The following is a 72,089-nucleotide window of genomic DNA, read 5'->3' on the forward strand; positions in this document are numbered from 1 at the left end:
AACTTTTTCTTGATGAGAATTTTTCAAGGAATAATTTTCACAGAAGGTAAAAATTAGAACAATTCTATTTGTTTGTAACATTGAAATAAATTCAGACTTTATTGAAAACTATTCATAGGGTTATAGTTGTTATAAATACTCTATAAATACAATTTACAAAACAGAAATAATGATAATTATATACTGTTGAGACTTGCCACTATTTTGATTGACAATAACTAAATATAATCTTAATTATTTTTACTTATTAAAGTCAAAATCCCATCTGAATGATGATTAGTCCGAGCATGGATGCCAAACTGTTAGTTATAGACAAACTGAAGAACAGTAACTACAGCCAACAGTCTAGAACCCAGGCTGGGAAGCCTTCTAGCAGGATCTCAGTAAAGAGTCCATGTGTGTCACACAAAGCAGATTCACTGCTTTAACACAAAAACCTCTGAGCTGGTTGGTAGCTTGATGTCTTGATGATGAGATGAAGTAACATCTTCTGACTCAGTCCATGGCTAAGATGATGATGATAACTGAGATCTTGATGTGTATGATGATGAAGCTTTTGCTGATGATAATGTCCAGTGGTGATGATGGCGCTGATCTCCTCTTCATGGGTCCTGATGTCTCCAATGGTCCTGGGTCTGTGGCTAAGACAATAATGATGATGCCAGAGGCGATCCTGCTTCTGATGAAAATAAACGCTGGAGATAAAGTCCAGTGATGGCTGATGGTGAAGTCTCTAAAGGTCTTGCTGCACTTCTTGTCAAGGCTTCCTTCGGCGTGCATCCTCTGATCTGGTCCAGACCCTGAAGTCCACAGTTTCTTGAAGACATGTAGGAGTCACTGCTGTCTAGAGCCTCGAATCCAGGAGGAATGAAGCACTGGAACCCTGAATGAAGCACAGTGAGAAAGAGAGAAAAAGACAGAGTAAAGCTCTATTCAGACAGGTTGCACTTTCTATGAGGAGCTGGGGCAATGACAGTTCACCCTGAGGACATCTGTAATGTTTAAGAGTGATTCACACAGGATAAGAAATCTCAGGCTAAATGGAAGAGATGGGAGTGGCTGCTTTATTCATGCAATGCCTTCACTACAAGAAAGAATAGAACAGATGTGAAAACATTTCATTTATCTATTATTTTGTCTACATAATGATTTACCTCACTGTGTTAGGTGAATGCAGTGTGTTATTAATTGCCATTAGCTTTTTTTTTTGTCATGTTTACATGTTCTCAGTTGTGCACGTGAGACAGGACAGAAACGCTGCATTTTAGCCTGAGAAGTTGAAGTTAGCTTCCTATTCACCAGCTTCTTGTTTGATTGTTCTCCTTCCATCTTAAATGGTCCAGCAGTTACATTCTGGCTTCTCAGGCATTATAATAATAACTGCAGCATCATTTAAGGAGGAACAAGAAAATTCCCAACAAGAAGCTGGCGAATAAGAAGCCGACTTCAGCTTCATCAGAGAACACAAGTACGCACTTCTTTGAGCGTCTCCCGACTTGAGAAACTCTGTTTCCACACGATATGATAGTGTTTTACTAACACTTCCATTTGCACAGGATTAATATAACCTGAGGTTATTTTTCTGGCTCATTTTACAGAAGATAAAAGGCATTAGCATCTTTACTGACACGGGAGCAAATTGAACTGAATATACTTTATAGTCTATTATTAAAACATTTGTACTCATGAAATTGTTCAACCTCAAAAATCACACATCACACGCTCCCCACACCATCACATTCACTCCAATCATAAACTCTGACTTACTCCTCTGTTTCATATTCTCCTGACATGCCCTTCCAGAGTTACAACACAACACTATTATACATGTTAATGTTTTAAAATGTTAGAATTCCCTTAATGCCTACTGGTGTGATCATTTATAATAAACAGGTAGGCTAATAAAACAAAAAAAACCTGCTGATACAATTTATGAAAAACTTATGACTGGATGAAAATGTTACTTTTCAGAGTATTTGTAAATAAAAATGCCTCTGAAAAGCTAAAACTGTCCTTAAGAGGGGAATTCCAATGTATCAAAACTGTACACTGTACATATACATATATACACAGTAGTTATGAGATAATGTCATAGAGTAAAACAGTTTTTTTAAAGCTTTTGTGGTGGAGGAATTTGTAAGGTTTTGTAAGGCAATATAGTCCCTTATGAAATCTGAATTTTTCACATGGAGAACTATTTTACTGTCACAAAGATTACATAGAAAACATTTCTCTACAGTAAACTATTTCACGTCAAACCACTCTGAATGACTTTAATATTACACTGCAATGATTCAACCATGCAGGATTTGAACAGTTACTGTTATTCCCCTTTAAAATAAATATTATTTCATACCATGTTTCCAGTCTACTGGCGACTTGTCCAGGGTGTATCCTGCCTTCCGCCCGAAGACTGCTGGGATGGGCTCCAGCATCCCCCCGCGACCCTGACGGAGAAGCGGCTTAGAAAATGGATGGATGGATGGATGTTTCCAGTCTAGAGATGAGTAGATGTGATGATCCACCGTCATTCTCTCAGGGGCTCTCCTGGTTACACAGAAAACTGCATCTGAAAAACACACACACACACACACACACACACACACACACACACACACAGAATCATAGAAAAAACGATATAATTAGCACTATAAGAACTACAGTTATTATGATAATGAACTTAAAAAGGTTTGATATTAAAGTGTAGAGTGTGATTAGAAGCCTGGTGGGGGTCCTCGTGGTTTGCTAGAAACCATGTACGGTGCCGGCGTCTCAAGGATCCGGGTGTTGCTGGAATGGTGAGTCCTGAAACAGCCATCTGAACCAATGGATACCATCTTCAGTGTCTTCCCCACTTTGGTTTGCTGCAAAACACACACAGAGAAATGCTGAAAATGCTTACATTTATAATTGGACACAATTTGCAGAAATACTAAGTTACAATCTATTAACTGAACTGCTAAAGTACACAATGAAGTACTAACCAGAGTAACATTCTGCAGTGATGTCTCCACTGATTCAGTGCGAAGGTAGAAGGTCGCCTCGCTGATCGATGTTCCAAAACGCTGAATGAGCAGATGAGATGTTGATGAAAACATCTAAACAGGGCAATCTGGCAGCAAAGGTCTTACGGTCCAAATGAGATTACAGCTTTACCTCGATGCAGGCCACAGCAGCCACAGTAGCGAAGTGCTGAGGAGGAAGCTGTAAAATCAGTGAACACCATGAGGTTCAAATAAAAAGGCAGTAAAACAGACAGAAATTGCAGAAAACACGATCACAGTGAAATGATGAACCTGCTCCAATAACTGAGTCTCACCTCCGGGAACAGATGATAAAATTCGTTGCTGAGCACCCACCAGTGCTCAGACTCCAGCCCCTCACAGATGGTCCTGTGTTGGAGCTTCAACTCCACCAGCTGCAGGAATCATGAAAACATCTCATTAACTTCACCATCGTCACACTCAGAATCAAACTACAACAGTCAGTAAAGTGTTTCTCTGTGCTGAAAAGTGAATCATTGGCAAAATAATCAGCTGAAACGAACCTTCGTGCTGTCAAAACGTGGCTGTGAGAAGGTGTAAGCAAACATCCTGTTTGCTCTGTCCAAAGCTTGGCAGTGCTGCTACAGGGACAGAGGAGAATAAAGTGTTTAGGGGAGACTGCAGTACTAATCAGATATTAGTGGGAAAAATTCTTTCTTTGAATTGAATCAGTGTGAAGAACAGAATTTTACCTCAAATCTCACCAGCGCTCCAAAAGAAAGGGGTGGGATGAAGACCGCCTGCTGCCAGCTGAGCACAGAAACCTCCTACAGCAAAGACAAATCAGTGGTTAATACAGGGACATTGGTGTAGTCAAATCTGAATAAACTTCATCTTCATGACCTTTAGCCATTTTAAACTGATAAGTAAGAAAGACTACCTGTGGCACGGGGGCACAGCCTGAAGGTAAGATGGCCAGGCTCTGTTCCTCCGTTCCTGAGGAAAATAGTTTAAATAGTAACTGGCATGTTCAGGATCCTGAACGGCTTTACAGTGTAAAGAGAATCTGCAGCAATGTTCAACAACTCTCCTGAATGAAGGGCAGCTGAAGGGTCACTATGATCTGACCGTTTGTTACTCTGGGGCCGTATTACAGAAACATCTTAACTCTGAAATCTTATCTGTTTAGTAACCATGACAACTTGTTAGGACTTAGTTTAGGACAAAACTTATCACAGAGCAACAGTTCCTAACTTCATGATCTTATCCTAACTCCAGATCAGAAAACAGTATCACAGAAACATCCTGACTAGACAAATTTTCCTAATTACTGTCCCAACTTTAGGACAACGCCAGTGTTACTCTAACCTCTGTTTAACGGTCTGTTTCTATTGTCTTTAGACAACTCTCAGACTGCAATAGAGCCCCCTGTTGCCCCACTGAGGGCAAACTGGCAGCCCAATTACTTTTGCTCAGCGTTTTCCAGGCGGTCAACCAGTGGTTAAACAGAGTATTAGACAAAATGTCATGTCCATCACTTTTTCCACTCACAGTCCAAGAGGGGGTCGATCTTATCAAGCCATTGGACCAATACCTGCTTAGTATCCGGGCTGTGACAGGCAGCATAGTTCACTACCAGCATAATGACTTTACATTTATCCCTGCTGCAAAATGGTGGGTTGACTTTTGATGTTTTAGTTTCTCTAAATATGCGTTTTAAAAAGCCCAGCAGACTCGATCTACCCCGTCTCCTCTCATCGACTTCGTGTGTTAATGTTGGTGAAAGCTCGTCTAATGAGCTATTCCAGTGCTGGTGGTGAATAATGAGGAGACAGAGCTGGTCTGTGTCTGTTTATTAGGAGGAATAACGTTAGCGCTGCTGGTTAAAAGCGTTTGGGAAGTAGAAACTGACGCTGCTCTGATAAACAGCACTGAGCGCTTTCACTACATTCACATCTTACAGTTTATCACACTTCAGTTTGGACCTTTTCACATCAATAACTGCAGCTCTGTGACAAACTGACTCACATTTTTCACATTATTGTGGAGAAGTGTTCACGTTTCGGCTGCGCGCGGATCGTCTGTTGCTCAGTAACAGACACAAGTGATTAGCTTTAGGCTAAAGTTAGCTAACGTTACTGACACAAAACAAAGTGAAATCCCTCCATATCACCCAGTCTCGGCCTGTTAAAGTCTTCAACCGGTCACTTAAATAAAAAGCGCATTTTTTAAAAGTCTTTCTCCCCAAAAGCCCCTCAGACCTGTTTTCCACTAAAGCCCACCGTCAGCTGTAGCTGCTGCAGGTCAGAACACGCTGTCAGGATCAGCAGCACTAAGTTTCTCTCTCTGCGGCCGTTTTTCTACATCAGGTGTCTCTCTTAGCGCTCTATGCTGGCAGAAATATCCGCTCCTAACTCACCGTCGCAGCCGTCCGTCTGGGTCGCTGCATCTTCGTCCCTCGTCGTCCGCTGTCCGTCCTGGATCCGCCACCTGTAAAAAAGAAGAGCAGACGTTACAGCTGCTGCTGAGATGCCGGCGGCCCAAAGAACCGCTGGCCGCAGCTGAGCGCCGAAGATGAACGCAGGAAGCTTCATCTTAAAGCAGAAGGACTCCGGTAGTTCGCTGAGAGTGAGAGCTCAAGAGAAAGCAGCTTGATCGTTTGGGTGTCGGTGAACGACTGAACGATTTTAGACGTTCAGCTTCTTTAGTGTTCTATGGAACGTTCTTTCACCTTGGTAACGGTCTTTAGTTCAAAACATGTTTAAGTTACGTGACAGCGGTGTTTGTAACATACAGTCCATCAAACTTCACATCTCACCTTTAAACTCATCTTGTGGTTTGAAAACTGTTGCAGACAGAGAGACAAATAAGACAAATAAGAAAGAAGATGTAGAGAATTTACAGAGAGATTAACACAGTAGCTCTGTGTAAAGGAGATTTAGACTGTATTTACTGTAAAATAGCTCTACAAGTGGAACAAATCAGAGTCTTAATCCTGCTGTGTCTTACAGGAAAGTATCCCTGAAAGACAGTAAGAGACAAGATGGAGATGAAGAGTGAAAACAGTTTGATTCACTTTACTGAACCAGTTCATGCTTCACTCTAAATGAACACATTATTATGAATATATAAGAATGTTAAGCTTCACTTTAAAATACATTTTGTACTTTTTAGACCTTTTTCTTTGACGTGGATTTTGACGTGTCTGAGGTGCTCATGGTTAAATTGAATGTCTCTTTTAAGTGTAACTTCAATAACAACTTTTAAATGTTTATTTTTTTCATAAAGTCTTAAAGATGTTTATTAATAATTTAGACATTTACATTATTCATAAATGTATTAACCTGTTCACACGTTCAAGATTTGCTGTCCACTCTGTCATCTTGGGATATCTGACACCTTAAGAAAGTAAACTTGGACATCAGTGACGACGCAACAGTCATATTGTTTTATCTTCAATGGACTGAAGACCTGCTGCACATTCAGAGAATCTATAAGTGAATTTCACTTCATTTTTCTCACACAGTCTCTATAATAATAATCTTTAAAAGTAATAATAATTTAGCTAAAATCGTCCACCCTGTCATGTTTCTTTCCATGGCAGGGTGGACACATGCACAATAGGGTGGACATATAGATGCCATGTGTTTGTTGTTTTCTTGTTGTCATTCTTGTTTTTTATACAAATTAATATTTTCTATTAACTATTAATGTTAAAAGAATCAAACTGTAACAAGAGCATTTAAATAGTCAGCATGACCAAAACACAGACACACTCAGTCCCTCACTCACCCAGAGTCACTCTCCTCTCTCATAAACTGAGGTGTTTATGATGGACACACTGTTAATGAAACTACTGCCTCATCATCTTCATGTTTTATTAGAATAAATCAAAAATTCTTCACAGGTAAACAAACCATCATAATTGCTTTATTATACAGAACAGTCTGAAAGACTCAGCACACTGATAATGACTCATAGGGTTTTCTGCTCACTCCAAATACAGTCATTAAACAAAGACATGTTTGATGTCCGAGTTCTGCTTCTTTAGTGTAGTATTAGGGCTGCTAGGCTAACAGTGCTAACAAGCATGGGAAGCAAATAGTCACCTAATCGGTTTCTGTAAATACAGGCCAAAATCTTCATTATACCAAAGCTATTACAGCCAAAATGTCTGAAAACCATTGATTTTGCATATTCCCCAAGTACAAAACATGGTACCAGTGGCTGTAAGACGTATATTTTCCGTGATAATGCCACTTTTATTAAAGATTTTTGTGTCCTGATTAAGTGCCAGCGCAAAATTGTATTTCCCAGAAACAGTAAGTATAGAATAATTTCTCTTTCATATCTGCTTTTAAATTGCTTTAAATATTCTGTTTTCTAAAGCTAGTTTATAATATTCAAATCCAAGAATTAAACAATAATTTTTCAAATTTTTAGGAGGGACTTTTATTTTGACAGATTTTTGTTGGCTACTCTTGCCAAGTGTTGCTAGAATCATGGTGGTCTCTTGTTAGCTGTGGTTTCAGAGGTAGGGCATAAGCAGGAAGCCAGCAGCTTATGGGCAGAGTATTGGCCACCACTGCTGACCTGCCAGCTGGAGAGTGTTAGAGTTAAGGGTTGAAACACCCATTGAAGGTTGGGCACCATCAGCTTCTGACCAAGGCAACAGTCAGCATAAGGTGACTGTTAGTGCACTAATGGTCCTGAAAATCATGTCAATTCACCAGATGATCAGTGGGGCCTGGCTTGCTTCAGCGCTACGTATTAAAGTCAAAACTCCAAGAGGGGCATCATGTGCATTTTGAAGAGTAGCTTCCATCTGTCCACTACAATAAAGCCATGATAGGTGGAGTGCTGCAAAAACCACTGTCCTTTTGGCAGGTTCTCCTGTCTTCTCCATTGCACGCCAGAGTGACCTCTGAGTTTTTGGTCACTTCATTGACAAAGCCCATCTCCCCTTTTCGCTCAGTTTGCTCAGAAATGGCTGCCCAGGCATTTCTAGGAAGAGTCTTGTGGTTCTGACAGGCAAATTTTAATCAAGTTCTAGAAATCTAGAATTATCAGTGGCAGCAGATGCACCTGAACTCAGTTTAAAGTGTCATAGCAAAGGCTCTCAGTTTTACTTTTAATACATAAAAAAAATCTTTGTGCAGTATTTTGGAATATAATGGAGTGTCTCATGGAGTATAATGGAGTATCTCATGGAGTATAATGGAGTATATCTGGAGTATAATGGAGTATTTTTTGAAGATTGATGAGGTAATTAATTTAATTTGGAGTAAGACTGTAATGACAGGCCAAAACTTACATCATCATTTATCTTTGAAGTCTTGGGGTCCTGGTAGTTTAAGTCATTTTTGACACTTCACCAGCCCGTCTCCTGTTAAAGAGTATGACCTGACAAAGGGTCAATCTTGCTAGTGCAGCATAATCTTTACCAGATGTTTTCTCTTTTATGACCCTCAGTGCAGATTCTGTCTCCTGATAAAGTCATTCATGGAGTTCATGGAGCTTTTGGATGTCTCTAGTAAGTGGCAGCGGAGAAGCTTTGTTGTATTTTGCTTCACTGAGATTTGACAAGGCAGAATGGGAGACAAACTCTGACCACTTCGTTTCATACAGCTTCTGGAACATGCTGACAGGTCTGATAGCCTCCTGATCATCTGCCATGAGTGCACAGCACTGTACAAGGTCACTGACCTTTCTCAGAGAATCACCAGTTTTTAATGTGAGGCTTGGAGACTTGTAGCTGCTGTTTTCACCATCAAATCCTGCTTCCTCCTTTACTGCATTAGTAAGTTTGATAAAGTTCCTGGGCTTTCTAGCCTCTTCTAAGTCATGAATGTTTGCAGTGTGCAGTGGTAATTTCTTATGGCAAGTGACATCATTTTGATGCATTTTTTTAATTCTTTAAGTGCATCATCTGTGCTCTGTTTTTGGCCTATAGATTTTAAAGGGCATCTTAGCACATATCTCCACAGTTCTTTTCTGGAAAACATTCCTTTGCAGTAGTCAAATGCTTCTTTTTTTGTTGCCCATTTTTGGATTCCTTTTTACTTTGAGACAACCTGATCCAGTCTTTTTACTTCTGAATTGTGCTTGAAATTTTCCTCATTTCTTAATTTTTCCAACAGTATCTTTCTGTTTTTGGCTCCATGGGGGAGACTAAGAGCCTGAGCAATTTCCAGACTTTCTTTTTCATGTATTTTGAAATGTCATGTGACTTTTGTTTGAGGCTTTCCACAAACAAAACAGTAATTTCTCTCATTTGTAATTTCTATGCAGCTTCCTAATTTTACTTCTGTTTTGAACATCTCTAATGGAATGGCTAATTTCACCCAAATCATCTGAAAGATCTAATCTGGATGTCTCTGAAAGGACGAGTCCTGTTTTCTTGATTTTCCTTGATTTTCCACAAATTCAATGTCGCATTCATAGTCTGAACTTTCAGATGCAGATGCAGAATCTGGAATGTACTGCTCCCCTGATGAATTACTGTCTTCTTCTTGACTGTACTCCTCCCCAGATGAACTGCTGTCCTGTATATTAAACATGAAAGAAAAGTATACTAAAAAGGTTATAGAATGCGTTTGTGAGCGATATATTCAGTTATCAAATGTTTTTATAAAGAGCAGTTTGTTTCAGTAAACTTAGAGGATTGTCCCAAGTCTTCAGACCACTTTTCAAGGCATGCTCTATGTCTTATACCATTGCATACTATAAGAAACAAAGTAATTATTTCAGATGACTCAGTAACATGGCTAACATCATTTCTATCTACAAATCTATCAAAGAAAATCATAGACAAACCACCTCTCTCATGTTATATGGCTCAACTATAAATGCATTAAGTGATGTGAGGAAATTGTGTGGTAAATGTAAGCAAGTAGACTACATTATGTTACTGTTATAACTGTTATGTTTGGCTGCGTTTTTTCACGCAATAAAGACTCAAGCCTTGTTTATACAAAACAGTTTGATTGTAGGTTTATCGATAATCACCGACTAATAACAATTAGCTATCAGTCAAAAGAATTTGCCAAAATTCATCCATCCATCCATCCATCCTTCCATCCATCCATCCATCCATCCATCCATCCTCCACTGCTTATCCAAAGAGGCCCAGGCCTCCCTGTCCTCCGCCACCTCCTCCAGCTCTTCCGGAGGGATGCCGAGGCATTCCCAAGACAGTCGAGAGATATAATCCCTCCCACGTGTCCTGGGTCTTCCCCGGGGTCTTCTCCCCGTCGGACATGTCTGGAACACCTCCCTAGGGAGGCGTCCAGAGGCCATCCTTACCAGATGCCTGAACCACCTCAACTGGCTTCTCTCAACGTGGAGGAGCAGCGGCTCTACTCCGAGCCTCTCACGCATCACCGAGCTTCTCACCCTATCTCTAAGGGAGAGCCCGGCGACCCTGCAGAGAAAGCTCATTTCGGCCGCTTGTATCCGCGATTTGCCAAAATTCTCATCACCAAAATGTACACAAATTTTACTCTTCAAACAGGAAAACAATATGCAACTGCAAACATTAAACGGTGATATCTCCTAGTCTTAGAAGACACATGAACTGGAAACCAAACCATTCTTCGGCACGTTTTCATGAGAATGACAGGCTGCTTTAAAGCTAAATGCATGTTTTTCACTGCTTACAGATATAGGATGAATAAATTGGTCATTGTCCATCAGTGGCAGAAATTCTGGCAGGAATTAGTGTTAGAGATATATCGTTCTGTTCTAGTTTGCGTTTTAGTGTTTTATTTTTATTTATTGATGAAGTCATGTGGTTCTCTTAATTCCTACATTTAAATAAAGTAATATTACCTTAATTTATCCATCTGATTCTATAGATATATTATAAAACACAAACAGGCTGATCTACTTTTTTGCTCATGATTCTTGATATTCTGTGATAGTGTTACATTCTCATACATGTTTTTTAATTCAATGGATACACATCAAGATTAAGAAAGCCTGGTGTGTACATAGTTGTCAAGCATCTCAATCTCACCGTTGCATCAGACTCCATGCCACTTGAAAGATGTCAGAGGTGTGTAACATGTCATGCATTTCTCCAGCATCACAATTTCATTTACTAGGTCATGAGTATGACACTGAATAAGATAAGCACAACATCATAGATCAGTATGTACAGTTGTACGCAGAAGAGAAACAGAAATGAAGAGAAATTAAGTAAATACAACTTCTCCAAGAAACCTTATTTGATACTTAATTAACTTACTCAGCCGTAATTAACTTGTTAGGACTGGTTACGTAGGTCAAGAATTGTCAATAGGACTTGTCAGCTGATGACAATTCTAAAGCATAATGAATTTTCTGACTTCAAACCTTGAGTCAGCACTCAACAACCATGGGTTCCTCTAAGCAGCTGGCTAAATTTCTGAAAATGAAGCTAACGGACGCCTACAAAGAAAGGGAAGCCCAAAAAAGATAAAAAATACTATAATTTTTTTATGTGGCAGCACATGTGTTTTACACATGCTTTTTTAAAAAGCTTGGTTCAAGAGCCTCAGCATTCTTATTCACTGGGTGAGTCTCCTGTCCTGTTACTATGGAATAAAACAGCAGGAAAATGTTCAGAGATCCCGCTATCGCTGGGTACCACAGACTGCAAACATTCAGAACTAACAGGTATTGAACACGTTGCCTTCAAAGAATCGCCTTCCATCAGAGTGCATCACATAAAAGTTTCAGGTCACAAATAAGTGATGAGGTTTGTTGGAATTGACATTTAGATATAGCCCCAATCTTTAAGAAATACAAATTCTTTAAAAACATTCACTGGTGACTGATGTTTCCGGTTCCTGGACTATCCGCTGTGAAAACAATAATGAACAGTGAGCGTGAAAGGGCTGTTCATTACATCTTACTTTTTTGTTAAGATTTTTTTTGTGCCATGGAAGGCCCTGTCCTCCATATTCATAAGTTATTTCATCCCCTACATCAATGTCTTTGAGAGCAAATAAACACAAGTGAGGAATGTTTTTATCACCACAATCTTCATTTTGGTGTTGGGCCTCACACTATCATTACAGAGCCTTCCGAGCGAGCCATCTTCAGATGATGCGTCAAGGCTATAAGATATTAAAAGCATCAATATTAACAATAAAGCCAAGCAAATACAGGATCCCATATGGGGAAAATAATACGTGGACATATATTTTTATATACTTGAAATACATTTCAAATACATTGCAGTCCATACCAAAATACATTCCAAACACTAAAATGTATTTCAGAATATACTGCCATATTAGCCAAAAATATTTTAAAATGCATTTATTTTAAAAGGCATGGAGAAATACTGCACACAGAAATGTACTATTAAAAATGAATGTATGTAAATCTATTAAAAACATTTGAAAATGTATGAATTGTATTCCGGTATCTTCATTTTTAGTATTAATAAATGAACCTTTAACAGGGCAAAAGCAAGTGTAGTAAGTACTGATACACCGTGAAAATGCTTGATTGGATATCTTGTTTATTAGAAATCCATTTTGTGTGAGCGCTGTCTCGTCTCATAAGTACATGATTAATGCAAAGTCACTAACATTCATTCAGTGCATTTATATTTATTTATATCTGTAACCAGGGGGCGAATTACAAGGGAATTGGAGGGGTCTGACCCCCCAGGTTGAGACTTGAACGGGTCAAAAGGGATGAAAACAATTTTGGGGGGGTCAAAACATTTATATATTCTTCTAACCTATAATGTTAAATATTATAATATATGTACAGACCCATGCCTGGGAGAATCTTGTAGTACGATTTCACACACCCCTAAAGTGGATCATACCATTCCGTGTTAGTAATTATCCCTCTCGTCTGCCCGTCTCACACTAATTATTAGTCACATGGCTTGCGTCTTCACTAATGTGCACAAGCTGCACAGGCCAAGGCTCTGCGTGTAAGTAGCTGCTATCTAGTTCCCTTAAATACACTTCACTACCTTCAGTAAATCACTCACATGAAGATGTTAGATTAGATTGTTCAAATTTACCATTCCACCTTAAATGCTGCTGTGGCAACACAGGCTTCAGGCTGAAGATGTGCCTTTTATGCGCTTTGAACTTAACGTCTTCGGCTTTTAAGGTGGAACAGAACATTCGAATAGGAATCCAGGTTTAGTTTTACATTTGCTGTTTGTAATGTCCGCACAACTTGAGAAGAAATGAATAAAACTTATAAAACACTTATCTACTAAAGCTCAATGTAATGTATGCGCCATTTTAAGGTGGAAGGGTAAATGCGTTTTAAGGTGGAAAATAAAAAGTGAAGATAGGGACTTAGTTGCCCAGATGAACAGTTCTACACTTAACTCAAATATTCATGCTGTGAATCAATACATTGAAGATAAAATTCTGTTGTTTCACTTAAGAGGATTAGCTGAAATAGAGTTTATGGGATGTTCTACGTAACAGTTGAAAGCATGTTTAAAATGGTTACTGCAGATTAAGATTATTTGCTGCTTCAGAAAATATAATGTCTAGTTTTGCAGTAAAACTGATGATAGAGGACGACTTGCTGTATTTATACAATATTTTTACAGTGGTATAACAGCCATACACTGTAAACCACATTTAAAGTATCACACTGGTTTAAACACAGTAAATAACTAAAATAACTAACACTTTTAACAGTGTGGGTAGACAGTTCAACAGTATTGATTGTGTGTTTGGAGTAACTGTGGGATTAAAAGTCTGACTGATTTTTGAACTCAGCTTATATTTCGTTCCCAGAGTCAACATGAGCAGGAGAGCAGGTGGAGATATGAGGCACTTCTTGGTGCTAAAATAGACCAAGTTTTAACATGATGGAATTAGGGCATAGAGATGATAGTACAGTCTGTATCAACCTGTATTCTGTGGACGTCATACAGTACTGAGTGGTGATAGTGGTGAGTTTTACATGTAATTATAATAAGGAAATAGAGGCAGGTCAGCAGGCAGGAGGAAGTCAGGAAGACAGTGTGCAGGAAGGACCTTCTAGCAAGGAGGTCAGATAGGAAGGATACTGCACTTAAGGACGTATGACGTTATACTAGATATTTTGGTAAATTATGCCTTAAGGTGCTGATGGGATGGATACAAGTCATATCATGCTGTTATCAATTTATGTGCTGATACTTTTAATGGGACATCGGCTACCGAGAGTAAAGAAAGCGTTACGCCACCATGGCTGGCTTGTGTGTCTTGAATATCACATGAATATCAATATCTTTTTAAAGGCCAAAGTTAGTTACATTAAGCTAAACTGCTTAATCGTAGCTGGTTACGTAACCTAGTTAGCCTGTTAGCATCATCAGTCTGTTCGGCTGGCTGTGCATTAGCTGCTAGCTACCCTGCCTAACATGGCCGACCGGCAACCTTTAAACTACTCAACTGTTCAACACTAAACGCCTTACTGGTCTGTCCGGCTACTCACTTGTCAAAATACTGAGAGGAATGCAGGTTTTTGCTGACCAGTCAAACTGAGTCACAGATCCAGAAATCAGATCTGAATCAGATTCAAAACCATCTACAAATGTGGCTTGAACCCGACTGAAAAAAGTCAGATTTGATGTGGATTTTTGCCAATCGCATTGCAGAAAATCTGTTCTGCTGAAGTCTGATTTGTCCAAACAAGGCTGAAATAACTTAGCTAACGGATTAGCTTTGAAGCATATGGTGGTGAAACTATGGCAGAATGATATGCTAGTCAGTGACAGATCTAGATCATTTTACCAGGGTGGCATGTTAACGTGGCATGGCGGGAAGGTTGGGGAGGGACTTCGTACAACTTGGTAGATTTCACTGCACTAAATTTATGATTCAGTCCTTTCAAAGAAGGTCTACACTGTCATGAGACAGAAGTAGGCTACATTACGTGTTCAACCAAAACGTGCCTTGAAATGAATTCAGCTGTAGTGAAATTCTGAAGTAAGCTAACTAAGAACCGAATACATGTCTAATGTAGTTGTCGCTATTCATTTAATCGTTTAGATGGCTTGTATGAGCACTTGCCAATTACTTCTGAACAATATGTGGGATCGTTATGGTGTTATTGGATTAAATCCAGTAAACCAGAGGTCTGAGAACTGTTTGACCTGAAACTTGATCTTGCTTTACGGCACACCAGTTGAGAACCACAGGTCTACTAGTTAGCTAACCACTTAGCCTAATAACATACAGTGTCAACATTAGCATGCCAACAAATTTAATCTGAGCAGCAGAGATGACAACAGCACAACAGTTTAGAAGCTTACAGATAGCGCTTACCGTTTGTAAACTGCACTGTTGTTCCACTGAAAAGTTGTGTCCAGCTGGCCTGGGGTCCCAGTGCTTGCATGTGTTGCAGTCAGAATGTGAAGTTTCATTTGAGTTGATAGGAAAACAACTTTCTGCTCAAAGGCAAAGCAGAGGGGTATTCCAGAAAGCAGGTGACCAAAAGTGACCAAACCGGGTTTACTATAGCAACTTACTCTCTGAAGCTAACCCGCTCGCTGGCAGGTTAACTTACTCCGAACTCAGGGTTACGTCCACTTTTCTCATGCACACATGGCATGTCCTTTTCTCCAGGATCCAGTTGATATTGAAGCGCAAATTATTCACAGAACTCTTCATCGTGAACGAGTAATTAGACCCAGATTAGACATGCTTTCATTTCCCGAGGAGTTTCTTCTCGAACGTTGCCGTTTTTCTTCGCAGTCAATTTTACACCTAAACAATATTTTAAAGCCACACGTTTCAAATACCACACATCGTGGATCAGCCCTCACATCTTTGCAGACTTTATGCATTGCTCTCCGTTTCTTTGCCAATGGGTCTTTTTTGTACAGTGTAGGAGACGCTGAACACACAGGCAAGGCAACTGTATGTCGGTCAGTCCGCAAAGTTTGCCTAGCTTTAAAACAGTTGTTGTACAGTTTTGTGGTTTTCCCTGGGCAAAAGCCTTTAATGAACATTAAAGAGGAATTCCACAGAATTGCAGGTTTGTCTTTATTAACAAAGATTATCAGACAAATGGGAAGTGAAAGATAAATAGCTCTGCAAAATTTAATATTTTAGGATTTCCAAGGATGCATGGATGGAACCCACATTCCAATTAAAGCACCTGCCGAAAATGAAGGGGATTATGTAAACAGAAAATATTAATATACAAGTACTGATCATAAATTTACTACTTTTTAAAAAATAAAGGACTAATATTTAATCCATCCATCCATCCATCCATCCATCCATCCATCCATCCATCCATCCATCCATCCATCATCTTCCGCTTCTCCGGGGTTCGGGTCGCCTAGGCAGCATCCTAAGCAATGAGGCCCAGACCTCCCTTTCCCCAGCCACTTCCACTAGCTCCCAGCTGGGCAATATAGTCACACCAGCGTGTCCTGGGTCTTCAGCGGGGTCTCCTCCTGGGTGGACTTGCCTGTGACACCTCTCAAGGCAGGCGTCCAGGAGGCATCTTAACAAGATGCCCGAACCACCTCAACTGGCTCCTCTCGACAAGGAGAAGCAGCGGCTCTACTCCGAGTCCCTCCCGGATGACCGAACTTCTCACCCTATCTCTAAGGGAGAGTCCAGACACCCTGCGGAGGAAACTCATTTCGGCCGCTTGTATTCGCGATCTCGTTCTTTCGGTCATTACCCAAAGCTCATGACCATAGATGAGGGTGGGAACGTAGATCGACCAGTAAATCGAGAGCCTTGCCTTATGGCTCAGCTCTTTCTTTACCACAACAGACCAGTAAAGAGCTCGCATCACTGCTGACCCAGCACCAATCCGCCTGTCAATCTCCCGCTCCCTTGTACCATCACTCATGAACAAGACCCCAAGATACTTAAACTCCTCCACTTGAGGCAAGAGCTCATCCCCAAACCAGAAAGGGCTCTCCACCCTTTCCCGCCTGAGAACCATGGCCTCGGATTTGGAGGTACTGATCCTCATGCCGGCCGCTTCACACTCGGCTGCAAACTGATCCAGCGAAAGCTGAAGTTCACGGCCTAATGTCCCCAATAGGACCACATCATCTGCAAACAGCAGTGATGTGACCTTGAGGTCACCAAACCGGACACCCTCCATCCCCTGATTGTGCCTAGAAATTCTATCCATAAAAATTATGAATAGAATCGGTGACAAAGGGCAGCCCTGACGGAGTCCAACTCTCACTGGGAACGAGTCTGACTTACTGCCGGCCATGCGAACCAAACTCCTGCTTTGTTTGTACAGGGCCTGAATGGTTCGTAGCAAAGAGCCATGTACCTCCCACAGAGTACCCCGGGGAACACAGTTGAATGCCTTCTCTAAATCCACAAAGCACATGTGGACTGGTTGGGCAAACTCCCATGAACCCTCCAGAATCCTGGAGAGGGTAAAGAGTTGGTCCAGTGTTCCACGACCAGGGTGGAACCCACACGGCTCCTCCTGAATGTAAGGTTCGACTATAAGCCGGACTCTCTTCTTCAGTACCCCTGCATAGACCTTACCAGGGAGGCTGAGGAGTGTGATTCCCCTGTAGTTGGAACACACCCTCCGGTCCGCCTTTTTAAAAAGAGGCACCACCACCCCAGTCTGCCAATCCAGTGGCACCGCCCCCGATGTCCACGCAATGTTGAAAAGGCATGTCAGCCAAGACAGCCCCACAACATCCAGAGCCTTGAGGAACTCGGGACGGATCTCATCCACCTCTGGAGCCCTGCCGCCAAGGAGCTTTTTAACTACCTTCGCGACTTCGGCCTCAGTAATGGACAAGCCATTCTCCTCCTCACTGGAGAACGTGTTGGTGGGATTGAGAAGGTCCTCAAAGTATTCCTTCCACCGCCCAATGATGTCTTCATTTGAAGTCAGCAGCACACCATCTCCACTATATACAGTGCTAGTGGCACACTGCTTTCCCCTTCTGAGTCGCCTGACGGTTTGCCAGAATCTTTTCGGAGCTGACTTAAAGTCACTTTCCAAGGCCTCACCAAACTCTTCCCACACCCGGGTTTTTGCCTTGGCAACGACTGAAGCCGCAAATCGCTTGGCCTGTCGATACCTGCCAGCTGCCTCTGGTGTCCTAGAGGCCAACCATGCCCAGTAGGACTCCTTCTTCAGCTTCTTCTTCTCTCACCTGGGGTGTCCACCACCGGGTTCGAGGATTACCGCCCCGACAGACACCAACTACCTTGCGACCACAGCTACAGTCAGCCGCTTCAACAATGGAGGAGCGGAACATGGCCCATTCTGAGTCAATGTCCCTCACCTCCCCCGATATCTGGTCAAAGTTCTGACAATATTTATTTATATTTATTAATATTTAATACATTACATAAACTTATTTTCTCCTCCATTAAGCTCATATGTGATGTTACCAACATTATTACTAATGTTGAAGCCAAATGGCCAGGCTCTGTACATGATGCAAGGATTTTTCGAGAGTCTGCACTATACAGTAAATTTGATCAGGGTACGCCTGTGGCACTTTAGCTATGGGTGTATTTCACATTTAGTGTATTGTTGCATTGTTTCAGTTTTAAACCCCCTGTGTGCTTACAGGGCAATACGACGGCATCCTCCTTGCAGACAGAGGGTATCCCTGCATGCCGTATGTGATGACACCATACCCTGACCCTGAGCCTGGGCCCCAGTCACACTACAACCTGGCCCTCTGTAGAACAAGAGCAAGGGTTGAAATGACGATCGGGATCCTCAAGGCCAGGTTTCAGTGCCTGCGGGGGCTCAGGGTCACCCCAGAGAGGGCATGTGACATTATAGTGGCATGTGTGGTATTGCACAACATTGCCACCATAAGAAGGGAGCAACATCCTGCCATACCCCAAATAAATGATGAGGAGGAACCTCATGTGGATTTACCCGAACACAGAAATGGTCGAATTGTCAGAAATGCAATCTGCAAACACCATTTCACTGATTGATTACCCCCCCCAATTTTCCTTCCCCATCTGCCCTTTACAATATAAACTGAGGACAATTTAAATTGTGTTTATGATTTCTTTATTTCCTGAAGAAAAAAAATGCCAACAAGTGAATTTTCTTGTCCTTGTTCTGGGTAAAAACATACACTCACAGCAACTACTCCCACCTTTAATTTGTATTCCAGCAACTCAATTTCCAGTCTTGTCTGTTTTATTTGCAGTTTTATGTGTTCCTTTTGAAGATCACACTTCTCAATTTGTTTTTTTAGGTGAACCTTGTATAAATCTTTAACAAAAATACGATGTTATGCTCAAATAAATAGCTTTGTGTTCTGAATAGTTTTGATATTTGTTGAGACATAAGCATTCTTACTGTTCCAAGCTGAGCTTTGGAGGTGGATGGTTCCTCATCAGATTCCTGATCACCAGTCACATTCTGTTATAGGCCAGTCACACACATTACCATGTTTAATCAAATGAAATACTATGATCAACATATTCAACATATACTGTACCTGCATAGGCCTCCCAGGATCCTCCCATTCTGAGGAAGCAGAGATTGTTTCATCATCATCCTGCAACAGGAATTTAGATTTTTTGTTAAACACAGATATTTATACACATCAAGTAAGATTTGGGAACGCTAAGATAACTTACAACTGCAGGAGGCTCATTTGGCTGCACCACACCACCAATCACTGGGGAGAAGGCATTAAACATGTTAAGACTATCAATGCAGTTCACAGTTTATGAACTATGAACTAATAAATGTAATGAACATGCCTGTAACATAATGAGGTGTGTCCTGGGGGGTTGATGGCTCAGATGAGCTCCCTCCAGTGATTCCATGAGTGATGGGCCTCCCACTGTTCTGTGAAAGTGCCAGCTCCTCTGCCTGGGTAAAAGGTGGTGGTGGTGGCCCCCCTCCTGTTTTTCTTACCTCAGCCTTTTTCCTATTAGCTACAAAACCATAATCAACTGTAGGGCGAACATAGCTTGAAAAAAGTAAGAACAATAGGTAGTTGTGTACAAGTCAAACCACTTTGGACTATGTTTTTATATTTCATCTTCACTTGCTGCCATGTGCGTTTAATCCCACTTTGATTACATCTAGGTTAATTAAAAAAAAGGAAAGTGTACAAATCAAGACAAATACAAATGTTTAAATAATAATAATAAAAATTAAACAATTAAATGAAACAACAGTTTAAATATTTTTCCATGTCCTTTCACTAAATGTATTGTGAGTTTTTAATTTTTATTTTAACTCACGCATTGACTCTGTCAGCAATTTTTGGCCAAGCTGACTCCTTTTGCTTTGCTGCTGCTGAGTTGCTTTTATGCCTCATCCCACATGGCCTCACCACGTTGCCTCTTCGGGCTGAGCCCGGCCGGATTACGTGGGCTGCCCGGCCACCAGGCGCTCGCCGTGGAACACTACCCCCAGGCCTGGCTCCAGGGGTAGGTCCCGGTGACCCTTTCCCGGGCAGGGTACATGATTTTTTGTGCCCAATATGCATGAAGAACTTTGGATCATGTTAGTCTGGGTCTTCACTCCAGACCTGTTCGCCCTGGGAGACCCTACCAGAAGCATATTGCTCTCGACGATTTAGCTCTGAAGATCCCTAGACCACACAAGCCCTTCCGCCACGACAAGGCCCCGATCCAGGAAGGGATATGTTTGTTATGTATGTATGTTTTACACAGCATGAATTACTGTATATTTTACTGATTATTCCTGACATGTTTTATTGAATGCAGGGGCGGGGCAGATATTTTCTTTTGCAGGTGCTATGGGGTAGCTTGACTTTTCAGCGTGGGTGCTCTGAAATTTAGGGTTTCCTATTAATGTGCTAGTCGCCAGTTTAATTTCTACTGCAACACCCCGACACACACACACACACACACACACACACCCGATCCGTGACAGTTACAATACTATTTTGTGTTAAACACAAGGAGAGATTTTCAGCTCATGGGATATAGATGTCAGAAGCCATCCTACGTAAACACACCTCTGAATATAAGACTTCACACAGTTATACTATGGCCAAGCCTTGCACCCAAGCAGCAAGCAACAGACACAGGTTTGTGCACCGATTCTCCTCCGATTCTGAAATCACAAAGTTGTGTTGCCAGTTACCAACACCTTGAGCAACAAATCAACAGTATTCCATTCCACAGACCTAATGTTGTATGAATGAGCATCACATGGAGAGAACTATAAGGAGTCAGAATTTGTGCCTCAACCACCAAATGCATTAAAGTCATAATGGGCAACAGAGGAAAAATACTGGCTAGTAGTGAGTCTGTCTAACCCATCTGCTGGGGTGAAATGTAAAAATTACTTATGCAATTTCTCTGACACTGGCTGCAAACACCGCAAACAGTATTTGGTCAAAAGGTCAAAAGTTCAATGCGTGCTGTGCCCATTGGGTGAATCAGATCATCTGTGTTGGCTTTATGATTTTTAGTCTAGAAATAAATGGTTTGTTTTATTAAAGTATTTATTTATTTTTCAAATTATAGATCATGGTATTCACATTCAAAACTTAAAAATTCTGAATAAACCACAGAAATTTCTTGGGGGTGCTATGGCTGTCCTGGGTTTAGCTACAGCACCCCCAAGCCCCTCCCTGGCATTGCCCATGATTGAACGAGATTATTAAAATCAGTGCCGTTGTTGTGGCTGACATTTCTAGCCATGTTCATAGTGAGTAGCAAAACCAGTGCCGTTCCAACTCCATAAACTTGCTGGTCTGGAATCAAGGAACCAGTGACGCGAGTGGCACAAGGGCGTGGGGCTGATATTATCTTCATTGGACTGAAGACCTGCTGCACGGTCAGTAAATATGGAAATGAATTAAGCTTAATATTTCTCATATTGTCTCTATAGTTAGCTGAGGTCAAACTAAAGATGTCCACCCTGTCATGTTGAAATATTGAGTTAATTCTCATTGTCATTGACAGGGTGGACATATACATGACAATTCTTTGTTGTTTTTTATATAAAATAATAGTTTCTATTAACAGTTTAAGTACTGAAGTTAAAAGAATGAAACTGTTATTTCAAGGATTTTAAAACAGGTTAATTGTTTGTCTTGTCACTCATCACATTGTAACAAGAGGACTTAAATAGTCAGCATGACACACTCAGTCTCTCACCACCCAGTGAGTAAATATGGAATGTTGTAAATATGAAATGATCTTATTATGTACAATGGCTCCCACCCACTCTACGACACAGTGATGAGACACAGGAGCTCATTCAGCTCAAGACTCACTCTACCAAAATGCACCACAGAGCCCCACAGGAAGTCATTCTTACCTGTGGCCATCAAACTCTATAACTCCTCCCTCAGTGTGTGATTCACAAAACTCAATACGAAACTGTTCATATGTGCAATATTAACAATTGTGTGTGCAATAACTCAGAGGGACACTAACTTAATTTAAATAATTGTAACTGCTTTATACCTGATGTTTCATATTACTATCACAATCACCGCCACCTTACTATACTCATAAGTACTTAAATCTTGTGTACATACTGTAAATTTCTCTATATTGTCTTAAATTATTAGTAAAGTGTTTATTTTTACATAAGTGGCTGCAACTGTAACAACTGCAATTTCCCCCTGGGATCAATAAAGGAATCTGAATCTGAATCTTGTCAGGTGTAATACCTGCCTTCATCACCAGAGGTCATCCTCACCTGAGTACTGACTTGATTCCTCCACTGTTGGATATTTTAGAGTAACTAGACCTTTTTCTGAAGTCTTTGACTCTGTTTATTGATCCCCCCTTGGTGCCACTGCTGTTTCATTATCTTTTTTTGACTTTTTGGACTGGCTCTGTCTCTGATTCAGATTTTTGTGATCTTTTTACTGTGTTTTTGAGTAAACAGTAATTATGGATACCAATCATTTTGATGGGCCATAAGAGTTACTGTGAAAAACAGGACACCATGTCTCTCTGAAAATGACTCCATAGTTTCTACAAGACTTTCTAAACATCATTTATGTATGTTGTCTTTTTACATGACAGGGTGGACACAACATGTAGTTGCATCATAAGTTGTTGACTTGACCTTGCAAAATAAAGTGTTTAAGTTTCACGCAGACATTTTCTGTGTATCACTCTTTTAGTGATGATGAATATTAAAAATAATTAAAAACCTTAAGTCATTTTTTGAAAGTTCTGAGATTCTAAAGTCAAAGCATATGATAATGACCCTAGGACTACTAAGCTAATGGTGCTAACAAACACTGGAATTTGACAGTGACTTAAACCGTTTCCACAAATATTCACCAAAATCTTCATAGACTTGCTTTGAATTATGTTCATAAACTACCTAAACTCAATATATAAAATCATTTTAGAAGAACTGCATGGATATTCCTTATTTACACTTTTAATCTTAAACTGGAACTACATCATCATCTGCATAACGTCCTGCTTGTCAGTATTATTCCTTCTTTAAACTCTGGGAGGATTTAATGCAGGAGCGTGTTGTAAAATATCACTATGCAGGTATGTAGCTTTAGCACAGTTCTAAGGCTTCAGACAGTTAAAAGCTGAATGTCCAGTTATGATAAAACCTATGAAAATGGGGAGTTTTCATGTTGTAGCAAAACCAACTGAAGAAGACTTTTATTTTGACGTCTTTAAAATGTGATCTTCATGGTGATCTAACAAGGTTAGCAGCCCTTTCATGAGTAAAAATGTAAAAACTCTAATTTATTGTCACAGGTGTCAGTCAGGTGGTTTGACCCAAAGAAAACCATGAAAATGTGTCTTGTTTAAAATGAATTCATACCTTTTATAGCAGCTACAAAGCAAATATAAATACACTGATCAGATTCTAGCAGGTATAAAAATGCACTTCACAACTTTTTTTTGATGAGAATTTTTCAAGGAATAATTTTCACAGAAGGTAAAAATTAGAACAAATCTATTTGTTTGTAACATTGAAATAAATTCAGACTTTATTGAAAACTATTCATAGGGTTATAGTTATTATAAATACTCTACAAATACAATTTACAAAATAGAAATAATGATAATTATATGCTGTTGAGACTTGCCACTATTTTGATTGACAATAACTAAATATAATCTTAATTATTTTTACTTATTAAAGTCAAAATTCCATCTGAATGATGATTAGTCCGAGCATGGATGCCAAACTGTTAGTTATAGACAAACTAAAGAACAGCAACTACAACCAACAGTCTAGAACCCAGGCTGTGAAGCCTTCTAGCAGGATCTCAGTAAAGAGTCAATGTCACACAAAGCAGATTCACTGCTTTAACGCAAAAAACTCTGAGCTGGTTGGTAGCTTGTTGTCATGATGATGAGATGAAGTAACATCTTCTGACTCAGTCCATGGCTAAGATGATGATGATGATAACTGAGATCTTGATGTGTAAGATGGCAGCGGTGATGAAGGTTCTGCTGATGATAATATCCAGTGGTGATGATGGCGCTGATCTCCTCTTCATGGGTCCTGATGTCTCCAATGGTCCTGGGTCTGTGGCTAAGACAATAATGATGATGCCAGAGGTGATCCTGCTTCTGATGAAAATAAACGCTGGAGATAAAGTCCAGTGATGGCTGATGGTGAAGTCTCTAAAGGTCTTGCTGCACTTCTTGTCAAGGCTTCCTTCGGCGTGCATCCTCTGATCTGGTCCAGACCCTGAAGTCCACAGTTTCTTGAAGACATGTAGGAGTCACTGCTGTCTAGAGCCTCGAATCCAGGAGGAATGATGCACTGAATGAAGCACAGTGAGAAAGAGAGAAAAAGACAGAGTAAAGCTCTATTCAGACAGGTTGCACTTTCTATGAGGAGGTGGGGCAATGACAGTTCACCCTGAGGACATCTGTAATGTTTAAGAGTGATTCACACAGGATAAGAAATCTCAGGCTAAATGGAAGAGATGGGAGTGGCTGCTTTATTCATGCACTGCCTTCACTACAGGAAAGAGTAGAACAGATGTGAAAACATTTCATTTATCTATTATTTTGTCTACATAATGATTTACCTCACTGTGTTAGGTGAATGCAGTGTGTTATTAATTGCCATTAGCTTTTTTTTTTCTAGTCATGTTTACATGTTCTCAGTTGTGCACGTGAGACAGGACAGAAACGCTGCATATTAGCCTGAGAAGTTGAAGTTAGCTTCCTATTCACCAGCTTCTTGTGTGATTGTGCTCCTTCCACCTTAAATGGTCCAGCAGTTACATTCTGGCTCCTCAGGCATTATAATAATAACTGCAGCATCATTTAAGGAGGAACAAGAAAATTCCCAACAAGAAGCTGGCGAATAAGAAGCCGACTTCAGCTTCGTCAGAGAACACAAGTACGCGCTTCTTTGAGCGTCTCCCGACTTGAGAAACTCTGTTTCCACACGATATGATAGTGTTTTAGTAACATTTCCATTTGCACAGGATTAATATAACCGGAGGTTATTTTTATGGCTCATTTTACAGAAGATAAAAGGCATTAGCATCTTTACTGACACAGGAGCAAATTGAACTGAATATACTTTATTGTCTATTATTAAAACATTTTTACTCATGAAAAACTCATGAAACCTCAAAAATCACACATCACACACTCCCCACACCATCACATTCACTCCAATCATAAACTCTGACTTACTCCTCTGTTTCATATTCTCCTGACATGCCCTTCCAGAGTTACAACACAACACTATTATACATGTTAATGTTTTAAAATGTTAGAATTCCCTTAATGCCTACTGGTGTGATCATTTATAATAAACAGGTAGGCTAATAAAACAAAAAAAAAAACCCTGCTGATACAATTTATGAAAAAAATATGACTGGATTAAAATTTTACTTTTCAGAGTCCACATTTGTATATAAAAACAGATGGAGAACTATTTTACTGTCACAAAGATTACATAGAAAACTTTTCTCTACAGTAAACTATTTCACATCAAACCACTCTGAATGACTTTAATATTACACTGCAATGATTCAACCATGCAGGATTTGAACATTTACTGTTATTCCCCTTTAAAATAAATATTATTTCATACCATGTTTCCAGTCTAGAGATGATAAGATGTGATGATCCACCGTCATTCTCTCAGAGATAAAACTTCAGGGGCTCTCCTGGTTACACAGAAAACTGCATCTGAAAAACACACACACACACACACACACACACACAGAATGATAGAAAAAAACGATATAATTAGCACTATAATAACTACAGTCACTATGATAATGAACTTTAAAAAGGTATGATTTTAAAGTGTAGAGTGTGATTAGAAGCCTGGTGGGGGTCCTCGTGGTTTGCTAGAAACCATATACGGTGCCGGCGTCTCAAGGATCCGGGTGTTGCTGGAATGGTGAGTCCTGAAACAGCCATCTGAACCAATGGATACCATCTTCAGTGTCTTCCCCACTTTGGTTTGCTGCAAAACACACACAGAGAAATGCTGAAAATGCTTACATTTATAATTGGACACAATTTTACAAACTACTAAGTTACAATCTATTAACTGAACTGCAAAAGTACACAATGAAGTACTAACCAGAGTAACATTCTGCAGTGATGTCTCCACTGATTCAGTGCGAAGGTAGAAGGTCGCCTCGCTGATCGATGTTCCAAAACGCTGAATGAGCAGATGAGATGTTGATGAAAACATCTAAACAGGGCAATCTGGCAGCAAAGGTCTTACGGTCCAAATGAGATTACAGCTTTACCTTGATGCAGGCCACAGCAGCCACAGTAGCGAAGTGCTGAGGAGGAAGCTGTAAAATCAGTGAACACCATGAGGTTCAAATAAAAAGACAGTAAATCAGACACAAATGGCAGAAAACATGATCACAGTGAAATGATGAACCTGCTCCAATAACTGAGTCTCACCTCCGGGAACAGATGATAAAATTCGTTGCTGAGCACCCACCAGTGCTCAGACTCCAGCCCCTCACAGATGGTCCTGTGTTGGAGCTTCACCTCCACCAGCTGCAGGAATCATGAAAACATCTCATTAACTTCACCATCATCACACTCAGAATCAAACTACAACAGTCAGTAAAGTGTTTCTCTGTGCTGAAAAGTGAATCATTGGCAAAATAATCAGCTGAAACGAACCTTCGTGCTGTCAAAACGTGGCTGTGAGAAGGTGTAAGCAAACATCCTGTTTGCTCTGTCCAAAGCTTGGCAGTGCTGCTACAGGGACAGAGGAGAATAAAGTGTTTAGGGGAGACTGCAGTACTAATCACATATTAGTGGGAAAAATTCTTTCTTTGAATTGAATCAGTGTGAAGAACAGAATTTTACCTCAAATCTCACCAGCGCTCCGCAAGAAAGGGGTGGGATGAAGACCGCCTGCTGCCAGCTGAGCACAGAAACCTCCTACAGCAAAGACAAATCAGTGGTTAATACAGGGACATTGGTTTAGTCAAGTCTGAATAAACTTTATCTTCATGATCTTTAGCCATTTTAAACTGATGAGTAAGAAAGACTACCTGTGGCACGGGGGCACAGCCTGAAGGTAAGATGGCCGCCTGTGTTCCTCCGTTCCTGAGGAAAATAGTTTAAATAGTAACTGGCATGTTCAGGATCCTGAAGGCCTTTACAGTGTAAAGAGAATCTGCAGCAATGTTCAACAACTCTCCTGAATGAAGGGCAGCTGAAGGGTCACTATGATCTGACCGTTTGTTACTCTGGGGCCGAATTACAGAAACATCTTAACTCTGAAATCTTATCTTATCACTTTACTACTCATTTCTGCTGCAGATAATCATGTTCCCGGCAAGGCACAGCACTATCCATCCATACCACTGTAATTTATACATTGCACTGTTTCTTGATTAATATATATGGTTGTATATATACTCTTTTGTATTTTTTAATGTTATATCTGGCATTCTTAGCGAGGAGCAAAGTAAGCTTTTCATTGTATATATGGAAACCTGTTTCCTCTGTACATATGACAATAAACACTTTGAACTTGAACTTATCTGTTTAGTAACCATGACAACTTCAGTTAGGACTGACTTTAGGACAAAACCTATCACAGAGCAACAGTTCCTAACTTCATGTTCTCATCCTAACTCCAGATCAGAAAACAGTATCACAGAAACATCCTGACTAGACAAATTTTCCTAATTACTGTCCCAACTTTAGGACAAGGCCAGTGTTACTCTAACCTCTGTTTCTATTGTCTTTAGACAACTCTCAGACTGCAATAGAGCCCCCTGTTGCCCCACTGAGGGCAAAACTGGCAGCCCAATGACTTTTGCTCAGCGTTTTCCAGGCGGCCAACCAGTGGTTAAACAGAGTATTAGACAAAATGTCATGTCCATCACTTTTTCCACTCACAGTCCAAGAGGGGGTCGATCTTATCAAGCCATTGGACCAATATCTGCTTAGTATCCGGGCTGTGACAGGCAGCACAGTTCACTACCAGCATAATGACTTTACATTTATCCCTGCTGCAAAATGGTGGGTTGACTTTTGATGTTTTAGTTTCTCTAAATATGCGTTTTAAAAAGCCCAGCAGACTCGATCTACCCCGTCTCCTCTCATCGACTTCGTGTGTTAATGTTGGTGAAAGCTCGTCTAATGAGCTATTCCAGTGCTGGTGGTGAATAATGAGGAGACAGAGCTGGTCTGTGTCTGTTTATTAGGAGGAATAACGTTAGCGCTGCTGGTTAAAAGCGTTTGGGAAGTAGAAACTGACGCTGCTCTGATAAACAGCACTGAGCGCTTTCACTACATTCACATCTTACAGTTTATCACACTTTAGTTTGGACCTTTTCACATCAATAACTGCAGCTCTGTGACAAACTGACTCACATTTTTCACATTATTGTGGAGAAGTGTTCACGTTTCGGCTGCGCGCGGATCGTCTGTTGCTCAGTAACAGACACAACAAGTGATTAGCTTTAGGCTAAAGTTAGCTAACGTTACTGACACAAAACAAAGTGAAATCCCTCCATATCACCCAGTCTCGGCCTGTTAAAGTCTTCAACCGGTCACTTAAATAAAAAGCGCATTTTTTAAAAGTCTTTCTCCCCAAAAGCCCCTCAGACCTGTTTTCCACTAAAGCCCACCGTCAGCTGTAGCTGCTGCAGGTCAGAACACGCTGTCAGGATCAGCAGCACTAAGTTTCTCTCTCTGCGGCCGTTTTTCTACATCAGGTGTCTCTCTTAGCGCTCTATGCTGGCAGAAATATCCGCTCCTAACTTACCGTCGCAGCCGTCCGTCTGGGTCGCTGCATCTTCGTCCCTCGTCGTCCGCTGTCCGTCCTGGATCCGCCACCTGTAAAAAAGAAGAGCAGACGTTACAGCTGCTGCTGAGATGCCGGCGGCCCAAAGAACCGCTGGCCGCAGCTGAGCGCCGAAGATGAACGCAGGAAGCTTCATCTTAAAGCAGAAGGACTCCGGTAGTTCGCTGAGAGTGAGAGCTCAAGAGAAAGCAGCTTGATCGTTTGGGTGTCGGTGAACGACTGAACGATTTTAGACGTTCAGCTTCTTTAGTGTTCTATGGAACGTTCTTTCACCTTGGTAACGGTCTTTAGTTCAAAACATGTTTAAGTTACGTGACAGCGGTGTTTGTAACATACAGTCCATCATACTTCACATCTCACCTCAACTCAATAAAATCCTTCAGCACTCGATCAGCGGCTTGATTGGTCACTAAATCAGCAGACAGGTAGCTCTGATCTCCATCAGTCTAAAGCAGATACGTTAGAGGTCAGCTGCAGATCTTCATCTTCTCATTTACTGAGTTGAAAAGCTGCTTGTTGCCTAAACATTTCACCAGCAGTGCGTCTTTCCCAAATAACTGTCCCTATTTTGAGGGTAATCTAAACTAATGAAGCCTATTCTTCAGATGTAAAGTAAAGTCAGACTGGATCAGAAGAAGCAGTTTAAACTTCACATGAAACACTAACATATTAAAATGCTTGGATTCCTGTACAATAAAGGGAAACCCTGGATGGGTGTCAGTCACAAGCTGAACTTGCTTTGCCTTTTTTGTCTTTGACACACTTCCACATCACCTACAGAACCCCCTCTTTGTAAAACACAGTTCTAGACTTGTGTAAGTTCGACTGTGTAATTCTACCATTACACCAAACTCTCCAGCCACTCAGAATCAAAGCACTACAGCACGAAGAAAGAGATGATTGTGAACTTCAAATCTGCGGAGAGTCGAAAGCTCCAGGTTCTGTGGTCTGCACATCACTGATGACCTCAGCTGGACAAAATTCTGCTACTAACATATAAAGCTCTGAACAGCTTGGCCCCTCAGTACCTGAGTGAACTCATCTCTTATTATGAACTGGCACTCTTACTACGACATTGACATTTCATGTGTTATGGTGAACTGTGGAAGTTGGTGCTGCCAGTCCTGCTGCTCACACACTCATTCAGTTTGTTGATGGTGGACTGGACGGGCGCTGACCTGTTTGCAATATTGTTTGTTTTTGTGCAACATTTATGGCTAATTTGTTATATATTTTGTGGCAGACAACCTCATAGGCAGACTCTCCAAAAAAAGACCCTCAGAACCACATTTGACCCTGATTTAGTGAATGAATGGGAGTTTAAAGTCATCTTGTAGTTTGAAAACTGTTGCAGACAGAGAGACAAATAAGAAAGAAGATGTAGAGAATTTACAGAAAGATTAACACAGTAGCCCTGTGTAAAGGAGATTTACACTGTATTTACTGTAAAATAGCTCTACAAGTGGAACAAATCAGAGTCTTAATCCTGCTGTGTCTTACAGGAAAGTGTCCCTGAAAGACAGTAAAAGACAAGATGGAGATGAGTTTGATTCACTTTACTGAACCAGTTCATGCTTCACTCTAAATGAACACATTATTATGAGTATATAAGAATGTTAAGCTTCACTTTAAAATACATTTTGTACTTTTTAGACCGTTTTCTTTGACGTGGATTTTGACGTGTCTGAGGTGCTCATGGTTAAATTGAATGTCTCTTTTAAGTGTAACTTCAATAACAACTTTTAAATGTTTATTTTTTTCATAAAGTCTTAAAGATGTTTATTAATAATTTAGACATTTACATTATTCATAAATGTATTAACCTGTTCACACGTTCAAGATTTGCTGTCCACTCTGTCATCTTGGGATATCTGACCCCTTAAGAAAGTGAACTTGGACATCAGTGACGACACAACAGTCATATTGTTTTATCTTCAATGGACTGAAGACCTGCTGCATGTTCAGTGAATCTATAAGTGAATTTCACTTCATTTTTCTCACACAGTCTCTATAATAATAATCTTTAAAAGTAATAATAATTTAGCTAAAATCATCCACCCTGTCATGTTTCTTGCCATGGCAGGGTGGACACATGCACAATAGGGTGGACATATAGATGCCATGTGTTTGTTGTTTTCTTGTTGTCGTTCTTGTTTTTTATACAAATTAATATTTTCTATTAACTGTTAAACTATTAATGTTAAAAGAGTCAAACTGTAACAAGAGCACTTAAATAGTCAGCATGACCAAAACACAGACACACTCAGTCCCTCACTCACCCAGAGTCACTCTCCTCTCTCAAATATAAGCTGAGGTGTTTATGATGGACACGCTGTTAATGAAACTACTGCCATTGTTGTAAATGTGAAATGTTCTTGTCCACCCTGTCATATCCTGGTCCACCTCGTCATCTTCATGTTTTATTAGAATAAATCAGAAATTCTTCACAGGTAAACAAACCATCATAATTGCTTTATTATACAGAACAGTCTCAAAGACTCAGCACACCGATAATGACTCATAGGGTTTTCTGCTCACTCCAAATACAGTCATTAAACAAAGACATGTTTGATGTCCGAGTTCTGCTTCTTTAGTGTAGTATTAGGGCTGCTAGGCTAACAGTGCTAACAAGCATGGGAAGCAAATAGTCACCTAATCGGTTTCTGTAAATACAGGCCAAAATCTTCATTATACCAAAGCTATTACAGCCAAAATGTCTGAAAACCATTGATTTTGCGTATTTGCCAAGTACAAAACATGGTATATTTATATCCGTATATTTATATCCGTATATTTTTGTGTCCTGATTAAGTGCCAGCACAAAATTGTATTTCCCAGAAACAGTAAGTATAGAATAATTTTTTTAAAAAGCTTTTTTAAAGCTTTTAAATTGCTTTAAATACTCTGGTTTTCTTAAACTAGTTTATAATATTCAAATCAAAGAATTAAACAATAATTTTACAAATTTTTAGGAGGGACTTTTATTTTGACAGATTTTCATTGGCTACTCTGGCCAAGTGATTCTAGAATCATGGTGGTCTCTTGTTAGCTGTGGTTTCAGAGGTAGGGCATATGCAGGAAGCCAGCAGCTGATGGGCAGAGTATTGGCCACCACTGCTGACCTGTCAGCTGGAGAGTGTTAGAGTTAAGGGTTGAAACACCCATTGAAGGTTGGGCACCATCAGCTTCTGACCAAGGCAACAGTCAGCATAAGGTGACTGTTAGTGCACTAATGGTCCTGAAAATCATGTCAATTCACCAGATGATCAGTGGTGCCTGGCTTGCTTCAGCGCTGCGTATTAAAGTCAAAACTCCAAGAGGGGCATCATGTGCATTTTGAAGAGTAGCTTCCATCTGTCCACTACAATAAAGCCATGATAGGTGGAGTGCTGCAAAAACCACTGTCCTTTTGGCAGGTTCTCCTGTCTTCCCCATTGCACGCCAGAGTGACCTCTGAGTTCTTGGTCACTTCATTGACAAAGCCCATCTCCCCTTTTCGCTCAGTTTGCTCAGAAATGGCTGCCCAGCAATTATCAGTGGCAGCAGATGCACCTGAACTCAGTTTAAAGTGTCATAGCAAAGGCTCTCAGTTTTACTTTTACATAAAAAAAATCTTTGTGCAGTATTTTGGAGTACAATGGAGTATATCTGGAGTATAATGGAGTATTTTTTGAAGATTGATGAGGTAATTAATTTAATTTGGAGTAAGACTGTAATGACAGGCCAAAACTTACATCATCATTTATCTTTGAAGTCTTGGGGTCCTGGTAGTTTTTATATATTTTTGACACTTCACCAGCCCGTCTCCTGTTAAAGAGTATGACCTGACAAAGGGTCAATCTTGCTAGTGCAGCATAATCTTTAGCAGATGTTTTCTCTTTTAGGACCCTCAGTGCAGATTCTGTCTCCTGATGAAGGAATTCATGGAGCTTTTGGATGTCTCTAGTAAGTGGCAGGGGAGAAGCTTTGTTGTATTTTGCTTCACTGAGATTTGACAAGGCAGAATGGGAGACAAACTCTGACCACTTCGTTTCATACAGCTTCTGGAACATGCTGACAGGTCTGATAGCCTCCTGCTCATCTGCCATGAGTGCACAGCACTGTACAAGGTCACTGACCTTTCTCATAGAATCACCAGTTTTTAATGTGAGGCTTGGAGACTTGTAGCTGCTGTTTTCACCATCAAATCCTGCTTCCTCCTTTACTGCATTAGTGAGTTTGATAAAGTTCCTGGGCTTTCTAGCCTCTTCTAAGTCATGAATGTTTGTAGTTTTATGAAGGGTGATAATTAATCTTCCCAGTTCTCTTATTTTTTGACGAGTGTACTGTTTTGATGGGTCATGCCCATGTTTATTAAATAATGACTGAGCAAGCTGCAGTGTGCAGTGGTCATTTCTTATGGCAAGTGACATCATTTTGATGCATTTTTCCGAACATCTTCCACACGCCGTCTGAAATAGGTTGAGACAAGGAGGATTGAAAAACTTTTCTCCGGTCTTTAAGTGCATCATCTGTGCTCTGTTTTTGGCCTATAGATTTTAAAGGGCATCTTAGCACATATCTCCACAGTTCTTTTCGGGAAAACATTCCTTTGCAGTACAAACAATAGTCAAATGCTTCTTTTTTTGTTCCCAAGACAGTCGAGAGATATAATCCCTCCCACATGTCCTGGGTCTTCCCCGGGGTCTCCTCCCCGTCGGGAGGCGTCCAGAGGCCATCCTTACCATATGCCTGAACCACCTCAAATGGCTTCTCTCAACGTAGAGGAGCAGCGGCTCTACTCCGAGCCTCTCACGCATCACAGAGCTTCTCACCCTATCTCTAAGGGAGAACCTGGCGACCCTGCGGAGAAAGCGCATTTCAGCTGATTGTATCCACGATTTACCAAAATTCTCATCACCAAAATGTACACAAATTTTACTTCAAACAGGAAAACAATATGCAAATACAAACATTAAACAGTGATATCTCCTAGTCTTAGAAGACACATGAACTGGAAACCAAACCATTCTTCGGCACGTTTTCATGAGAATGACAGGCTGCTTTAAAGCTAAATGCATGTTTTTCACTGCTTACAGATATAGGATGAACAAATTGATCATTGTCCATCAGTGGCAGAAATTCTGGCAGGAATTAGTGTTAGAGATATATCGTTCTGTTCCAGTTTGCGTTTTAGTGTTTTATTTTTATTTATTGATGAAGTCATGTGGTTCTCTTAATTCCTACATTTAAATAAAGTAATATTACCTTAATTTATCCATCTGATTCTATAGATATATTATAAAACACAAACAGGCTGATCTACTTTTTTGCTCATGATTCTTGATATTCTGTGATAATGTTACATTCTCATACATGTTTTTTAATTCAATGGATACACATCAAGATTAAGAAAGCCTGGTGTGTACATAGTTGTCAAGTATCTCAAACTCACCGTTGCATCAGACTCCATGCCACTTGAAAGATGTCAGAGGTGTGTAACATGTCATGCATTTCTCCAGCATCACAATTTCATTTACTAGGCCATGAGTATGACACTGAATAAGATAAGCACAACATCATAGATCAGTATGTACAGTTGTATGCAGAAGAGAAAAAGATTTGATTCTTAATTAACTTACTCAGCCGTAATTAACTTGTTAGGACTGGTTACGTAGGTCAAGAATTGTCAATAGGACTTGTCAGCTGATGACAATTCTAAAGCATAATGAATTTTCTGACTTCAAACCTTGAGTCAGCACTCAACAACCATGGGTTCCTCTAAGCAGCTGGCTAAATTTCTGAAAATGAAGCTAACGGACGCCTACAAAGAAAGGGAAGCCCAAAAAAGATAAAAAATACTATAATTTTTTTATGTGGCAGCACATGTGTTTTACACATGCTTTTTTAAAAAGCTTGGTTCAAGAGCCTCAGCATTCTTATTCACTGGGTGAGTCTCCTGTCCTGTTACTATGGAATAAAACAGCAGGAAAATGTTCAGAGATCCCGCTATCACTGGGTACCACAGACTGCAAACATTCAGAACTAACAGGTATTGAACACGTTGCCTTCAAAGAATCGCCTTCCATCAGAGTGCATCACATAAAAGTTTCAGGTCACAAATAAGTGATGAGGTTTGTTGGAATTGACATTTAGATATAGCCCCAATCTTTAACAAATACAAATTCTTTAAAAACATTCACTGGTCACTGATGTTTCCGGGTCCTGGACTATCCGCTGTGAAAACAATAATGAACAGTGAGCGTGAAAGGGCTGTTCATTACATCTTACTTTTTTGTTAAGATTTTTTTTGTGCCATGGAAGGCCCTGTCCTCCATATTCATAAGTTATTTCATCCCCTACATCAATGTCTTTGAGAGCAAATAAACACAAGTGAGGAATGTTTTTATCACCACAATCTTCATTTTGGTGTTCGGCCTCACACTATCATTACAGAGCCTTCCGAGCGAGCCATCTTCAGATGATGCGTCAAGGCTATAAGATATTAAAAGCATCAATATTAACAATAAAGCCAAGCAAATACAGGATCCCATATGGGGAAAATAATACGTGGACATATATTTTTATATACTTGAAATACATTTCAAATACATTGCAGTCCATACCAAAATACATTCCAAACACTAAAATGTATTTCAGAATATACTGCCATATTAGCCAAATATATTTTAAAATGCATTTATTTTAAAAGGCATGGAGAAATACTGCACACAGAAATGTACTATTAAAAATGAATGTATGTAAATCTATTAAAAACATTTGAAAATGTATGAATTGTATTCCGGTATCTTCATTTTTAGTATTAATAAATGAACCTTTAACAGGGCAAAAGCAAGTGTAGTAAGTACTGATACACTGTGAAAATGCTTGATTGGATATCTTGTTTATTAGAAATCCATTTTGTGTGAGCGCTGTCTCGTCTCATAAGTACATGATTAATGCAAAGTCACTAACATTCATTCAGTGCATTTATATTTATTTATATCTGTAACCAGGGGGCGAATTACAAGGGAATTGGAGGGGTCTGACCCCCCAGGTTGAGACTTGAACGGGTCAAAATGGATGAAAACAATTTTGGGGGGGGGTCAAAACATTTATATATTCTTCTAACCTATAATGTTAAATATTATAATATATGTACAGATCCATGCCTGGGAGAATCTTGTAGTACGATTTCACACACCCCTAAAGTGGATCATACCATTCCGTGTTAGTAATTATCCCTCTCGTCTGCCCGTCTCACACTAATTATTAGTCACATGGCTTGCGTCTTCACTAATGTGCACAAGCTGCACAGGCCAAGGCTCTGCGTGTAAGTAGCTGCTATCTAGTTCCCTTAAATACACTTTACTACCTTCAGTAAATCACTCACATGAAGATGTTAGATTAGATTGTTCAAATTTACCATTCCACCTTAAATGCTGCTGTGGCAACACAGGCTTCAGGCTGAAGATGTGCCTTTTATGCGCTTTGAACTTAACGTCTTCGGCTTTTAAGGTGGAACAGAACATTCGAATAGGAATCCAGGTTTAGTTTTACATTTGCTGTTTGTAATGTCCGCACAACTTGAGAAGAAATGAATAAAACTTATAAAACACTTATCTACTAAAGCTCAATGTAATGTATGCGCCATTTTAAGGTGGAAGGGTAAATGCGTTTTAAGGTGGAAAATAAAAAATGAAGATAGGGATTTAGTTGCCCAGATGAACAGTTCTACACTTAACTCAAATATTCATGCTGTGAATCAATACATTGAAGATAAAATTCTGTTGTTTCACTTAACAGGATTAGCTGAAATAGAGTTTATGGGATGTTCTAGGTAACAGTTGAAAGCATGTTTAAAATGGTTACTGCAGATTAAGATTATTTGCTGCTTCAGAAAATATAATCTCTAGTTTTGCAGTAAAGCTGATGATAGAGGACGAGTTGCTGTTTTTATACAATATTTTTACAGTGGTATAACAGCCATACACTGTAAACCACATTTAAAGTATCACACTGGTTTAAACACAGTAAATAACTAAAATAACTAACACTTTTAACAGTGTGGGTAGACAGTTCAACAGTACTGATTGTGTGTTTGGAGTAACTGTGGGATTAAAAGTCTGACTGATTTTTGAACTCAGCTTATATTTCGTTCCCAGAGTCAACATGAGCAGGAGAGCAGGTGGAGATATGAGGCACTTCTTGGTGCTAAAATAGACCAAGTTTTAACATGATGGAATTAGGGCATAGAGATGATAGTACAGTCTGTATCAACCTGTACTCTGTGGACATCATACAGTACTGAGTGGTGATAGTGGTGAGTTTTACATGTAATTATAATAAGGAAATAGAGGCAGGTCAGCAGGCAGGAGGAAGTCAGGAAGACAGTGTGCAGGAAGGACCTTCTAGCAAGGAGGTCAGATAGGAAGGATACTGCACTTAAGGACGTATGACGTTATACTAGATATTTTGGTAGATTATTCCTTAAGGTGCTGATGGGATGGATACAAGTCAAATCATGCTGTTATCAATTTATGTGCTGATACTTTTAATTGGACATCGGCTACTGAGAGTAAAGAAAGCGTTACGCCACCATGGCTGGCTTGTGTGTCTTGTATTTCACATGAATATCAATATCTTTTTAAAGGCCAAAGTTAGTTACATTAAGCTAAACTGCTTAATCGTAGCTGGTTACGTAACCTAGTTAGCCTGTTAGCATCATCAGTCTGTTCGGCTGGCTGAGCGTTAGCTGCTAGCTACCCTGCCTAACATGGCCGACCGGCAAACTTTAAACTACTCGACTGTTCAACACTAAACCCCTTACTGGTCTGTCCGGCGTCACACTTGTCGAAATACTGAGAGGAATGCAGGTTCCCGTCCAGGTTTTTGCTGACCAGTCAAACTGAGTCACAGATCCAGGAATCAGATCTGAATCAGATTCAAAAGCATCTACAAATGTGGCTTCAATCCGACTGAAAAAAGTCAGATTTGATGTGGCTTTTTGCCAATTGCATTGCAGAAAATCTGTTCTGCTGAAGTCTGATTTGTCCGAACAAGGCTGAAATAACTTAGCTAACGGATCAGCTTTGAAGCATATGGTGGTGAAACTATGGCAGAATGATATGCTAGTCAGTGACAGATCTAGATCATTTTACCAGGGTGGCATGTTAACGTGGCACGGCGGGAAGGTTGGGGAGGGACTTCGTACAACTTGGTAGATTTCACTGCACTAAATTTATCATTCAGTCCTTTCAAAGAAGGTCTACACTGTCATGAGACAGAAGTAGGCTACATTACGTGTTCAACCAAAACGTGCCTTGAAATGAATTCAGCTGTAGTGAAATTCTGAACTAAGCTAAGACCCGAATACATGTCTAATGTAGTTGTCGCTATTCATTTAATCGTTTAGATGGCTTGTATGAGCATTTGTCAATTACTTCTGAACAATATGTGGGATTGTTATTGTGTTATTGGATTAAATCCAGTAAACCAGAGGTCTGAGAACTGTTTGACCTGAAACTCGTCCTAAAATTTCATGGCACACTTGATCTTGCTTCACGGCACACCAGTTGAGAACCACAGGTCTACTAGTTAGCTAACCACTTAGCCTAATAACATACAGTGTCAACATTAGCATGCCTACAAATTTAATCTGAGCAGCAGAGATGACAACAGCAAAACAGTTTAGAAGCTTACAGATAGCGCTTACTGTTTGTAAACTGCACTGTTGTTCCACTGAAAAGTTGTGTCCAGCTGGCCTGGGGTCCCAGTGCTTGCATGTGTTGGAGTCAGAGTGTGAAGTTTCATTTGAGTTGATAGGAAAACAACTTTCTGCTCAAAGGCAAAGCAGGACAGACCAGACGTACTTGTTAGAAACAAACATGCTGGCCAAAAACCCACTCCACAGCGAAGTGGAAAACAATAACCTGGCAGAAAATTTGGGATGGCCAGTCATATTGTAGAGAAGACATTGGCCACCCAAGATGCTACCGCATTAAAACTGTGCATGGCGCTATTGCAGTTAAATGTATGATAATTATGCTGCATGAATCTGAAGAACAACAGTAAGCCATAAGAATGCCTTAATTTTGAAGCAGAAGAGTGGAATTTATTACAGAGCTTTGTTTGTTTACATTTTGGTTCCGCTTATAACACTGTAACCAAGTGGTCACCACATCAGTGGTTTTCAACCCTGGTCCTGGAGTGCTCCATGTTTTGGTGTTTTCCCTTCTCTCACACCATGAACACATCTGAACACACTAATAAGCCAATTTACAAGCCCTTCTTGAGTTAAAGTGGATGTGTTAGTGTGGAACATCAGCTAATTATGATGCCCTTCATAAGCTGGATCAGGTACGTTGGGGCAGGGAATAGTGAAACTGTGCAGCGAAATGAGTCACCAGGAGCAGAAGAAACGTTAAGGTACAGGGAGAGGAAAGGGTTATTATATCTTTGCCACAACCATATAAGTTTCTTATTTATGTTCATTCCTTTTTGCAAAATGACCGTCATCATCCACATGAAGTTTGGGAAGATTTCCAATCAAGCAGCAGATTGTTGATGTGGCTTTATTGATGTTTTGTTCAGCAAGAGCCAGGGGCGTTGCCTGGGTATGTAAAGATCCGGGGCTCTGCCCAATTAATTAATTATATATATATATATATATAGAGTTATATTTTTTTATTCAACAGATTTAAAATTTAACAAAGGGTGCACAAATTCTGCAGAATGACTGTTGGTGACCTAAAGATACTGAGCTTTTACTAAAGGACATGGACCAGGTATATTCCATCAGTAAATCCATTCCTCAATAAAGTATGCAAAACAGTATGTAAACAATGGATTTCATGCAACTGTGTAATAATGTAAACAATTCACTTGTTTCTAAATTGTTCTTTTACCTTTTATGACACATTGAAACAAATTATTGAAAGAAATATTAATAATTATTAGTGCTAAGGGGTCTACACAATTAACACTCTTTAAGAATTACTTATTATCTATCCTGTATGTTTCTGCACAGTCTTTCTTCTCCTAACCTGTTCTTTCTTTAGATCAGTCCAGTCCTGATCAGTTCATTTCAGGTCTCTCCACATTTCCTCCCTCTCCACCCTCTCTTCTACCCTGTTAAATAGTAATTCAGGAAAGCATGCTTAAAATAAAGCTGGAAACAATATTTTAAATACAAAAGACTGTGCTAAAACAAACTACATCTGGCATTATTTTGCTAGTCTTCGTACTAAAAACATGTGTATTTTATTAATAATGTGTTTATTAGGCATTGTTTTCCATTCCGCTTGTATTGTCTTCTCCCATCTCCTCTCCTCTCCAGTTCTACTCTGTTCTCCTCTCCTGTTCTCTCCTCTATTCTCCAGGTCTCTGTTCTCCTATCCTCTGCTCTGCTCTCCTCTCCTGTTGTCTGTTAGCTAACTAATTCCGAAGCTGACTAGTGACAAGCTGCATTTTATTAAGCACACAGTGGGTTTGATCTGTGTGTTTTGTTTGGGAGACGTGTGTTTTTAACCAGCTATCAGAGCTCCACAAACAATGTCATCACAGTTTACATAGTTAACTACCGTTACCTTTCTCCTTGAAAAAACGCCGTATATCCATTTTCTTTCACCGTCAGCTTCCTGCAACCTGCTGCCAGAAATGGCTAGAGCACATGTGCGCTCCCCCACGGGGGTGGGGGTGGGCTCTCCTCCGCGGCCGCAAAACCAGCAAGCTGATTGGCTGTTTCTCCTGAAAGGCGGAACTTTATCCTTGAAGCGGCACTATGATTGGCGTTAAGAGATTTCCTATTCTCACAGCAGCATTGGCCTCCTCATTAATAGTACAGCTGAGCGAAAAGGTTCGGGGCTACTGGATAATCATTCGGGGCTGAAGCCCCGGAAGCCCACCCCAGGCGACGCCCCTGGCAAGAGCTATTAAAAAGGTGTATTTTACTAAAGGGGCATTATTGATATATGTTTGTTATGTATGTATGTTTTACTCAGCATGAATTAGTGTATATTTTACTGATTATTCCGGACATGTTTTATTGAATGCAGGGGCGGGGCAGATATTTTCTTTTGCAGGCGCTATGGGGTAGCTTGACTTTTCAGCGTGGGTGCTCTGAAATTTAGGGTTTCCTATTAATGTGCTAGTCACCAGTTTAATTTCTACTGCAACACCCCGACACACATACATACACACACACACACACGTGGGGCTGATATTATCTTCATTGGACTGAAGACCTGCTGCACGGTCAGTAAATATGGAAATGAATTAAGCTTAATATTTCTCATATTGTCTCTATAGTTAGCTGAGGTCAAACTAAAGATGTCCACCCTGTCATGTTGAAATATTGAGTTAATTCTCATTGTCATTGACAGGGTGGACATATACATGACAATTCTTTGTTGTTTTTTATATAAAATAATAGTTTCTATTAACCGTTTAAGTACTGAAGTTAAAAGAATGTTATTTCAAGGATTTTAAAACAGGTTAATTGTTTGTCCTGTCAGTCATCACATTGTAACAAGAGCACTTAAATAGTCAGCATGACACACTCAGTCTCTCACCACCCAGTGAGTAAATATGGAATGTTGTAAATATGAAATGATCTTATTATGTACAATGGCTCCCACGCACTCTACGACACAGTGATGAGACACAGGAGCTCATTCAGCTCAAGACTCACTCTACCAAAATGCACCACAGAGCCCCACAGGAAGTCATTCTTACCTGTGGCCATCAAACTCTATAACTCCTCCCTCAGTGTGTGATTCACAAAACTCAATACGAAACTGTTCATATGTGCAATATTAACAATTGTGTGTGCAATAACTCAGAGGGACACTAACTTAATTTAAATAATTGTAACTGCTTTATACCTGATGTTTCATATTACTATCACAATCACCACCACCTTACTATATTCATAAGTACTTAAATCTTGTGTACATACTGTAAATTTCTCTATATTGTCTTAAATTATTAGTAAAGTGTTTATTTTTACATAAGTGGCTGCAACTGTAACAACTGCAATTTCCCCCTGGGATCAATAAAGGAATCTGAATCTGAATCTTGTCAGGTGTAATACCTGGCTTCATCACCAGAGGTCATCCTCACCTGAGTACTGACTTGATTCCTCCACTGTTGGATATTTTAGAGTAACTAGACCTTTTTCTGAAGTCTTTGACTCTGTTTATTGACCCCCCTTTGGTGCCACTGCTGTTTCATAATCTTTTTTTGACTTTTTGGACTGGCTCTGACTCTGATTCAGATTTTTGTGATCTTTTTACTGTGTTTTTGAGTAAACAGTAATTATGGATACCAATCATTTTGATGGGCCATAAGAGTTACTGTGAAAAACAGGACACCATGTCTCTCTGAAAATGACTCTATAGTTTCTACAAGACTTTCTAAACATCATTTATGTATGTTGTCTTGTTACATGACAGGGTGGACACAACATGGAGTTGCATCATAAGATGTAGACTTGACCTTGCAAAATAAAGTGTTTAAGTTTCACGCAGACATTTTCTGTGTATTTCACTCTTTTCACTCTAGGACTGCTAAGCTAATGGTGCTAACAAACACTGGAATTTGACAGTGACTTAAAACGTTTCCACAAATATTTACCAAAATCTTCATATACTTGCTTTGAATTATGTTCATAAACTACCTAAACTCAATGAATAAGATCATTTTAGAAGAACTGCATGGATATTCCTTTTTTACACTTTTAATCTTAAACTGGAACTACATCATCATCTGCATAACGTCCTGCTTTTCAGTATTATTCCTTCTTTAAACTCTGGGAGGATTTAATGCAGGAGCGTGTTGTAAAATATCACTATGCAGGTATGTAGCTTTAGCACAGTTCTATCTAAGGCTTCAGAGAGTTAAAAGCTGAATGTCCAGTTATGATAAAACCTATGAAAATGGGGAGTTTTCATGTTGTAGCAAAACCAACTGAAGAAGACTTTTATTTTGACGTCTTTAAAAAGTGATCTTCATGGTGCAATAACAAGGTTAGCAGCCCTTTCATGAGTAAAAGTGTAAAAACTCTAATTTATTGTCACAGGTGTCAGTCAGGTGGTTTGACCCCAGGAAAACCATGAAAATGTGTTTAAAATGAATTTCTACCTTTTATAGCAGCTACAAAATAAAAAATATAAATACATTGTTCAGATTCTAGCAGGTATAAAAATGCACTTCACAACTTTTTTTTGATGAGAATTTTTCAAGGAATAATTTTCACAGAAGGTAAAAAGTAGAGCAAATCTATTTGTTTGTAACATTGAAATAAATTCAGACTTTATTGAAAACTATTCATAGGGTTATAGTTGTTATAAATACTCTATAAATACAATTTACAAAATAGAAATAACGATAATTATACGCTGTTGAGACTTGCCACTATTTTGATTGACAATAACTAAATATAATCTTAATTATTTTTACTTATTAAAGTCAAAATTCCTTCTGAATGATGATTAGTCCGAGCATGGATGCCAAACTGTTAGTTATAGACAAACTGAAGAACAGTAACTACAGCCAATAGTCTAGAACCCAGGCTGGGAAGCCTTCTAGCAGGATCTCAGTAAAGAGTCCATGTGTGTCACACAAAGCAGATTCACTGCTTTAACACAAAAACCTCTGAGCTGGTTGGTAGCTTGATGTCTTGATGATGAGATGAAGTAACATCTTCTGACTCAGTCCATGGCTAAGATGATGATGATAACTGAGATCTTGATGTGTATGATGATGAAGCTTCTGCTGATGATAATGTCCAGTGGTGATGATAGCGCTGATCTCCTCTTCATGGGTCCTGATGTCTCCAATGGTCCTGGGTCTGTGGCTAAGACAATAATGATGATGCCAGAGGCGATCCTGCTTCTGATGAACATAAACGCTGGAGATAAAGTCCAGTGATGGCTGATGGTGAAGTCTCTAAAGGTCTTGCTGCACTTCTTGTCAAGGCTTCCTTCGGCGTACATCCTCTGATCTGGTCCAGACCCTGAAGTCCACAGTTTCTTGAAGACATGTAGGAGTCACTGCTGTCTAGAGCCTCGAATCCAGGAGGAACGAAGCACTGGAACCCTGAATGAAGCACAGTGAGAAAGAGAGAAAAAGACAGAGTAAAGCTCTATTCAGACAGGTTGCACTTTCTATGAGGAGGTGGGGCAATGACAGTTCACCCTGAGGACATCTGTAATGTTTAAGAGTGATTCACACAGGATAAGAAATCTCAGGCTAAATGGAAGAGATGGGAGTGGCTGCTTTATTCATGCACTGCCTTCACTACAGGAAAGAGTAGAACAGATGTGAAAACATTTCATTTATCCATTATTTTGTCTACATAATGATTTACCTCACTGTGTTAGGTGAATGCAGTGTGTTATTAATTGCCATTAGCTTTTTTTTTTGTCATGTTTACATGTTCTCAGTTGTGCACGTGAGACAGGACAGAAACGCTGCATTTTAGCCTGAGAAGTTGAAGTTAGCTTCCTATTCACCAGCTTCTTGTTTGATTGTTCTCCTTCCATCTTAAATGGTCCAGCAGTTACATTCTGGCTTCTCAGGCATTATAATAATAACTGCAGCATCATTTAAGGAGGAACAAGAAAATTCCCAACAAGAAGCTGGCGAATAAGAAGCCGACTTCAGCTTCATCAGAGAACACAAGTAAGCGCTTCTTTGAGCGTCTCCCGACTTGAGAAACTCTGTTTCCACATGATATGATAGTGTTTTACTAACATTTCCATTTGCACAGGATTAATATAACCTGAGGTTATTTTTATGGCTCATTTTACAGAAGATAAAAGGCATTAGCATCTTTACTGACACAGGAGCAAATTGAACTGAATATACTTTATAGTCTATTATTAAAACATTTGTACTCGTGAAATTGTTCAATCTCAAAAATCACACATCACACACTCCCCACACCATCACATTCACTCCAATCATAAACTCTGACTTACTCCTCTGTTTCATATTCTCCTGATATGCCCTTCCAGAGTTACAACACAACTCTATTATAAATGTTAATGTTTTAAAATGTTAAAATTCCCTTAATGCCTACTGGTGTGATCATTTATAATAAACAGGTAGGCTAATAAAACAAAAAAAACCTGCTGATACAATTTATGAAAAACTTATGACTGGATTAAAATGTTACTTTTCAGAGTATTTGTAAATAAAAATGCCTCTGAAAAGCTAAAACTGTCCTTAAGAGGGGAATTCCAATGTATCAAAACTGTACACTGTACATATACATATATACACAGTAGTTATGAGATAATGTCATAGAGTAAAACAGTTTTTTAAAGCTTTTGTGGTGGAGGGATTTGTAAGGTTTTGTAAGGCAATATAGTCCCTTATGAAATCTGAATTTTTCACATGGAGAACTATTTTACTGTCACAAAGATTACATAGAAAACATTTCTCTACAGTAAACTATTACACATCAAACCACTCTGAATGACTTTAATATTACACTGCAATGATTCAACCATGCAGGATTTGAACAGTTACTGTTATTCCCCTTTAAAATAAATATTATTTCATACCATGTTTCCAGTCTACTGGCGACTTGTCCAGGGTGTATCCTGCCTTCCGCCCGAAGACTGCTGGGATGGGCTCCAGCATCCCCCCGCGACCCTGACGGAGAAGCGGCTTAGAAAATGGATGGATGGATGGATGTTTCCAGTCTAGAGATGAGTAGATGTGATGATCCACCGTCATTCTCTCAGGGGCTCTCCTGGTTACACAGAAAACTGCATCTGAAACACACACACACACACACACACACACACACACACACACACACACACACACACACACACAGAATCATAGAAAAAAACGATATAATTAGCACTATAAGAACTACAGTTATTATGATAATGAACTTAAAAAGGTTTGATATTAAAGTGTAGAGTGTGATTAGAAGCCTGGTGGGGGTCCTCGTGGTTTGCTAGAAACCATGTACGGTGCCGGCGTCTCAAGGATCCGGGTGTTGCTGGAATGGTGAGTCCTGAAACAGCCATCTGAATCAATGGATACCATCTTCAGTGTCTTCCCCACTTTGGTTTGCTGCAAAACACACACAGAGAAATGCTGAAAATGCTTACATTTATAATTGGACACAATTTGCAGAACTACTAAGTTACAATCTATTAACTGAACTGCTAAAGTACACAATGAAGTACTAACCAGAGTAACATTCTGCAGTGATGTCTCCACTGATTCAGTGCGAAGGTAGAAGGTCGCCTCGCTGATCGATGTTCCAAAACGCTGAATGAGCAGATGAGATGTTGATGAAAACATCTAAACAGGGCAATCTGGCAGCAAAGGTCTTACGGTCCAAATGAGATTACAGCTTTACCTTGATGCAGGCCACAGCAGCCACAGTAGCGAAGTGCTGAGGAGGAAGCTGTAAAATCAGTGAACACCATGAGGTTCAAATAAAAAGGCAGTAAAACAGACACAAATGGCAGAAAACACGATCACAGTGAAATGATGAACCTGCTCCAATAACTGAGTCTCACCTCCGCGAACAGATGATAAAATTCGTTGCTGAGCACCCACCAGTGCTCAGACTCCAGCCCCTCACAGATGGTCCTGTGTTGGAGCTTCAACTCCACCAGCTGCAGGAATCATGAAAACATCTCATTAACTTCACCATCGTCACACTCAGAATCAAACTACAACAGTCAGTAAAGTGTTTCTCTGTGCTGAAAAGTGAATCATTGGCAAAATAATCAGCTGAAACGAACCTTCGTGCTGTCAAAACGTGGCTGTGAGAAGGTGTAAGCAAACATCCTGTTTGCTCTGTCCAAAGCTTGGCAGTGCTGCTACAGGGACAGAGGAGAATAAAGTGTTTAGGGGAGACTGCAGTACTAATCAGATATTAGTGGGAAAAATTCTTTCTTTGAATTGAATCAGTGTGAAGAACAGAATTTTACCTCAAATCTCACCAGCGCTCCGCAAGAAAGGGGTGGGATGAAGACCGCCTGCTGCCAGCTGAGCACAGAAACCTCCTACAGCAAAGACAAATCAGTGGTTAATACGGGGACATTGGTGTAGTCAAATCTGAATAAACTTTATCTTCATGATCTTTAGCCATTTTAAACTGATAAGTAAGAAAGACTACCTGTGGCACGGGGGCACAGCCTGAAGGTAAGATGGCCAGGCTCTGTTCCTCCGTTCCTGAGGAAAATAGTTTAAATAGTAACTGGCATGTTCAGGATCCTGAAGGGCTTTACAGTGTAAAGAGAATCTGCAGCAATGTTCAACAACTCTCCTGAATGAAGGGCAGCTGAAGGGTCACTATGATCTGACCGTTTGTTACTCTGGGGCCATATTACAGAAACATCTTAACTCTGAAATCTCATCTGTTTAGTAACCATGACAACTTCAGTTAGGACTGACTTTAGGACAAAACCTATCACAGAGCAACAGTTCCTAACTTCATGATCTCATCCTAACTCCAGATCAGAAAACAGTATCACAGAAACATCCTGACTAGACACATTTTCCTAATTACTGTCCCAACTTTAGGACAACGCCAGTGTTACTCTAACCTCTGTTTAACGGTCTGTTTCTATTGTCTTTAGACAACTCTCAGACTGCAATAGAGCCCCCTGTTGCCCCACTGAGGGCAAAACTGGCAGCCCAATGACTTTTGCTCAGCGTTTTCCAGGCGGTCAACCAGTGGTTAAACAGAGTATTAGACAAAATGTCATGTCCATCACTTTTTCCACTCACAGTCCAAGAGGGGGTCGATCTTATCAAGCCATTGGACCAATATCTGCTTAGTATCCGGGCTGTGACAGGCAGCATAGTTCACTACCAGCATAATGACTTTACATTTATCCCTGCTGCAAAATGGTGGGTTGACTTTTGATGTTTTAGTTTCTCTAAATATGCGTTTTAAAAAGCTCAGCAGACTCGATCTACCCCGTCTCCTCTTATCGACTTCGTGTGTTAATGTTGGTGAAAGCTCGTCTAATGAGCTATTCCAGTGCTGGTGGTGAATAATGAGGAGACAGAGCTGGTCTGTGTCTGTTTATTAGGAGGAATAACGTTAGCGCTGCTGGTTAAAAGCGTTTGGGAAGTAGAAACTGACGCTGCTCTGATAAACAGCACTGAGCGCTTTCACTACATTCACATCTTACAGTTTATCACACTTTAGTTTGGACCTTTTCACATCAAGAACTGCAGCTCTGTGACAAACTGACTCACATTTTTCACATTATTGTGGAGAAGTGTTCACGTTTCGGCTGCGCGCGGATCGTCTGTTGCTCAGTAACAGACACAACAAGTGATTAGCTTTAGGCTAAAGTTAGCTAACGTTACTGACACAAAACAAAGTGAAATCCCTCCATATCACCCAGTCTCGGCCTGTTAAAGTCTTCAACCGGTCACTTAAATAAAAAGCGCATTTTTTAAAAGTCTTTCTCCCCAAAAGCCCCTCAGACCTGTTTTCCACTAAAGCCCACCGTCAGCTGTAGCTGCTGCAGTTCAGAACACGCTGTCAGGATCAGCAGCACTAAGTTTCTCTCTCTGCGGCCGTTTTTCTACATCAGGTGTCTCTCTTAGCGCTCTATGCTGGCAGAAATATCCGCTCCTAACTCACCGTCGCAGCCGTCCGTCTGGGTCGCTGCATCTTCGTCCCTCGTCGTCCGCTGTCCGTCCTGGATCCGCCACCTGTAAAAAAGAAGAGTAGACGTTACAGCTGCTGCTGAGATGCCGGCGGCCCAAAGAACCGCTGGCCGCAGCTGAGCGCCGAAGATGAACGCAGGAAGCTTCATCTTAAAGCAGAAGGACTCCGGTAGTTCGCTGAGAGTGAGAGCTCAAGAGAAAGTAGCTTGATCGTTTGGGTGTCGGTGAACGACTGAACGATTTTAGAAGTTCAGCTTCTTTAGTGTTCTATGGAACGTTCTTTCACCTTGGTAACGGTCTTTAGTTCAAAACATGTTTAAGTTACGTGACAGCGGTGTTTGTAACATACAGTCCATCAAACTTCACATCTCACCTTTAAACTCATCTTGTGGTTTGAAAACTGTTGCAGACAGAGAGACAAATAAGACAAATAAGAAAGAAGATGTAGAGAATTTACAGAGAGATTAACACAGTAGCTCTGTGTAAAGGAGATTTAGACTGTATTTACTGTAAAATAGCTCTACAAGTGGTACAAATCAGAGTCTTAATCCTGCTGTGTCTTACAGGAAAGTATCCCTGAAAGACAGTAAGAGACAAGATGGAGATGAAGAGTGAAAACAGTTTGATTCACTTTACTGAACCAGTTCATGCTTCACTGTAAATGAACACATTATTATGAATATATAAGAATGTTAAGCTTCACTTTAAAGTACATTTTGTACTTTTTAGACCTTTTTCTTTGACGTGGATTTTGACGTGTCTGAGGTGCTCCTGGTTAAATTGAATGTCTCTTTTAAGTGTAACTTCAATAACAACTTTTAAATGTTTATTTTTTTCATAAAGTCTTAAAGTTGTTTATTAATACTTTAGACATTTACATTATTCATAAATGTATTAACCTGTTCACACGTTCAAGATTTGCTGTCCACTCTGTCATCTTGGGATATCTGACCCCTTAAGAAAGTAAACTTGGACATCAGTGACGACGCAACAGTCATATTGTTTTATCTTCAATGGACTGAAGACCTGCTGCACATTCAGAGAATCTATAAGTGAATTTCACTTCATTTTTCTCACACAGTCTCTATAATAATAATCTTTAAAAGTAATAATAATTTAGCTAAAATCGTCCACCCTGTCATGTTTCTTTCCATGGCAGGGTGGACACATGCACAATAGGGTGGACATATAGATGCCATGTGTTTGTTGTTTTCTTGTTATCGTTCTTGTTTTTTATACAAATTTATATTTTCTATTAACTGTTAAACTATTAATGTTAAAAGAATCAAACTGTAACAAGAGCATTTAAATAGTCAGCATGACCAAAACACAGACACACTCAGTCCCTCACTCACCCAGAGTCACTCTCCTCTCTCATAAACTGAGGTGTTTATGATGGACACACTGTTAATGAAACTACTGCCTCATCATCTTCATGTTTTATTAGAATAAATCAGAAATTCTTCACAGGTAAACAAACCATCATAATTGCTTTATTATACAGAACAGTCTGAAAGACTCAGCACACTGATAATGACTCATAGGGTTTTCTGCTCACTCCAAATACAGTCATTAAACAAAGACATGTTTGATGTCCGAGTTCTGCTTCTTTAGTGTAGTATTAGGGCTGCTAGGCTAACAGTGCTAACAAGCATGGGAAGCAAATAGTCACCTAATCGGTTTCTGTAAATACAGGCCAAAATCTTCATTATACCAAAGCTATTACAGCCAAAATGTCTGAAAACCATTGATTTTGCATATTCGCCAAGTACAAAACATGGTACCAGTGGCTGTAAGACGTATATTTTCCGTGATAATGCCACTTTTATTAAAGATTTTTGTGTCCTGATTAAGTGCCAGCGCAAAATTGTATTTCCCAGAAACAGTAAGTATAGAATAATTTCTCTTTCATATCTGCTTTTAAATTGCTTTAAATATTCTGTTTTCTAAAGCTAGTTTATAATATTCAAATCCAAGAATTAAACAATAATTTTTCAAATTTTTAGGAGGGACTTTTATTTTGACAGATTTTTGTTGGCTACTCTTGCCAAGTGTTGCTAGAATCATGGTGGTCTCTTGTTAGCTGTGGTTTCAGAGGTAGGGCATAAGCAGGAAGCCAGCAGCTTATGGGCAGTGTATTGGCCACCACTGCTGACCTGCCAGCTGGAGAGTGTTAGAGTTAAGGGTTGAAACACCCATTGAAGGTTGGGCACCATCAGCTTCTGACCAAGGCAACAGTCAGCATAAGGTGACTGTTAGTGCACTAATGGTCCTGAAAATCATGTCAATTCACCAGATGATCAGTGGGGCCTGGCTTGCTTCAGCGCTACGTATTAAAGTCAAAACTCCAAGAGGGGCATCATGTGCATTTTGAAGAGTAGCTTCCATCTGTCCACTACAATAAAGCCATGATAGGTGGAGTGCTGCAAAAACCACTGTCCTTTTGGCAGGTTCTCCTGTCTTCTCCATTGCACGCCAGAGTGACCTCTGAGTTTTTGGTCACTTCATTGACAAAGCCCATCTCCCCTTTTCGCTCAGTTTGCTCAGAAATGGCTGCCCAGGCATTTCTAGGAAGAGTCTTGTGGTTCTGACAGGCAAATTTTAATCAAGTTCTAGAAATCTAGAATTATCAGTGGCAGCAGATGCACCTGAACTCAGTTTAAAGTGTCATAGCAAAGGCTCTCAGTTTTACTTTTAATACATAAAAAAAATCTTTGTGCAGTATTTTGGAATATAATGGAGTGTCTCATGGAGTATAATGGAGTATCTCATGGAGTATAATGGAGTATATCTGGAGTATAATGGAGTATTTTTTGAAGATTGATGAGGTAATTAATTTGGAGTAAGACTGTAATGACAGGCCAAAACTTACATCATCATTTATCTTTGAAGTCTTGGGGTCCTGGTAGTTTAAGTCATTTTTGACACTTCACCAGCCCGTCTCCTGTTAAAGAGTATGACCTGACAAAGGGTCAATCTTGCTAGTGCAGCATAATCTTTACCAGATGTTTTCTCTTTTATGACCCTCAGTGCAGATTCTGTCTCCTGATAAAGTCATTCATGGAGTTCATGGATCTTTTGGATGTCTCTAGTAAGTGGCAGCGGAGAAGCTTTGTTGTATTTTGCTTCACTGAGATTTGACAAGGCAGAATGGGAGACAAACTCTGACCACTTCGTTTCATACAGCTTCTGGAACATGCTGACAGGTCTGATAGCCTCCTGATCATCTGCCATGAGTGCACAGCACTGTATAAGGTCACTGACCTTTCTCAGAGAATGACCAGTTTTTAATGTGAGGCTTGGAGACTTGTAGCTGCTGTTTTCACCATCAAATCCTGCTTCCTCCTTTACTGCATTAGTAAGTTTGATAAAGTTCCTGGGCTTTCTAGCCTCTTCTAAGTCATGAATGTTTGCAGTGTGCAGTGGTAATTTCTTATGGCAAGTGACATCATTTTGATGCATTTTTTTAATTCTTTAAGTGCATCATCTGTGCTCTGTTTTTGGCCTATAGATTTTAAAGGGCATCTTAGCACATATCTCCACAGTTCTTTTCTGGAAAACATTCCTTTGCAGTAGTCAAATGCTTCTTTTTTTGTTGCCCATTTTTGGATTCCTTTTTACTTTGAGACAACCCGATCCAGTCTTTTTACTTCTGAATTGTGCTTGAAATTTTCCTCATTTCTTAATTTTTCCAACAGTATCTTTCTGTTTTTGGCTCCATGGGGGAGACTAAGAGCCTGAGCAATTTCCAGACTTTCTTTTTCATGTATTTTGAAATGTCATGTGACTTTTGTTTGAGGCTTTCCACAAACAAAACAGTAATTTCTCTCATTTGTAATTTCTATGCAGCTTCCTAATTTTACTTCTGTTTTGAACATCTCTAATGGAATGGCTAATTTCACCCAAATCATCTGAAAGATCTAATCTGGATGTCTCTGAAAGGACGAGTCCTGTTTTCTTGATTTTCCTTGATTTTCCACAAATTCAATGTCGCATTCATAGTCTGAACTTTCAGATGCAGATGCAGAATCTGGAATGTACTGCTCCCCTGATGAATTACTGTCTTCTTCTTGACTGTACTCCTCCCCAGATGAACTGCTGTCCTGTATATTAAACATAAAAGAAAAGTATACTAAAAAGGTTATAGAATGCGTTTGTGAGCGATATATTCAGTTATCAAATGTTTTTATAAAGAGCAGTTTGTTTCAGTAAACTTAGAGGATTGTCCCAAGTCTTCAGACCACTTTTCAAGGCATGCTCTATGTCTTATACCATTGCATACTATAAGAAACAAAGTAATTATTTCAGATGACTCAGTAACATGGCTAACATCATTTCTATCTACAAATCTATCAAAGAAAATCATAGACAAACCACCTCTCTCATGTTATATGGCTCAACTATAAATGCATTAAGTGATGTGAGGAAATTGTGTGGTAAATGTAAGCAAGTAGACTACATTATGTTACTGTTATAACTGTTATGTTTGGCTGCGTTTTTTCACGCAATAAAGACTCAAGCCTTGTTTATACAAAACAGTTTGATTGTAGGTTTATCGATAATCACCGACTAATAACAATTAGCTATCAGTCAAAAGAATTTGCCAAAATTCATCCATCCATCCATCCTTCCATCCATCCATCCATCCATCCATCCATCCATCCTCCACCGCTTATCCAAAGAGGCCCAGGCCTCCCTGTCCTCCGCCACCTCCTCCAGCTCTTCCGGAGGGATGCCGAGGCATTCCCAAGACAGTCGAGAGATATAATCCCTCCCACGTGTCCTGGGTCTTCCCCGGGGTCTTCTCCCCGTCGGACATGTCTGGAACACCTCCCTAGGGAGGCGTCCAGAGGCCATCCTTACCAGATGCCTGAACCACCTCAACTGGCTTCTCTCAACGTGGAGGAGCAGCGGCTCTACTCCGAGCCTCTCACGCATCACCGAGCTTCTCACCCTATCTCTAAGGGAGAGCCCGGCGACCCTGCAGAGAAAGCTCATTTCGGCCGCTTGTATCCGCGATTTGCCAAAATTCTCATCACCAAAATGTACACAAATTTTACTCTTCAAACAGGAAAACAATATGCAACTGCAAACATTAAACGGTGATATCTCCTAGTCTTAGAAGACACATGAACTGGAAACCAAACCATTCTTCGGCACGTTTTCATGAGAATGACAGGCTGCTTTAAAGCTAAATGCATGTTTTTCACTGCTTACAGATATAGGATGAATAAATTGGTCATTGTCCATCAGTGGCAGAAATTCTGGCAGGAATTAGTGTTAGAGATATATCGTTCTGTTTTAGTTTGCGTTTTAGTGTTTTATTTTTATTTATTGATGAAGTCATGTGGTTCTCTTAATTCCTACATTTAAATAAAGTAATATTACCTTAATTTATCCATCTGATTCTATAGATATATTATAAAACACAAACAGGCTGATCTACTTTTTTGCTCATGATTCTTGATATTCTGTGATAGTGTTACATTCTCATACATGTTTTTTAATTCAATGGATACACATCAAGATTAAGAAAGCCTGGTGTGTACATAGTTGTCAAGTATCTCAATCTCACCGTTGCATCAGACTCCATGCCACTTGAAAGATGTCAGAGGTGTGTAACATGTCATGCATTTCTCCAGCATCACAATTTCATTTACTAGGTCATGAGTATGACACTGAATAAGATAAGCACAACATCATAGATCAGTATGTACAGTTGTACGCAGAAGAGAAACAGAAATGAAGAGAAATTAAGTAAATACAACTTCTCCAAGAAACCTTATTTGATACTTAATTAACTTACTCAGCCGTAATTAACTTGTTAGGACTGGTTACGTAGGTCAAGAATTGTCAATAGGACTTGTCAGCTGATGACAATTCTAAAGCATAATGAATTTTCTGACTTCAAACCTTGAGTCAGCACTCAACAACCATGGGTTCCTCTAAGCAGCTGGCTAAATTTCTGAAAATGAAGCTAACGGACGCCTACAAAGAAAGGGAAGCCCAAAAAAGATAAAAAATACTATAATTTTTTTATGTGGCAGCACATGTGTTTTACACATGCTTTTTTAAAAAGCTTGGTTCAAGAGCCTCAGCATTCTTATTCACTGGGTGAGTCTCCTGTCCTGTTACTATGGAATAAAACAGCAGGAAAATGTTCAGAGATCCCGCTATCGCTGGGTACCACAGACTGCAAACATTCAGAACTAACAGGTATTGAACACGTTGCCTTCAAAGAATCGCCTTCCATCAGAGTGCATCACATAAAAGTTTCAGGTCACAAATAAGTGATGAGGTTTGTTGGAATTGACATTTAGATATAGCCCCAATCTTTAAGAAATACAAATTCTTTAAAAACATTCACTGGTGACTGATGTTTCCGGTTCCTGGACTATCCGCTGTGAAAACAATAATGAACAGTGAGCGTGAAAGGGCTGTTCATTACATCTTACTTTTTTGTTAAGATTTTTTTTGTGCCATGGAAGGCCCTGTCCTCCATATTCATACGTGATTTCATCCCCTACATCAATGTCTTTCAGAGCAAATAAACACAAGTTAGGAATGTTTTTATCACCACAATCTTCATTTTGGTGTTGGGCCTCACACTATCATTACAGAGCCTTCCGAGCGAGCCATCTTCAGATGATGCGTCAAGGCTATAAGATATTAAAAGCATCAATATTAACAATAAAGCCAAGCAAATACAGGATCCCATATGGGGAAAATAATACGTGGACATGTATTTTTATATACTTGAAATACATTTCAAATACATTGCAGTCCATACCAAAATACATTCCAAACACTAAAATGTATTTCAGAATATACTGCCATATTAGCCAAATATATTTTAAAATGCATTTATTTTAAAAGGCATGGAGAAATACTGCACACAGAAATGTACTATTAAAAATGAATGTATGTAAATCTATTAAAAACATTTGAAAATGTATGAATTGTATTCCGGTATCTTCATTTTTAGTATTAATAAATGAACATTTAACAGGGCAAAAGCAAGTGTAGTAAGTACTGATACACTGTGAAAATGCTTGATTGGATATCTTGTTTATTAGAAATCCATTTTGTGTGAGCGCTGTCTCGTCTCATAAGTACATGATTAATGCAAAGTCACTAACATTCATTCAGTGCATTTATATTTATTTATATCTGTAACCAGGGGGCGAATTACAAGGGAATTGGAGGGGTCTGATCCCCCAGGTTGAGACTTGAACGGGTCAAAAGGGATGAAAACAATTTTGGGGGGGTCAAAACATTTATATATTCTTCTAACCTATAATGTTAAATATTATAATATATGTACAGATCCATGCCTGGGAGAATCTTGTAGTACGATTTCACACACCCCTAAAGTGGATCATACCATTCCGTGTTAGTAATTATCCCTCTCGTCTGCCCGTCTCACACTAATTATTAGTCACATGGCTTGCATCTTCACTAATGTGCACAAGCTGCACAGGCCAAGGCTCTGCGTGTAAGTAGCTGCTATCTAGCTCCCTTAAATACACTTTACTACCTTCAGTAAATCACTCACATGAAGATGTTAGATTAGATTGTTCAAATTTACCATTCCACCTTAAATGCTGCTGTGGCAACACAGGCTTCAGGCTGAAGATGTGCCTTTTATGCGCTTTGAACTTAACGTCTTCGGCTTTTAAGGTGGAACAGAACATTCGAATAGGAATCCAGGTTTAGTTTTACATTTGCTGTTTGTAATGTCCGCACAACTTGAGAAGAAATGAATAAAACTTATAAAACACTTATCTACTAAAGCTCAATGTAATGTATGCGCCATTTTAAGGTGGAAGGGTAAATGCGTTTTAAGGTGGAAAATAAAAAGTGAAGATAGGGACTTAGTTGCCCAGATGAACAGTTCTACACTTAACTCAAATATTCATGCTATGAATCAATACATTGAAGATAAAATTCTGTTGTTTCACTTAACAGGATTAGCTGAAATAGAGTTTATGGGATGTTCTACGTAACAGTTGAAAGCATGTTTAAAATGGTTACTGCAGATTAAGATTATTTGCTGCTTCAGAAAATATAATGTCTAGTTTTGCAGTAAAACTGATGATAGAGGACGACTTGCTGTATTTATACAATATTTTTACAGTGGTATAACAGCCATACACTGTAAACCACATTTAAAGTATCACACTGGTTTAAACACAGTAAATAACTAAAATAACTAACACTTTTAACAGTGTGGGTAGACAGTTCAACAGTATTAATTGTGTGTTTGGAGTAACTGTGGGATTAAAAGTCTGACTGATTTTTGAACTCAGCTTATATTTCGTTCCCAGAGTCAACATGAGCAGTAGAGCAGGTGGAGATATGAGGCACTTCTTGGTGCTAAAATAGACCAAGTTTTAACATGATGGAATTAGGGCATAGAGATGATAGTACAGTCTGTATCAACCTGTATTCTGTGGACGTCATACAGTACTGAGTGGTGATAGTGGTGAGTTTTACATGTAATTATAATAAGGAAATAGAGGGAGGTCAGCAGGCAGGAGGAAGTCAGGAAAAGAGTGTGCAGGAAGGACCTTCTAGCAAGGAGGTCATATAGGAAGGATACTGCACTTAAGGACGTATGACGTTATACTAGATATTTTGGTAAATTATGCCTTAAGGTGCTGATGGGATGGATACAATATCATATCATGCTGTTATCAATTTATGTGCTGATACTTTTAATGGGACATCGGCTACTGAGAGTAAAGAAAGCGTTACGCCACCATGGCTGGCTTGTGTGTCTTGAATATCACATGAATATCAATATCTTTTTAAAGGCCAAAGTTAGTTACATTAAGTTAAACTGCTTAATCGTAGCTGGTTACCTAACCTAGTTAGCCTGTTAGCATCATCAGTCTGTTCGGCTGGCTGAGCGTTAGCTGCTAGCTACCCTGCCTAACATGGCCGACCGGCAAACTTTAAACTACTCAACTGTTCAACACTAAACGCCTTACTGGTCTGTCCGGCTACTCACTTGTCAAAATACTGAGAGGAATGCAGGTTTTTGCTGACCAGTCAAACTGAGTCACAGATCCAGAAATCAGATCTGAATCAGATTCAAAACCATCTACAAATGTGGCTTGAACCCGACTGAAAAAAGTCAGATTTGATGTGGATTTTTGCCAATCGCATTGCAGAAAATCTGTTCTGCTGAAGTCTGATTTGTCCGAACAAGGCTGAAATAACTTAGCTAACGGATTAGCTTTGAAGCATATGGTGGTGAAACTATGGCAGAATGATATGCTAGTCAGTGACAGATCTAGATCATTTTACCAGGGTGGCATGTTAACATGGCATGGCGGGAAGGTTGGGGAGGGACTTCGTACAACTTGGTAGATTTCACTGCACTAAATTTATCATTCAGTCCTTTCAAAGAAGGTCTACACTGTCATGAGACAGAAGTAGGCTACATTACGTGTTCAACCAAAACGTGCCTTGAAATGAATTCAGCTGTAGTGAAATTCTGAAGTAAGCTAAGAACCGAATACATGTCTAATGTAGTTGTCGCTATTCATTTAATCGTTTAGATGGCTTGTATGAGCACTTGCCAATTACTTCTGAACAATATGTGGGATCGTTATGGTGTTATTGGATTAAATCCAGTAAACCAGAGGTCTGAGAACTGTTTGACCTGAAACTTGATCTTACTTTACGGCACACCAGTTGAGAACCACAGGTCTACTAGCTAGCTAACCACTTAGCCTAATAACATACAGTGTCAACATTAGCATGCCAACAAATTTAATCTGAGCAGCAGAGATGACAACAGCACAACAGTTTAGAAGCTTACAGATAGCGCTTACCGTTTGTAAACTGCACTGTTGTTCCACTGAAAAGTTGTGTCCAGCTGGCCTGGGGTCCCAGTGCTTGCATGTGTTGGAGTCAGAGTGTGAAGTTTCATTTGAGTTGATAGGAAAACAACTTTCTGCTCAAAGGCAAAGCAGAGGGGTATTCCAGAAAGCAGGTGACCAAAAGTGACCAAACCGGGTAAGTATACTCAGAGTTAACGAAAACTCAGGGTTTTCCGTTCCAGAAACCGAGCTTAGAGACAACCTGAGTCAGTTACTATAGCAACTTACTCTCTGAAGCTAACCCGCTCGCTGGCAGGTTAACTTACTCCGAACTCAGGGTTACGTCCACTTTTCTCATGCACACATGGCGTGTCCTTTTCTCCAGGATCCAGTTGATATTGAAGCGCAAATTATTCACAGAACTCTTCGTCGTGAACGAGTAATTAGACCCAGATTAGACATGCTTTCATTTCCCGATGAGTTTCTTCTCGAACGTTACCGTTTTTCTTCGCAGTCAATTTTATACCTAAACAATATTTTAAAGCCACACGTTTCAAATACCACACATCGTGGATCAGCCCTCACATCTTTGCAGACTTTATGCATTGCTCTCCGTTTCTTTGCCAATGGGTCTTTTTTGTACAGTGTAGGAGACGCTGAACACACAGGCAAGGCAACTGTACGTCGGTCAGTCCGCAAAGTTTGCCTAGCTTTAAAACAGTTGTTGTACAGTTTTGTGGTTTTCCCTGGGCATAAGCCTTTAATGAACATTAAAGAGGATTCCACAGAATTGCAGGTTTGTCTTTATTAACAAAGATTATCAGACAAATGGGAAGTGAAAGATAAATAGCTCTGCAAAATTTAATATTTTAGGATTTCCAAGAATCATTGGATGCATGGATGGAACCCACATTCCAATTAAAGCACCTGCCGAAAATGAAGGGGATTATGTAAACAGAAAATATTAATATACAAGTACTGATCATAAATTTACTACTTTTTAAAAAATAAAGGACTGATATTTAATCCATCCATCCATCCATCCATCCATCCATCCATCCATCCATCCATCAATCCGTCCATCCATCCATCCATCCATCCATCCATCCATCCATCCATCCATCATCTTTCGCTTCTCCGGGGTTCGGGTCGCCTAGGCAGCATCCTAAGCAATGAGGCCCAGACCTCCCTTTCCCCAGCCACTTCCACTAGCTCCCAGCTGGGCAATATAGTCACGCCAGCGTGTCCTGGGTCTTCAGCGGGGTCTCCTCCCGGGTGGACTTGCCTGTGACACCTCTCAAGGCAGGCGTCCTAACAAGATGCCCGAACCACCTCAACTGGCTCCTCTCGACAAGGAGAAGCAGCGGCTCTACTCCGAGTCCCTCCCGGATGACCGAACTTCTCACCCTATCTCTAAGGGAGAGTCCAGACACCCTGCGGAGGAAACTCATTTCGGCCGCTTGTATTCGCAATCTCGTTCTTTCGGTCATTACCCAAAGCTCATGACCATAGATGAGGGTGGGAACGTAGATCGACCAGTAAATCGAGAGCCTTGCCTTATGGCTCAGCTCTTTCTTTAACACAATAGACCGGTAAAGAGCTCGCATCACTGCTGACCCAGCACCAATCCGCCTGTCAATCTCCCGCTCCCTTGTACCATCACTCATGAACAAGACCCCAAGATACTTAAACTCCTCCACTTGAGGCAAGAGCTCATCCCCGAACCAGAAAGGGCTCTCCACCCTTTCCTGCCTGAGAACCATGGCCTCGGATTTGGAGGTACTGATCCTCATGCCGGCCGCTTCACACTCGGCTGCAAACTGATCCAGCGAAAGCTGAAGTTCATGGCCTAATGTCCCCAATAGGACCACATCATCTGCAAACAGCAGTGATGTGACCTTGAGGTCACCAAACCGGACACCCTCCATCCCCTGATTGCGCCTAGAAATTCTATCCATAAAAATTATGAATAGAATCGGTGACAAAGGGCAGCCCTGACGGAGTCCAACTCTCACTGGGAACGAGTCTGACTTACTGCCGGCCATGCGAACCAAACTCCTGCTTTGTTTGTACAGGGCCTGAATGGCTCATAGCAAAGAGCCATGTACCTCCCACAGAATACCCCGGGGAACACAGTCGAATGCCTTCTCTAAATCCACAAAGCACATGTGGACTGGTTGGGCAAACTCCCATGAACCCTCCAGAATCCTGGAGAGGGTAAAGAGTTGGTCCAGTGTTCCACGACCAGGGTGGAACCCGCACGGCTCCTCCTGAATGTGAGGTTCGACTATAAGCCGGACTCTCTTCTCCAGTACCCCTGCATAGACCTTACCAGGGAGGCTGAGGAGTGTGATTCCCCTGTAGTTGGAACACACCCTCCGGTCCGCCTTTTTAAAAAGAGGCACCACCACCCCAGTCTGCCAATCCAGTGGCACCGCCCCCGATGTCCACGCAATGTTGAAAAGGCATGTCAGCCAAGACAGCCCCACAACATCCAGAGCCTTGAGGAACTCGGGACGGATCTCATCCACCTCTGGAGCCCTGCCGCCAAGGAGCTTTTTAACTACCTTCGTGACTTCGGCCTCAGTAATGGACAAGCCATTCTCCTCCTCACTGGAGAACGTGTTGGTGGGATTGAGAAGGTCCTCAAAGTATTCCTTCCACTGCCCAATGATGTCTTCATTTGAAGTCAGCAGCACACCATCTCCACTATATACAGTGCTAGTGGCACACTGCTTTCCCCTTCTGAGTCGCCTGACGGTTTGCCAGAATCTTTTCGGAGCCAACTTAAAGTCACTTTCCAAGGCCTCACCAAACTCTTCCCACACCCGGGTTTTTGCCTTGGCAACGACTGAAGCCGCAGATCGCTTGGCCTGTCGATACCTGCCAGCTGCCTCTGGTGTCCTAGAGGCCAACCATGCCCAGTAGGACTCCTTCTTCAGCTTCTTCTTCTCTCACCTGGGGTGTCCACCACCGGGTTCGAGGATTACCGCCCCGACAGACACCAACTACCTTGCGACCACAGCTACAGTCAGCCGCTTCAACAATGGAGGAGCGGAACATGGCCCATTCTGAGTCAAAGTCCCTCACCTCCCCCGATATCTGGTCAAAGTTCTGACAATATTTATTTATATTTATTAATATTTAATACATTACATAAACTTATTTTCTCCTCCATTAAGCTCATATGTTATGCTACCAACATTATTACTAATGTTGAAGCCAAATGGCCAGGCTCTGTACATGATGCAAGGATTTTTCGAGAGTCTGCACTATACAGTAAATTTGATCAGGGTACGCCTGTGGCACTTTAGCTATGGGTGTATTTCACATTTAGTGTATTGTTGCATTGTTTCAGTTTTAAACCCCCTGTGTGCTTACAGGGCAATACGACGGCATCCTCCTTGCAGACAGAGGGTATCCCTGCATGCCGTATGTGATGACACCATACCCTGACCCTGAGCCTGGGCCCCAGTCACACTACAACCTGGCCCTCTGTAGAACAAGAGCAAGGGTTGAAATGACGATCGGGATCCTCAAGGCCAGGTTTCAGTGCCTGCGGGGGCTCAGGGTCACCCCAGAGAGGGCATGTGACATTATAGTGGCATGTGTGGTATTGCACAACATTGCCACCATAAGAAGGGAGCAACATCCTGCCATACCCCAAATAAATGATGAGGAGGAACCTCATGTGGATTTACCCGAACACAGAAATGGTCGAATTGTCAGAAATGCAATCTGCAAACACCATTTCACTGATTGATTACCCCCCCCAATTTTCCTTCCCCATCTGCCCTTTACAATATAAACTGAGGACAATTTAAATTGTGTTTATGATTTCTTTATTTCCTGAAGAAAAAAAATGCCAACAAGTGAATTTTCTTGTCCTTGTTCTGGGTAAAAACATACACTCACAGCAACTACTCCCACCTTTAATTTGTATTCCAGCAACTCAATTTCCAGTCTTGTCTGTTTTATTTGCAGTTTTATGTGTTCCTTTTGAAGATCACACTTCTCAATTTGTTTTTTTAGGTGAACCTTGTATAAATCTTTAACAAAAATACGATGTTATGCTCAAATAAATAGCTTTGTGTTCTGAATAGTTTTGATATTTGTTGAGACATAAGCATTCTTACTGTTCCAAGCTGAGCTTTGGAGGTGGATGGTTCCTCATCAGATTCCTGATCACCAGTCACATTCTGTTATAGGCCAGTCACACACATTACCATGTTTAATCAAATGAAATACTATGATCAACATATTCAACATATACTGTACCTGCATAGGCCTCCCAGGATCCTCCCATTCTGAGGAAGCAGAGATTGTTTCATCATCATCCTGCAACAGGAATTTAGATTTTTTGTTAAACACAGATATTTATACACATCAAGTAAGATTTGGGAACGCTAAGATAACTTACAACTGCAGGAGGCTCATTTAGCTGCACCACACCACCAATCACTGGGGAGAAGGCATTAAACATGTTAAGAATATCAATGCAGTTCACAGTTTATGAACTATGAACTAATAAATGTAATGAACTTGCCTTTAACATAATGAGGTGTGTCCTGGGGGGTTGATGGCTCAGATGAGCTCCCTCCAGTGATTCCATGAGTGATGGGCCTCCCACTGTTCTGTGAAAGTGCCAGCTCCTCTGCCTGGGTAAAAGGTGGTGATGGTGGCCCCCCTCCTGTTTTTGTTACCTCAGCCTTTTTCCTATTAGCTACAAAACCATAATCAACTGTAGGGCGAACATAGCTTGATAAAAGTAAGAATATTAGGTAGTTGTGAAACCACTTTGGACTATGTTTTTATATTTCATCTTCACTTGCTGCCATGTGCGTTTAATCCCACTTTGATTACACCTAGGTTAATAAAAAAAAAGAAAAGTGTACAAATCAAGACAAATACAAATGTTTAAATAATAATAATAAAAATTAAACAATTAAATGAAATAACAGTTAAAATATTTTTCCATGTCCTTTCACTAAATGTATTGTGAGTTTTTAATATTTATTTTAACTCACGCATTGACTCTGTCAGCAATTTTTGGCCAAGCTGACTCCTTTTGCTTTGCTGCTGCTGAATTGCTTTTATGCCTCATCCCACATGGCCTCCCCACGTTGCCTCTTCGGGCTGAGCCCGGCCGGATTACGTGGGCTGCCCGGCCACCAGGCGCTCGCCGTGGAACACTACCCCCAGGCCTGGCTCCAGGGGTAGGTCCCGGTGACCCTTTCCCGGGCAGGGTACATGATTTTTTGTGCCCAATATGCATGAAGAACTTTGGATCGTGTTAGTCTGGGTCTTCACTCCAGACCTGTTCGCCCTGGGAGACCCTACCAGAAGCATATTGCTCTCGACGATTTAGCTCTGAAGATCCCTAGACCACACAAGCCCTTCCACCACGACAAGGCCCCGATCCAGGAAGGGATATGTTTGTTATGTATGTATGTTTTACACAGCATGAATTACTGTATATTTTACTGATTATTCCTGACATGTTTTATTGAATGCAGGGGCGGGGCAGATATTTTCGTTTGCAGCTTGACTTTTCAGCGTGGATGCTCTGAAATTTAGGGTTTCCTATTAATGTGCCTTTTTAATTTCTACTGCAACACCCCAACACACATACACACACACACACACACACACACCCGATCTGTGACAGTTACAATACTATTTTGTGTTAAACACAAGGAGAGATTTTCAGCTCATGGGATATAGATGTCAGAAGTCAGCCTACGGAAACACACCTCTGAATATAAGACTTCACACAGTTATACTACGGCCAAGCCTTGCACCCAAGCAGCAAGCAACAGACACAGGTTTGTGCACCGATTCTCCTCCGATTCTGAAATCACAAAGTTGTGTTGCCAGTTACCAACACCTTGAGCAACAAATCAACAGTATTCCATTCCACAGACCTAATGTTGTATGAATGAGCATCACATGGAGAGAACTATAAGGAGTCAGAATTTGTGCCTCAACCACCAAATGCATTAAAGTCATAATGGGCAACAGAGGAAAAATACTGGCTAGTAGTGAGTGTATGTCTAACCCATCTGCTGGGGTGAAATGTAAAAAAAATTACTTATGCAATTTCTCTGACACTGGCTGCAAACACCGCAAACAGTATTTGGTCAAAAGGTCAAAAGTTCAATGCGTGCTGTGCCCATTGGGTGAATCAGATCATCTGTGTTGGCTTTATGATTTTTAGTCTAGAAATAAATGGTTTGTTTCATTATTTATTTATTTTTCAAATTATAGATCATGGTATTCACATTCAAAACTTAAAAATTCTGAATAAACCACAGAAATTTCTTGGGGGTGCTATGGCTGTCCTGGGTTTAGCTACAGCACCCCCAAGCCCCTCCCTGGCATTGCCCATGATTGAACGATATTATTAAAATTAGTGCCGTTGTTGTGGCTGACATTTCTAGCCATGTTCATAGTGAGTAGCAAAACCAGTGCCGTTCCAACTCCATAAACTTGCTGGTCTGGAACCAAGGAACCAGTGACGCGAGTGGCACAAGGGCGTGGGGCTGATATTATCTTCATTGGACTGAAGACCTGCTGCACGGTCAGTAAATATGGAAATGAATTAAGCTTAATATTTCTCATATTGTCTCTATAGTTAGCTGAGGTCAAACTAAAGATGTCCACCCTGTCATGTTGAAATATTGAGTTAATTCTCATTGTCATTGACAGGGTGGACATATACATGACAATTCTTTGTTGTTTTTTATATAAAATAATAGTTTCTATTAACAGTTTAAGTACTGAAGTTAAAAGAATGAAACTGTTATTTCAAGGATTTTAAAACAGGTTAATTGTTTGTCTTGTCACTCATCACACTGTAACAAGAGCACTTAAATAGTCAGCATGACACACTCAGTCTCTCACCACCCAGTGAGTAAATATGGAATGTTATAAATATGAAATGATCTTGTGAGGTGTAATACCTGGCTTCATCACCAGAGGTCATCCTCACCTGAGTACTGACTTGATTCTTCCACTGTTGGATATTTTAGAGTAACTAGACCTTTTTCTGAAGTCTTTGACTCTGTTTATTGATCCCCCCTTGGTGCCACTGCTGTTTCATTATCTTTTTTTGACTTTTTGGACTGGCTCTGACTCTGATTCAGATTTTTGTGATCTTTTTACTGTGTTTTTGAGTAAACAGTAATTATGGATACCAATCATTTTGACGGGCCATAAGAGTTACTGTGAAAAACAGGATACCATGTCTCTCTGAAAATGACTCCATAGTTTCTACAAGACTTTCTAAACATCATTTATGTATGTTGTCTTTTTACATGACAGGGTGGACACAACATGTAGTTGCATCATAAGATGTAGACTTGACCTTGCAAAATAAAGTGTTTAAGTTTCACGCAGACATTTTCTGTGTATTTCACTCTTTTAGTGATGATGAATATTAAAAATAATTAAAAACCTTAAGTCATTTTTTGAAAGTTCTGAGAATGTGCAGTTATGATAAAACGTACGAAAATGAGAAGATTTCATGTCGTAGCAAAACCAACAGAAGAGGACTTTTATTTTGACGTCTTTAAAAAGTGATCTTCATGGTGCAATAACAAGGTTAGCAGCCCTTTCATGAGTAAAAATGTAAAAACTCTAATTTATTGTCACAGGTGTCAGTCAGGTGGTTTGACCCCAGGAAAACCATGAAAATGTGTCTTGTTTAAAATGAATTTATACCTTTTATAGCAGCTACAAAACAAATATAAACACATTGATCAGATTCTAGCAGGTATAAAAATGCACCTCACAACTTTTTTTTGATGAGAATTTTTCAAGGAATAATTTTCACAGAAGGTAAAAATGAGAGCAAATCTATTTGTTTGTAACATTGAAATAAATTCAGGCTTTATTGAAAACTATTCATAGGGTTATAGTTGTTATAAATACTCTACAAATACAATTTACAAACAGGAATAACGATAATTATATGCTGTTGAGACTAGCTTGTTGTCATGATGATGAGATGAAGTAACATCTTCTGACTCAGTCCATGGCTAAGACGATGATGATAACTGAGATCTTGATGTGTACGATGGCAGCGGTGATGAAGCTTCTGCTGATGATAATGTCCAGTGGTGATGATGGCGCTGATCTCCTCTTCATGGGTCCTGATGTCTCCAATGGTCCTGGGTCTGTGGCTAAGACAATAATGATGATGCCAGAGGCGATCCTGCTTCTGATGAACATAAACGCTGGAGATAAAGTCCAGTGATGGCTGATGGTGAAGTCTCTAAAGGTCTTGCTGCACTTCTTGTCAAGGCTTCCTTCAGCGTACATCCGGCGTACAAGTCCACAGTTTCTTGATGACATGTAGGAGTCACTGCTGTCTAGAGCCTCGAATCCAGGAGGAATGATGCACTGGAACCCTGAATGAAGAGAGAAAAAGACAGAGTAAAGCTCTATTCAGACAGGTTGCACTTTCTATGAGGAGCTGGGGCAATGACAGTTCACCCTGAGGACATCTGTAATGTTTAAGAGTGATTCACACAGGATAAGAAATCTCAGGCTAAATGGAAGAGATGGGAGTGGCTGCTTTATTCATGCACTGCCTTCACTACAGGAAAGAGTAGAACAGATGTGAAAACATTTCATTTATCTATTATTTTGTCTACATAATGATTTACCTCACTGTGTTAGGTGAATGCAGTGTATTATTAATTGCCATTAGCTTTTTTTTTTCTAGTCATGTTTACATGTTCTCAGTTGTGCACGTGAGACAGGACAGAAACGCTGCATATTAGCCTGAGAAGTTGAAGTTAGCTTCCTATTCACCAGGTTCTTGTTTCATTTTTCTCCTTCCATCTTAAATGGTCCAGCAGTTACATTCTGGCTCCTCAGGCATTATAATAATAACTGCAGCATCATTTAAGGAGGAACAAGAAAATTCCCAACAAGAAGCTGGCGAATAAGAAGCCGACTTCAGCTTCGTCAGAGAACACAATTAAGCGCTTCTTTGAGCGTCTCCCGACTTGAGAAACTCTATTTCCACAGGATATGATAGTGTTTTACTAACATTTCCATTTGCCCAGGATTAATATAACCTGAGGTTATTTTTATGGCTCATTTTACAGAAGATAAAAGGCATTAGCATCTTTACTGACACAGGAGCAAATTGAACTGAATATACTTTATAGTCTTTTATTAAAACATTTGTACTCATGAAATTGTTCAACCTCAAAGATCACACATCACACACTCCCCACACCATCACATTCACTCCAATCATAAACTCTGACTTACTCCTCCGTTTCATGTTCTCCTGACATGCCCTTCCAGAGTTACAACACAACTCTATTATAAATGTTAATGTTTTAAAATGTTAAAATTCCCTTAATGCCTACTGGTGTGATCATTTATAATAAACAGGTAGGCTAATAAAACATTGTCCATCACTGGATAAAAAAAAACCTGCTGATACAATTTATGAAAAATATATGACTGCATTAAAATGTTACTTTTCAGAGTCCACATTTGTATATAAAACCAGATGTAGAACTATTTTACTGTCACAAAGATTACATAGAAAACATTTCTCTACAGTAAACTATTTCACATCAAACCACTCTGAATGACTTTAATATTACACTGCAATGATTCAACCATGCAGGATTTGAACAGTTACTGTTATTCACCTTTAAAATAAATATTATTTCATACCATGTTTCCAGTCTAGAGATGATAAGATGTGATGATCCACCGTCATTCTCTCAGAGATAAATCTTCAGGGGCTCTCCTGGTTACACAGAAAACTGCATCTGAAAACACACACACACACACACACACACACACACACACACACACAGAATGATAGAAAAAAACGATATAATTACCACTATAAGAACTACAATCACTATGATAATGAACTTAAAAAAGGTATGATATTAAGGTGTAGAGTGTGATTAGAAGCCTGGTGGGGGTCCTCGTGGTTTGCTAGAAACCATGTATGGTGCTGGCGTCTCAAGGATCCGGGTGTTGCTGGAATGGTGAGTCCTGAAACAGCCATCTGAACCAATGGATACCATCTTCAGTGTCTTCCCCACTTTGGTTTGCTGCAAAACACACACAGAGAAATGCTGAAAATGCTTACATTTATAATCGGACACAATTTGCAGAACTACTAAGTTACAATCTATTAACTGAACTGCAAAAGTACACAATGAAGTACTAACCAGAGTAACATTCTGCAGTGATGTCTCCACTGATTCAGTGCGAAGGTAGAAGGTCGCCTCGCTGATCGATGTTCCAAAACGCTGAATGAGCAGATGAGATGTTGATGAAAACATCTAAACAGGGCAATCTGGCAGCAAAGGTCTTACGGTCCAAATGAGATTACAGCTTTACCTTGATGCAGGCCACAGCAGCCACAGTAGCGAAGTGCTGAGGAGGAAGCTGTAAAATCAGTGAACACCATGAGGTTCAAATAAAAAGGCAGTAAAACAGACACAAATGGCAGAAAACATGATCACAGTGAAATGATGAACCTGCTCCAATAACTGAGTCTCACCTCCGCGAACAGATGATAAAATTCGTTGCTGAGCACCCACCAGTGCTCAGACTCCAGCCCCTCACAGATGGTCCTGTGTTGGAGCTTCAACTCCACCAGCTGCAGGAATCATGAAAACATCTCATTAACTTCACCATCGTCACATTCAGAATCAAACTACAACAGTCAGTAAAGTGTTTCTCTGTGCTGAAAAGTGAATCATTGGCAAAATAATCAGCTGAAACGAACCTTCGTGCTGTCAAAACGTGGCTGTGAGAAGGTGTAAGCAAACATCCTGTTTGCTCTGTCCAAAGCTTGGCAGTGCTGCTACAGGGACAGAGGAGAATAAAGTGTTTAGGGGAGACTGCAGTACTAATCACATATTAGTGGGAAAAATTCTACAGAATTTTACCTCAAATCTCACCAGCGCTCCGCAAGAAAGGGGTGGGATTAAGACCGCCTGCTGCCAGCTGAGCACAGAAACCTCCTACAGCAAAGACAAATCAGTGGTTAATACGGGGACATTGGTGTAGTCAAGTCTGAATAAACTTTATCTTCATGATCTTTAGCCATTTTAAACTGATGAGTAAGAAAGACTACCTGTGGCACGGGGGCACAGCCTGAAGGTAAGATGGCCAGCCTGTGTTCCTCCGTTCCTGAGGAAAATAGTTTAAATAGTAACTGGCATGTTCAGGATCCTGAAGGGCTTTACAGTGTAATGAGAATCTGCAGCAATGTTCAACAACTCTCCTGAATGAAGGGCAGCTGAAGGGTCACTATGATCTGACCGTTTGTTACTCTGGGGCCGTATTACAGAAACATCTTAACTCTGAAATCTCATCTGTTTAGTAACCATGACAACTTCAGTTAGGACTGACTTTAGGACAAAACCTATCACAGAACAACAGTTCCTAACTTCATGATCTTATCCTAACTCCAGATCAGAAAACAGTATCACAGAAACATCCTGACTAGACAAATTTTCCTAATTACTGTCCCAACTTTAGGACAACGCCAGTGTTACTCTAACCTCTGTTTTAACGGTCTGTTTCTATTGTCTTTAGATAACTCTCAGACTGCAATAGAGCCCCCTGTTGCCCCACTGAGGGCAAAACTGGCAGCCCAATGACTTTTGCTCAGCGTTTTCCAGCCGGTCAACCAGTGAACAGAGTATTAGACAAAATGTCATGTCCATCACTTTTTCCACTCACAGTCCAAGAGGGGGTCGATCTTATCAAGCCATTGGACCAATATCTGCTTAGTATCCGGGCTGTGACAGGCAGCATAGTTCACTACCAGCATAATGACTTTACATTTATCCCTGCTGCAAAATGGTGGGTTGACTTTTGATGTTTTAGTTTCTCTAAATATGCGTTTTAAAAAGCCCAGCAGACTCGATCTACCCCGTCTCCTCTTATCGACTTCGTGTGTTAATGTTGGTGAAAGCTCGTCTAATGAGCTATTCCAGTGCTGGTGGTGAATAATGAGGAGACAGAGCTGGTCTGTGTCTGTTTATTAGGAGGAATAACGTTAGCGCTGCTGGTTAAAAGCGTTTGGGAAGTAGAAACTGACGCTGCTCTGATAAACAGCACTGAGCGCTTTCACTACATTCACATCTTACAGTTTATCACACTTTAGTTTGGACCTTTTCACATCAATAACTGCAGCTCTGTGACAAACTGACTCACATTTTTCACATTATTGTGGAGAAGTGTTCACGTTTCGGCTGCGCGCGGATCGTCTGTTGCTCAGTAACAGACACAACAAGTGATTAGCTTTAGGCTAAAGTTAGCTAACGTTACTGACACAAAACAAAGTGAAATCCCTCCATATCACCCAGTCTCGGCCTGTTAAAGTCTTCAACCGGTCACTTAAATAAAAAGCGCATTTTTTAAAAGTCTTTCTCCCCAAAAGCCCCTCAGACCTGTTTTCCACTAAAGCCCACCGTCAGCTGTAGCTGCTGCAGGTCAGAACACGCTGTCAGGATCAGCAGCACTAAGTTTCTCTCTCTGCGGCCGTTTTTCTACATCAGGTGTCTCTCTTAGCGCTCTATGCTGGCAGAAATATCCGCTCCTAACTCACCGTCGCAGCCGTCCGTCTGGGTCGCTGCATCTTCGTCCCTCGTCGTCCGCTGTCCGTCCTGGATCCGCCACCTGTAAAAAAGAAGAGCAGACGTTACAGCTGCTGCTGAGATGCCGGCGGCCCAAAGAACCGCTGGCCGCAGCTGAGCGCCGAAGATGAACGCAGGAAGCTTCATCTTAAAGCAGAAGGACTCCGGTAGTTCGCTGAGAGTGAGAGCTCAAGAGAAAGCAGCTTGATCGTTTGGGTGTCGGTGAACGACTGAACGATTTTAGACGTTCAGCTTCTTTAGTGTTCTATGGAACGTTCTTTCACCTTGGTAACGGTCTTTAGTTCAAAACATGTTTAAGTTACGTGACAGCGGTGTTTGTAACATACAGTCCATCAAACTTCACATCTCACCTTTAAACTCATCTTGTGGTTTGAAAACTGTTGCAGACAGAGAGACAAATAAGACAAATAAGAAAGAAGATGTAGAGAATTTACAGAGAGATTAACACAGTAGCTCTGTGTAAAGGAGATTTAGACTGTATTTACTGTAAAATAGCTCTACAAGTGGAACAAATCAGAGTCTTAATCCTGCTGTGTCTTACAGGAAAGTGTCCCTGAAAGACAGTAAGAGACAAGATGGAGATGAAGAGTGAAAACAGTTTGATTCACTTTACTGAACCAGTTCATGCTTCACTCTGAATGAACACATTATTATGAATATCTAAGAATGTTAAGCTTCACTTTAAAATACATTTTGTACTTTTTAGACCTTTTTCTTTGACGTGGATTTTGACGTGTCTGAGGTGCTCCTGGTTAAATTGAATGTCTCTT

The 72,089-nt window shown here is 40.3% G+C and overlaps 3 protein-coding genes and 2 pseudogenes across 3 annotated transcripts; 2 read left to right on the top strand and 3 right to left on the bottom strand.

Moving 5' to 3' along the window:
- Positions 1-204: 204 nt before the first annotated feature.
- Positions 205-5,630, bottom strand: LOC108417264. The gene is made up of 9 exons (XM_037540246.1): positions 5,404-5,630; positions 3,925-3,980; positions 3,737-3,811; positions 3,548-3,625; positions 3,320-3,418; positions 3,157-3,204; positions 2,985-3,065; positions 2,357-2,864; positions 205-883 (listed from the first exon to the last, which is right to left on the bottom strand). The coding sequence occupies exons 1-8, from the start codon at positions 5,576-5,578 to the stop codon at positions 2,715-2,717; spliced, it is 762 nt and encodes a 253-aa protein (XP_037396143.1). The 5' UTR covers positions 5,579-5,630; the 3' UTR covers positions 205-883; positions 2,357-2,714.
- Positions 5,631-15,550: 9,920 nt separating this feature from the next.
- On the top strand, positions 15,551-18,913 carry LOC108431179 (annotated as a pseudogene).
- A 24,655-nt stretch (positions 18,914-43,568) lies between these two features.
- Positions 43,569-52,064, bottom strand: LOC108431191. Its single transcript, XM_037539884.1, has 10 exons — positions 52,000-52,064; positions 48,805-49,007; positions 47,320-47,375; positions 47,132-47,206; positions 46,943-47,020; positions 46,715-46,813; positions 46,552-46,599; positions 46,380-46,460; positions 45,737-46,259; positions 43,569-44,264 (listed from the first exon to the last, which is right to left on the bottom strand). Exons 1-9 carry the CDS (start codon positions 52,062-52,064, stop codon positions 46,110-46,112), a joined length of 855 nt encoding a protein of 284 aa, XP_037395781.1. The 3' UTR covers positions 43,569-44,264; positions 45,737-46,109.
- Positions 52,065-59,024: 6,960 nt separating this feature from the next.
- LOC119263681 lies at positions 59,025-62,423 on the top strand (annotated as a pseudogene).
- Positions 62,424-66,437: 4,014 nt separating this feature from the next.
- LOC119263672 lies at positions 66,438-71,485 on the bottom strand. The gene is made up of 9 exons (XM_037539846.1): positions 71,271-71,485; positions 69,789-69,844; positions 69,601-69,675; positions 69,438-69,515; positions 69,210-69,308; positions 69,047-69,094; positions 68,875-68,955; positions 68,363-68,754; positions 66,438-67,071 (listed from the first exon to the last, which is right to left on the bottom strand). The coding sequence occupies exons 1-8, from the start codon at positions 71,443-71,445 to the stop codon at positions 68,605-68,607; spliced, it is 762 nt and encodes a 253-aa protein (XP_037395743.1). The 5' UTR covers positions 71,446-71,485; the 3' UTR covers positions 66,438-67,071; positions 68,363-68,604.
- Positions 71,486-72,089: the final 604 nt, after the last annotated feature.

Source organism: Pygocentrus nattereri, chromosome 7, assembly GCF_015220715.1.
Source record: "Pygocentrus nattereri isolate fPygNat1 chromosome 7, fPygNat1.pri, whole genome shotgun sequence".
Classification (NCBI taxonomy): Eukaryota; Metazoa; Chordata; class Actinopteri; order Characiformes; family Serrasalmidae; genus Pygocentrus; species Pygocentrus nattereri.

Coding starts and splice junctions, on each gene's coding strand:
- LOC108417264 (XM_037540246.1), bottom strand. CDS start 5,578: ATGAAGCTTCCTGCGTTCATCTTCGGCGCTCAGCTGCGGCCAGCGGTT. Junction 3,419..3,547: donor CACGTTTTGACAGCACGAAG/GTTCGTTTCAGC, acceptor TGATTCCTGCAG/CTGGTGGAGTTGAAGCTCCA. Junction 2,865..2,984: donor CACTGCAGAATGTTACTCTG/GTTAGTACTTCA, acceptor TGTGTTTTGCAG/CAAACCAAAGTGGGGAAGAC.
- LOC108431191 (XM_037539884.1), bottom strand. CDS start 52,064: ATGGCAGATGATCAGGAGGCTATCAGACCTGTCAGCATGTTCCAGAAG. Junction 49,008..51,999: donor AAGCTGTATGAAACGAAGTG/GTCAGAGTTTGT, acceptor TCTCACTCTCAG/CGAACTACCGGAGTCCTTCT. Junction 46,814..46,942: donor CACGTTTTGACAGCACGAAG/GTTCGTTTCAGC, acceptor TGATTCCTGCAG/CTGGTGGAGTTGAAGCTCCA.
- LOC119263672 (XM_037539846.1), bottom strand. CDS start 71,445: ATGAAGCTTCCTGCGTTCATCTTCGGCGCTCAGCTGCGGCCAGCGGTT. Junction 69,516..69,600: donor GAGCGCTGGTGAGATTTGAG/GTAAAATTCTGT, acceptor CTGTCCCTGTAG/CAGCACTGCCAAGCTTTGGA. Junction 69,095..69,209: donor TTTATCATCTGTTCGCGGAG/GTGAGACTCAGT, acceptor CTGATTTTACAG/CTTCCTCCTCAGCACTTCGC.